The following is a 72,089-nucleotide window of genomic DNA, read 5'->3' as shown; positions in this document are numbered from 1 at the left end:
CGAGAATCCCTCTACATGCTGGGGCCTAAAACCATACATGATGAGTTTAGGACTCGAGCTTTGCAATTATGGGAATGCCATTATTTTGCTAGAGTCTGGATCCTTTAGGTTAGTCTTAAAGACTACTAGACCACTTACGATGGTTTGTGAACTGAGCCATGAGAACCTGGATAAAGGCCCGTTCACACCAAGCATGATAACTATAAAGATAACGATAAAGATATAGTTATAAAAATCGTTCTCAATATTAAAGAATAGCGGAGTCCACACTACAACTATAACGATAAAGGCAAAGAGAAACGATATCGTTGGAATCACTTTCAAAACGATTTTTTTTTCTGATGAACGATAAAAACATAGCCAACCAATCAGAATCAATCCTGCTGTAATGAGCTCAAGAATTTAAAGCAGCAAACGCGCGTCCGCTTAGAATACACAGACAATATCGTTCGCTGGTGTGGACGCTAATATCATTATCTTTATAGTTATCTTTATAGTTATCGTTCTTGGTGTGAACGGGCCTTAAGACTTTAGCCAAGAAGTGCTTGGCCATTCAGACTGAGCCAGACAAACTCACATGTAACGTCCTCTGTCCTTACTACGGTTACTACCGTCTGTCTGTGTTCGTTCAGGACTGGGCAAATGAAGCAGACAGCTTTGAGAATGCTGGCAACTTTCTTCTTAACTGCACAGCTGGTGCCGTCAGTCTGAATGAGCTTTTTCCCAGTTGCCTCAGCAGTTCCTGCGCAGAGATGTATAGTAACGAAGTAGAACTACTTCACTACTGTACTTAAGTACTAAAAGGCGGTATCTGTACTTTACTAAAGTATTATTTTTTTCTCCTACTTCTACTTTTACTTCAGTACATATTTTCGATGAGTTTAATACTTTTACTCCGATATTTTTTTTGTATGTGCTGCATCGTTACTCTTTACAATTATAAAAATGTTACGAATCATTCCATTACAAACAGAACTATAGATGGCAGGTTTGATGAAGCTGGCACATCATTGAGCGAATCAAGCGATTAAGAAGACTGCGCGTGCTGACTGAACTGCTGTGAAGAGAGAGATGAACACCGAGCCGAGCCAGATAATGACTCGTTCACGAGTCAAGAACCGGTTGCATCGGTTTTCGAATCACCAGTAGTTCTTTCTGACAGTTCGATTCAATAAACCAGTTGAAGAAAACAGTTCACCGGTTCTTTTGCGCTCGACGTAATGGCGTCATTGCCGTTGACTGCAAGCCTTAGGTTTAACTGGGCTCATAACATTAGCACAGAATCAGTTCAGAATCAATCACCAAAAGAATCAGTTCAGTTCAGACGCTCTGTGTGTCGGTTTGCTTTCAAGCTGAATCACACATGCGCAGTATCATCAGCTCATCGGTTCTCGAATCGGACACGTCTGACAGAAACGGTTCTTGACCACTGATCTATAATATAAGTTATATATATAATAATTCATTACATTTATATAGCGCTTTTCTAGGCACTCAAAGCGCTTACATTGTCAGGGGGTATCTCCTCATCCACCACCAGTGTGCAGCATCCACCTGGATGATGCGACGGCAGCCATAGTGCGCCAGAATGCCCACCACACACCAGCTTACTGGTGGAGAGGAGACAGAGTGATGAAGCCAATCAGCGGATATGGGGATTGTTAGGAGTCCATGATGGTCAGAGGCCAATGGGCGAATTTAGCCAGGATGCCGAGGTCACACCTCTACTCTTTTCGAAAGACTTCCTGTGATTTTTAATGACCACAGAGAGTCAGGACCTCGGTTTAACGTCTCATCCAAAGGACGGTGCTTGTTGACAGTATAGTGTCCCCATCACTACACTGGGGCGCTAGGACCCACACAGACCACAGGGTGAGCACCCCCTACTGGCCTCACTAGCACCTCTTCCAGCAGCAACCTAGTTTTCCCAGGAGTCTCCCATCCAGGTACTGACCAGGCTCAACCCTGCTTAGCTTCAGTGGGAACCCTGATCAGTGTTCTTGACTCGTGAACGAGTCAGTCTGTTGTTCGTTATCTGGCTCGGCTCGGTGTTCATCTTCAGTTCTCTCTTCACAGCAGTTCAGTCAGTGTACTGTTTGAGTAAATGAATTACTCCAGGATATTGGTTTGTTTTAACTCAGAGGGAGTGTCAGCAACATTAAAAAAGTTAACAGCTTAAGTCATTTGTGGATTAATGCGTATTGGAGACGCGAACCATTTAAAACGATTCAGTTCGATTTGGTGAACTGTTTCAAAAAGATCCGGTTACATCGAATGATTCGTTCACAAACCGGATAATCACAAACTGCTTTGTTTTGAACTCTCTCACACAACAGACACGGAAGAGAAGACAATGCTGAATAAAGTCGTAGTTTTTGCTATTTTTGGACCAAAATGTATTTTCGATGCTTCAAAAAATTTTAACTGACCCTCTGATGTCACATGGACTACTTTGATGATGTTTTTCTTACCTTTCTGCACATGGACAGTAGACCGTACACACAGCTTCAATGGAGGGACTGAGAGCCCTCGGACTAAATCTAAAATATCTTAAACTGTGTTCCAAAAATAAACGGAGGTCTCACGGGTTTGAAACAACACGAGGGTAAGTTATTGATGACATAATTTAGCAAATTGGGCGAACTAACCCTTTAATCAGTTTTTTGTTTACAAAAAGTTACAGTCAAAGGAATTGTGATTGTCCTTTAGGTTAATCATTTGAAATAGTAAAAACAATATGTTCAAACTTTTGACTAACGTTACTTTCTTTAATAACTACATAACACAATACTTGTACTTTTACTTTCAGTACTTGAGTAGTAAGTTTTCAAAAAGGCTACTTGCAATACTTAAGTACAAAAAATGTTGAATACTTTAGTACTTCTACTTAAGTGTGGTGCTTAAAGAGCACTTCAACTTCTACTCAAGTCATTTTTTTGATAGAGCACTTGTACTTTTACTTAAGTCTGGGTCTCTAGTACTTTATACATCTCTGTTCCTGCGGTCCTGGTATCAAGACTCTGGGGGCCGGCCTCTTCCAGTTCAACCATACTGAAGCTCTGGTTTATACACAGCAAGGAAAGTTTGACATCTCATTCCAAACCCTCATGATATATGTAGATCTCGTGTGTGAATTAACTAAAGAACAGGGCGATCGAACAGGTAGTCAAACCACTCTTTCAAACCACACCTTCGTCACTCACAATGGGAGCAAAGTCACTATAAGCCTCAACCTACCTGAGTCTGGAAGGTCTGGTTTGGGAAGGGTAGGTGTTTACAGGCAGAGGACAAAATCTCGACCTTGTTGCCAGCCTGGGTGAGACCTCCAATACGACAACCTTCCTGATGTCCTTCAGTGTGCCTGAACATAAGAAATGATTCACAACTCGCTTGTAAAAATGACAAAAGAGTCTATGAGGCTAGGCTATCCCTTATGAAAAAAGCAGTAGACTTCAAGTTTATTTTACTAAGTATATTAAAGTAAAGTTCAAGTATATTTTAAGTATACTTTATGTAGCAAGTATACATATATCAGTGTTCTAGTAGTATACTTGTAAGTGTACTCTTTCAATACTCCTTGGGACTAAATTGGCCAACTTTCTAGTATATAAAAGTATACTCTTAAGTATACTTTAAGTATAACAGAGTACACTACTAGTTTACCTCTATGTTTGTAGTTTGTACTGCAATTATACTAAAAGTGAACTTATGGGTACACAGTAATTAAATACTTTGTACACTTTGAAGTATAGTCTCAGTAAACTACTAATTTAGTAGTTTTATACTACAAGTATACTCATAAGTTTTTTTTAAGTGAACTTTACATCATATTTTAAGTATACTACTATGTCCCTATTTAGGTTTTAATGTGTATATATTTTGTTATATGAATATGCAAAAACATACAAAACATCCAAAGAAAGAACAGGGTATCTGCTTGTAACCAAAAACATTTTATTCTAGCTTCATGCATTATTTTTTAAAAACTTTAATGTGTTAAAATCATTACCTCTTCATCGGTTGACATTTTATTCCCTAACGTTACACTTTTGATGCTGTTTCATGTCAGATGATGGTGTTATATGTGTTAGTATCTGTTGTTCCTTTTTTCTTCTTCACGTGTGTATTTGTGGAAATTCTGTGCAGAAGATGTGTACTAGCGCCCTCTACTGTATAACAATGAAAACACAGATTCTAGAAATAGCTCAAATATATTGAGACTTTTTGTAAGTATACTTAAATGTCATTTTAACTATATTTATGTGGAGTACATAAAGCCCATTTCTGAGAAGTACATAAAAAGTAAACTAAAAGCATATTTTCCTAATTTTAGTTTAAAAAGAAGTATACTAATAGCACACTAGTATACTAATAGTAAGGGATGTCATGAATATTGCCCCTTAGTTGTGATTATAGTCGTGGCCCAACTGTCACATTATACATTTATACGAGCTGATGATTATGATCTGAATTTTATACATTTATTTTGGACTCTGATAGACCCTTCGCATTTAAAGCTGCGATAGTGCAGTGCATGAAGTTTCCACAAATTCCATGCTTTATTTTTATTCATTTTTCAGTTTATCAAGTGCATCATCCTGGTAATTGAAGTGCACTTTTACTTTTTTTTTTTTTAATTTTCAGTGTGTACACCTGCTATTTATTACTGCAAAATGACCTAGAATTATGCATAAGTAAGTGAATAGGACTAGAAGTGTGTGATATTTATCCTCTCCAATAATATCATAATTGTTGTTTTAAAGAGCAGGTTATACAATATTTTAAAGTGTCCTAATATTGTGTTGGAGACCCCTACAACACGTTTAAATGCATCTAAGGTCAGAAAACATTGTAATTCTCTCAGAATATACATTTTTTTATGCATAAATTTTGAATATTTTTTTTCAATGATTTCGAAAAGCAGTTCTGAGCAAGTATACACAGCTGAATAGTCCTCGGCTTTAATTAATCAGACATATGTGATTGCACTCATGCTGCCTTCAGGAAGAGTCATTATTTGGGGAGTCATTATTACAAATTGTCATTTTCATTTAAGTTGGAAAGAAAATGCAATATGAATGAAAATGTATGCATGATATTTAAGGGATAATGTATTTGCATAAGGTTGAACATACAGGGTAAGTTATCCATCCTTAATATTACTGAAACTAAAATAGCAAAATCATAATGTCAGCACAACTTCATTTGATAAGCCCCACAATATACATTAAAAAAGATGATTATAGATGATTATATAAAGTAAAGGATGTATAACTGCAGCAGGAATCACAAATCTAATGTGTCTTTTCATCATGCATGCTTCCTAAGAACAGTGCTGCATATCCCACTTTAATGAAACACTTGAACTAACGCACCTCATGAACTAAGCGTGAGTGTCTGAAGCTCTGGGTTTAGTGTAGGTGTGATTAGTCTGATATTAGTGGACAATCCCTCTTTAGACTAGATGTTTTGCACCATTAAGACTATCAGTTACTAAAACTGAGAGCCCTACATGCACATATGTGACCCGGAGCCTGGCATATTTGGTGTTTTCCATTGGTGGGCCAGAAATGCTTTATTCATTTATACATATATGCATACTTCAGATGGAAAAGCCTCTAAGTGACATCTGAAATTGTCTTGTAAAATTCTCTCTTTTGTTTATTCTTTTTTTTTTTTTTTCAGGCTCCGATGTTTAAGTCCAGTGATTTCAGTTTAATCGTAATAAACAGGCCTTTTCAATGCCATTAAAGAGAAATAACTGAACCTGCATAGAAACCTGATATTAATGATCATTTTAGAAGTAAATTTCTGTCTTTTGCATCTGAAGTCTTCATACAGTGTGTATATATATATTTTTTTCTTCTTTTTTATTTTTTGTTTGGAATTACAATTTTATATATCTCAGCTTTTTGTTGTTGTTGTTGTTTCCGGAATCAAGAATACAAAAAAAAAAAAAAACTTAAACCACGCAAAAAAAAATAAATAATAATAATAATAAAAAAAAAAGATAATTGTCAATTGTATTTTTTTCAACACACATCACAGGTTTATATCTCACAATTCTGAGATTAAATATTAAATTCTTACTTTTTTCAGAATTGCAAGAAATAAGGACAAATTTTGAGACATAAAAAATAAAGGAGCTGAATTATGAATAAAAAGTTGCAATTACTATTTTTTTTATTCTGTGCCTTCCATAAAAACTGATATATTCCCAGAATAAAAAAAGAGTGTTTAAAATTTCACATCCGTGTCCCTTATTCTTAAGATAGTTATGACACATATTTAAAAATCAAATATCAAAAGTAAGCATTTATCCAAAAACAAATAGACAAATCAAAGAAAATACACTGTAGTAAAAATAGAGCACAATAAATAAATTAAAATAATTTTTCAGTATTTATCAGGTGTTTTACCTCTAATTAAAATTTTCATACTGCATTGTGTTGTGTTTTAGATGAAATATAGTAAGAATATGTTCGATTCTGGATTTATTTCTTACAGCCATTCTTACTATATTACTGAAAATTAATATATATGGATTTATATCTCGCTACATTTAAGTCTGTTAAACCTTAAGACTCAAAACAACATGATATACCTTGCCAGAATAATTTTCCAAATATTTATAAAGGTCAATATTAAAACACAGATGTTAATAATAGTTGATTGCATTTGGTTGATCTGAATCTGTGCTCATGTCTCTTGTATCACAGCTATATCCTCTTACATTATTAAATAGTTTACACTCCAACCAATATTTTCACAGATTTATTATTTGCCACCAGACGACTGACTGGAGTGATGTTCATAAACTATCCACAACCTGACCTGACCTCAGCATGTGAACGCTTCTTGATGCATCTTGATAGATTTCTATAAAAGATGCTGGAGGTCTTTCCAGAGCTGAGGAACAGCATGTGCCCAATTCATTAAATGGCTGAAAGAGCTTTAGAAACATTTTGTTAATTATTATTATTAGAAGTTCTGATGTACACAGAAGCATCACTGACTGTAACATTGTGGTATTTCAAGCTCCAGGTTGAGACATTCAGATATCAAATACATAGTTGTGGCATTGTCCTTTAAAAGCAAAATATTCTGTCACTTTTTCACAGAGGAGCGATGTTACTGGTGATCATTCATTTGGATCTAATGCAGTCCTGTTGAGCAGCACTGTATATATATATCGAATGACAAGCTTAAAAAACATAAATTAGCTTTGACAACTAACACAAATAAGATGATGTTGAAGTACTAAACTAAAACTCAAAAATAAAAAGAAATTGAAACTGTATAGAAATATTACAAAAGTAACTATTTAAAAAATGACATTACAAAAACAAATAATATATTGAAAACTTGAAAATTATAATCAAAACTAAAAATTTAATAATAAAAGCCACAGTTCAAAATATTAATAAATATTACATATAAATAATATTCACACAAAAAAACATGTTAAAAACTATTAAAAATTAACAAAAATAAATAAAACATGTAAAAGCTTATACAGTAATGTTACCAAAACTTTAAAAGTTTTTCATTCAAAACTAAAATATAAATAATACTTAACCCTACTTTAAAAGTAAAAAAAAAATACATATTATACAGTATTTGATGCAAATAATGCAATTGAAATTAACAAATACAATTTTAAAATATTATATATATATATATATATATATATATATATATATATATATATATATATATATATATATATATACACATTTACTGGGCACAAAGTACACAATTTGTTTTAAAGTTGGACATTTAATTAAATTATATATAAAGATATATTGTTGTAACCCAAATGCCACTGATTTTCATCTAATCATAGGGTGCAAATAATCCACCATCACCTGAAAAACACACACTTAGAAACTGTCCAGATCTATGACAGGAAAGCAAATGGCAATGACTCTCACAAGAGAGCTGTACTGGCATGCAGCATGATTTCAGGTATACATACAGCTTGTTGCATGCTTTCCAAAAGCACTTCGTTTAACTAACCATCTAATAAACTGGAGAGGTGAAAGTGACTTTTGAATGTGCCTATAGAATTGGTTGGATCTAATATGCAGAAATAACAACAACAAAAAAATGCTAAAAACCAATATGTAGTGTATGCACTGGCCAGCAGGGGGCAGTAACCCAATAAGGCAAATCAGCCTGCAAAGGTACTTGAGTGCACATTGAAACTTTCTGGTTTTCTGATTATTAAACGCCTGCCAAATGCTCTTTCCTTTGCTTGTTATTTAGGTGAATTATCATGAGAAGCACACACTCTCCTGCAGCGCTCATCATCACCTTGTTTATTTATTTAGCAAAGGGAAGTCTAAGTACAGAAGCGTTAGCATGCTGGACAGTGTCCATATTCAGCCTGGCTGAAAAAAATACAAATAAATTGACATATGCACAGCTAAGAGATAATAATGCTTCACAGTACATCTGAAAGTAATTGCTTAGAAAGTGTCTAGATTGCATTATAATGGCTGGAGAGAGATCTGCACTGTTACCTACGCTGGTCTTACAGGACATAAGATTACTTATTAGCACTTTAATGACTTACATCTCAGCCTGATTGCGTCTGATTGCATTTAGCCGAGGACTGATTGCTGCCCTTTACCAAAGGTGTGCAGTAAGTTCACTATTATGATGGGCGTAAAAAAAAAAGAGTGATGCTGAAATATTTACCAGACGGCTTCGGAGATCAACGCCAGTGGAAATATTCAACAAACATGACACGGGATCAGAGGGGTTGTATTGCAATTTGTCCATTTTGATGCAGGGCCGGTTGGTGGGGATTCAAAATATGTTGGCAGAGAAGATCTTCCTCATTGCATGGAGGTCAAGCGAGTTTGCATTGCTCATTATTTTCTCCTGACAGAAGTGCATCTCGCTGTAAGCCGAGGGAAAGTTTCAGAGGAGGAATCCATCAGGCACAGCCAGGCTTCTCTGAGTGTGTGCTTGAGGCCTGACTGGATAGCCTGGACCACATGTGATAGACAGCTTACTGACTGACAGACAGACAGACAGACCACATGCGCTGGACGACGGTGGCTGTGCATGAGAGAGAGCTGAGATTGAATTCTGCAGATGATGAATAGAAATAAAGGAGAGTCAAAGAAAGGCAAGAAATCAAAGACAAAGTACTAAACTCTGTGCCCTTGTCAGTAGACAGCAGAACTAGCTTCAGGCTCTGGTTTGTTTATATATAGGTCAATGACATGACACTCCTGTATTGTCCTGTTTGTTCATTTATTTAAAAATGCAAAGAAAATGGAGCTTACATATATAGAATGTGTAAATAGCTTGGTGAGTATGTTTTTAATTAAATGTCATGATGAAGAAAAAGGGCTCATTAATAGATGAAGTTCTTGAAAAGAAGATATTTAAAGCAGGATCTTTTATTATTTCTTAAGAAAAAAAAATATTTTAACAAAATAGCTTCAGTGATGATTTATGTATGCACTGCCGCTCAAGGGATTGGGATCAGTAAGATTTTTGAATGTTTTTTAAAAGAGTTTATTTTCCTCAGCAAGGCTGCATTTATTTGATCATAAATACAGAAAAAAACTGTAATATTATTACAACTTAAAATAGTGTCTTTTTATTTTAATATACTGGAAAATATAATTTATTTCTGTGTTCAAAGCTGAATTTTCTGCATCATCACTACAGTCATGACTGTCACATGATCATTCAGATATCATTCTAATACGCTAATATGATATATATATATATATATATATTCTTTTTTTCAGGGTTATATGATGAATAAAAAGCACAAAATAACAACATTTATTCAAAATAGAATTACTTTTGAAACAATACTATGGTAAAAAGTTTGGGGTTACTATAATTCTTTCATGAAAAAAAAAAAAAAAAACGCTTGTGAAAGGTATTGTAGTATTCTAACCATCAAGTGAACACTGCGTTGAATGGCACTGTTCTGGAGAAGCATATGTTGTGTTTTTGATACTGGTGTGCTGACTTCTCAAAAGGACAGTACAACCAAAGAAGAAGAAAAAAACTAATTTAGTTCCAAAACTGAACCACAAAATGTGTTTTCAGTTCCCATTGGGTTTTTGTCCATTTAATGAAAGTCTTGTAGTTGTTGTTTTTGGTTTATTTAATGATGAAGGAAATTCTACGTCTAATTCTAGTTTGGAAAATTGGAAATATATAGCAAATAATACTTTTTAAAATGCACACATTCATTTTTATTTGTATGCCTAATCTCTCAAAAAAGCAAAATTCTGTTAGCAATCATGCAAATCATGTAAACAATACCATATTTTGCATTCAATATGGTGAAATTTGAGGAAAAAGTATTTTACATTACAGGACATTTCTGTCAACTGCTTAAAATGTTAAATTATTAGATGTTTCCCATCTTACAGTACCTTGCGCTCAACATTAAAACTGACGCTTCACGCTGGAATTCAGTAAACCCCACCTATTTTGATTTGATTGGCTCAATCATTGGCTCAATATCATTCATTTCGACACTAACGAGCAATGTTAGACCGCTAAGGCAGACCAGCTTAAAAATGCAAGATTTAACCCTTTCAGTCATCATAAAAACAAACAGAGGGCTGCTTAATGCACTGCAGCAGAAGTGTGCAAAAATTGCCGTTGCTCTTAGCAAGAGGTCAAAGTTTGGCTGGTTAACATGGCCTAGTTAGCAGTTACCAAAAATCATGTTTTACCATTCACACCCATTAAAAGTAAACAATAACCATAACTTAGTATGCTATCCATGTGCAAAGACGGCAGATTTTAGACTGGAGACTGCAGAGATGAATGAGCATGCTAACGCTGTTCAGAATGACCTGTTGCTATCATAATGTTTTCATCCAGACACATTAGAATCAATTATTCACATTAGTCACATATCAGCGTTTGACAAGAGCAACTATCTTTTTAGAGACCTGTGTCATTTGTATGCAACAAAAATAGACTGCATTAATTGCCTGCTGAATTTTCTGCGAGCAACCTGAATAGCGCGTCTCATCTTGAACAGTTTTAATCACAAAGGTTTCCGGCATTTATTAGCTGCATGGGTCTTTTTTTAGTTATCAAGAGCGCTTTTGACATCTCTCATCCCTGTTTGTCTGTTTAAGTTGGTGCCGGAGTGCATTTCAATTAGCAGTTATATAATGAGAGAGAGGTACTTTAACACAATCATCAAATAAAGCGCTCTTCCCTCCTCTCAAAGGTGAGCAGAAACCATGCGTGCTTAAAAGAGCTGAAATATTCTTTACTCACTTTCTGTTTCCATTTGGTCCACGTATTGATATCTCACTTCAGCAGTTATTGAGCACAACGGCACATCTGACCTTGAGTTTACTTCACTCCAGCAAAAAGATATTGGATGCAATAAGTTACAGCACAATCGCTTCATCTGAGGTGTTTATAAATGACTTCGATGCTTTCAGGTGTGGGTTTATTGAGCAATGCAGGAAAAAAAAAGATATCAAGGAAAATATTTTTGATATTTAGTTTATGATAAAGAGGAGATGGTCTTGCATTCATTTCAGTGGCAATGAGACTCATTGAAAACACTACTTTACGGCAATCCATTGTGGAAAGTCATCTGTGGTATTTATTGAGTAGCACAACAGCAAAACTAATAGATACTGTTCCCAAGAGCAGTGGAAATGTAGTGGTGAAAACTGCTGCTAGCCAATAATCACATCAATACATTTTTTTCTTTTCTTTTTTTTTTACATATTTATAAAGTTTAAAGCAAAGTTACTGTCCGCACCTAACACTGTGATGATGAACTACAGATTAAGGCTTTAACCAGCGTAATGTCATGACCGGTGTTGTTTTTGTGCATGAAATGGTTTGATTTTCTGCTGATGAATTTTGTATCAAAACATGAATTTGTGTTGTTCCCTTTTTAAAAAAGAAAACTGAAGAGAAAGAAACCTCTCTGAACTGCTTGCACCATTCTTTCACTATAAAATGTGCGTTTTGAAAGAAAATATAGTGCAAAGTTAGTGCATCCAAACATGCTTGATACTTTATACTTTATTCCCGATACCAATTTTATGAAATGCATTTTAAATAAGATTATATTTCATGTTACCTCAAAAAAAAAAAAAATGGTTTTATTTTTTCAGCTTCAAAGACTGATCTCCTAAACCACTGCATGAAGAAACAAAAAAAGCACAAAGGAATAAAATCAACTATGGGTGGCAAGGCACTGTTAAAAGATCTCCGGGATAAAGTTGTGGACAGGCACAAGTAAGGAGATGAATACAAAAAAAATTCAAAGGCTTTATCAATGCCTCAAAGCACAGTGAAGTCTATTATTAAGAAGTGGAAGGTATTTGGCAAAACACAGACCCTCCCTGGATTGGGACATCGCTCCAAACTGGTTGAAATAGCCGGACGAAACTTATCAGAGAGACGGCCGAGAAGCCGACAGCAACTCTGAAGCAGCTGCAGGAGTTCATGACAAAGATAGCCATTGTGTGCATTTGACAACAATATCACAAATCCTCCACAAGTGTGGCTTGTGTGGAAAAAAGCCACTCCTCGAGTAAGACCACATGCAGTCACGACGGAGCTTTGCCAAAATTCACCTCAAAGTTTCGGAGGCAGATGAGACTAAAACAAATGATTTGACCTCACTTCAAACGATACGTCCAGCTCAGCATCCAAATAACAGCATTCCTCCAGTAAAGCACGGAGGTGGTGAAAACCTGTCATGGGGGTGTTTCTCTGCAGCAGGGACTGGAGCACTCATCAGGACAGAAGGAAAAATGGATGAGGCAAAATAGCATCAAATTCTTAAGGAAAACCTGCTGCTCTCTGCCAGAAAGCTGTCAATGGGAAGAAGCTTTTTCTTCCAACTTGACAAAAACCCAAAGCACACAGCAAAACTGAACACACGGTGTTTGAAGGAGAAAAAGCTGAATGTCCTTAGATGGCCTTATTAAAGTCCAGACTTAAACCTCACTTAAAATCTATGCAATGACCTGAAAACTACAGTCCAAAAACGCTCCCCATCAGATTGAACTGAGCTTGTTCTGCAAAGAAGAGTTGGCAAATATTGCAAAGTCTAGATGTGCAAAGTAAGCAGAGATAGAGACAAATCCCAACAGACTAAAGGATGTAATTAAAGCAAAAGCCACTCTCCAATTACTCACCAATACACACATTTGCATGTGAACATACTTGCAATAGAAAGACATAATAAATGAACCTTGCACATATACACAAACCAATTTCCCTATGAATACAACAGACAATCTCCTGCCTACCTCAACTGGTCTTTGCACAGGCATATTATTAACCATGTTTACATTGCACTAAACATTTTATATGTACAGTATGCATATACTGTAAACTTACATGCACTTTATAAATACTGTGTATAGTATATGCTTTTGTTTACATTACAAAGCACCTATGTATATTTTATATAGACTTTATATACAATATTTATATATAGTTTATGCTTATGTCTACACTGCACTAATACTTTTGTAATTGTGTAACTTTTGAGCACTTGTGGTTTTTGTCCTCATATTCATTTTCAGGCTGCTAGAGGATTCTTAGAGTAAGAATTTCATTGTATAGAGTAAAAGAGTGTTTCCTGCACTTATGACAATAAAACTCTTGAATCTTGAAAACGGTGATTCATCAAAATATTAACACAACAGGGTGATCCTTTTCACAACTCACTTATAAGTTGCACTGAGTAAATACAGCTGGATAAAACAAAGCAGTGTCCCTCTTGATTTAAGGCTGCAAAGCAACAAAATGTGATTATTTTAAAGGGGCTGATTCTTTTACATACACACTGTATCTGCCTAAAATATTGGCTCTCTCGACTTTCAGGAGTAGGGCTTAAAAGCAAAAGAAAGTTGGGCTAAAAGCCACAAAACTTCAAGTATTTGGAGCTCATGGGGTCTTGTGACATGTAGAGATCAAGAAGACCTTGGCCCTGTTTGCCCCTGGTATCAACATTCATCTTTGATGAACGGAAGGTGATGTAGATTGTAGTTTGTCAGTAACATGCATCTCAAATGTGCCTCCCCTGACAACTTGTGGTTGAAATTTGAGGTTGTGTACTGTGTTACTGCTTGTTGACAGTTCTTGGTAGATTACTAACAAATTGTAGTCCATTACTGATACAGATTACACTGAAAACTGCAGATAGTAATGTAATCTAGGTTATTCTGACTACTTTATGATTACTTTTAGATTGCATTTTTTTTAACGTACCATTTAACGTTCCATCTTGGCATAAAAAAAAGCGAAGAGAAAGAAAAAATATATATCCTTTTTTTTTTTCTATCAACATTATAAAATGCATTAAACATTACAATACACCAGGGTTTCTCAATGTAGAAACTGCAGTCCATAAAATGCTAATGATTAATGAAATCAAAAAATGTAAATAAATGAACACTAAAAACATTAATGATTTATTTGTTTACATCCATGTCAATGCATGTGAACTGTAAATATGTAAATGTGTCGTTAAATTATCTGAAATATGAACTAATTTAAAGTCAATCATTTGTAATCACGTGATTCATTAAAAGTAGTATTTTAAAATACAATACACTAACTACAAGTACGTAATTTTTAGAATCCGATTGTGTAATCCAAATTACATGTAATCAGTTACTATCCAGCATTGCATGTTGATAATGCCGATAAAGCTATAAAATATAATGCCTACATTTAATTTTTTCATCTGACTACAAGCAAGCAGATTGTTTCAAAGCAGCTTCACAGTAATAAACAGGAAAATAATGTAAAAGTTGCAAAGTTTATCAGTTTAGAAACACTCAATTTGACTATAAAGCAGCTCTACGATAGAGAATAGTGTTATTAACTATCTCAATGTTGATTCAGTTCAGTTCAATAACAGTGCTGATGTTGCAAAGTTCATCAATTATGAATTAAATTTGATTCAGTTCAAGTTTTGTTCTTCTCAAGTTATCAAACTCCTGTCAAACCAGAGGAACAGCCATTCTTTTTTGTGCATGGATATATAGTATATCAGGGCTTTATGTTTCAAATGTTTCAATCTGATATTTATCAGATGTTTTATCACTGGTAAGATGAAGCGATTGATTGGCAGATGAATGAGTGGCATATGGGACACCTACATGTGTCCTTTAAAGTTGCTTGTACTGTATGCATCAGGACTGATTAACTGATTACGGTGATAAAAATCCCTTGATGTTTGCCCCGTACTGTCCACTTATGATCAGATTACACAAAACAGATGTTAATACCAGGTTTAAATGGAGCCACTGGACTTTCTGCAGTATTTTTGTCTTCCTTTCAGGGAGTTTAAAGGGATAGTTCACCCAAATATGAACTGTCAAGTTGTTCCAAGCCAGTATGAATTTCTTTCTTCTGGTGAACACAAAAGAGGATATTTAGAAAAATGCCATTGACTGCCATAATATGACAAAAATAGCATGGAAGTCAATGGCAACCAGCAACTTTGGTTACCAACATCCTTCGAAATATCAACTTTTGTGTTAGGAGGGTGAATAAATGATTTTTTGGTGAACTGTCCCTTTAAGATACATGGACATAGGGTACATAACACTAATGCTGGTCGTTGGTTGTCCTGTTTTCTTCTCCAGATTTGGAACAGGGTTAAATGGGTTCACCGTGTGTTTCTTTTTCAGTGGATTGGCAGAGGGATTGGTCTCAGGTGGAAGGGCTGCTGGGCAGCAGGACACAGCTCCACAGAGGAATACAGGACAAAAGACACGGGCCGGGACGATCCAGCTCATCTCCTTTACTCTTTAGAGTTCAGCAGAGTGGAAGCTTGTACAAACATCTCCAATCAAAAGCATGAGATCGCATACAAACACACACACACACACACACAAAGAACAAATTTGCTTTTGCTGATGCGCATGAGATGCTTTAGAAATGATAATCCAGGGAACACATTTTTTTGAAAAAGTAGATCTTTCTAATATGCACAAAAAAAGCAATGGAAACAGCATATCAAGCTAGGCTGCATTTTCTTGTATTTTTATAGCCTTTTTTTCAATGTAATGTTTCATATTTTAGCTAAGAGGAATGTTCACTGCTGACGATTGATTTATTGAAATAGAGTTAGCTCTGGTCCTCGAATGGGACTTTTCACTGTTTGTATTACTATGTTCGTACTTTCCAGACAGATTTTCACTGACTCTTTTTGCGGTTTACATCATTATTTTACATCATTACCACTATTGTGTATAACACTGTTTATTCTGCCGTGACTTCCATTAGAAGGGATGAAACGATTACCGGTTTGATGGTAAATTATGATAAAATTTCCCAGGGTTAGTATAGCCGTTTCATAATTTTCATAATCATTAAAACTGTATTTAATTATCGCGATTTGAATAATTCCGAAAAAAATATATACTGCCCAGCATTTGGTACATGTTAGATAAAACATTGTGACATTGTTATAATTTAAAATCCAGACATCATTAATGGTATTGTTTTAGTGTTTGTGCAAACAAAATGTAATTAAAATGTAATGTATTTAAATATAAAACTTGGTGAAACAATTTATGTGTCACATTTTAACAATACCGTGATAATACTGATAACCGTGATCATTTTGGTCACTATAATCGTGATAATAAATTTTAAAAACGTTTCATCTCTATCTATTAGTTGACGTTAGTTAATGCATCAGCTACTAAAAACTAACACGTTAAGTAGTTAAGTAAGTAAGTAGCCTTGTTAACAAGTTTGGGTGAGTAAGGGTAAAATGCACAGGATCTAGTACCTTCAATGCCCTGTAGGTGGCAATATCACTTCTTCAGTAGCAGAAAAAGTGCTACAGAAGAAATTAGCTGCATGCAAAACATAACAAAATGTTAGCTGATTACATTCCTCATCAAAAATGTTTTGGACATACTGTATATACTGTATACTCTATACTCAAAAATGTAGTCAAGTTGAGTATAAAAGTTATTATTTTTGACACTAGTGATGAGCATTTTCTTGAGCGCTGTTGTGTGGATTCTCAAACATCTCTGATTGGCCATTGTGTGCTCGCACTCAACAGAAATGTCTGTGATTGGCTACAATGATCTCTGCTTCATGTTTGGTACATTTGACAACATTATTTGAACCTCCGTAAAACTGCAAAGTAGCCAAAAAGATACCTAAGTACAGTAATTAGTCATTTACTCATACACCACTGTAAGCAATACTTTTGTTTTAGTACATTCTCTAAGAAAAAAAGCTTTCATCATGTCAGTACCTTTTCAAAAGGACCATTTCTGTCCGTATTTAGCCCAAAAGGGTGCATATAAGTAACTGAAAAGGGACCACCACAATGACATCTTTTGTACCTTTTTTTCTTCTTCTGAGAGTCTATTTATTCATCTTTGTAAACGCTAGTTTAGTCCGATGCAATCATATGTTAAGATGTGTGCAGATTTCCACAGACGTCTCTAATCATCTTGAATGGATCGTGTTCACTCTGCTATTTTTCTTTTGACAGGCACAAGATGCAGTTATGGATTTTTATTTACTGAATTATTAAGTGCAAAGAATTCAAATCACAAAACTTTAGGCAACTGGGGGTCTCGGTGTCCTCTATCTCTCCTGTAATTCAAACACAGAATTTGTTTCTAATTTATTTCAAGGGTTTATCTCATTGATCCATCATTATTAATGTAGGGTGTAATTGTCTTTTTCTAGCCATCAGCGTTTGAAAGCAGCACCCTTTTCTTTGTATTTGCAATTTGTGGGGTTATAATCAACAACTCCAAGGAAGAACATAAAAATCAGGTGATTTCAACAACGGTTTGAAGAATCAAACCTGGGCGCTTATATTGGGTTACACACTTATGCTTTAGAGCAAGAAAAGTTTGCTTTACCGTTATAAAGGGGGGAAAAAAAACAGGAAAATGAAGTTGACATACAGCATGACTTTGCTTTCAGCTTTGTCTCAATGTTTACAGCAATACGATAAAAATCGATCATGATTCCTTCTTCGCCAGTGCTGGCTTTGGAAATAATGAAAGTTGTGTATGTGAGCTGCTCCTCTGAATGCAAACACACCACTGGGAAAAGACAGACAACATCCATAAGAGACGGACACGGCTAGGATGCTCTTAAAATGGCAAAAGATTTCGAAACCCTGCCAGCACACTGCTCAATCGTTTTTATTGATCTCGAAGGGATTTATAATCATAGTTTGGGATGAACTTTGGGAAAAAAATGAGGACGCCACAGGGATTATTCCATTGCCAAGCACAGCTGAGAGCTGACATTTTTTGAACAAGTTATGAATATTGTGATATGTTTACCATCTAGAAGAACAATCTCTCCAAATGCTCATGCCAGCGTCTCATTTTTCATCATAATCAAAATGAAATGTCAAAGGTAAATTCTATGACATGTAAACACAATAAAAGTGGACAAGCTACTGGCAAGCAAGCTGTCCATTTACTCCCAGTTATGGAGGTCATGGATTATTATTATCAAATCCTTGAGGTTCACTTAATGTTAGGGTCCTTCCTTGATGATTTGTGTTCTTTACTTTAAAATATAAGTTTCAGAATCCTCTGATGGTACACTGACTTAAAATAAGCCGAATAGCTTCTATTATAAATACACAAAGTACAGTTCTTTTAAATAAACGTTATTTTTACTGAGGAGGACGTGAAAATTGCAAGATGTTTTAATGGTACAAAGAGCACTTATATGTCACAAGATCAAAGAAAATTGTAATTCTCATGTCTTAACTGTTTTCACACTTGGTTTCCACCTTTCAGGGAGAATCCAGGGAATTGTTCCCAGGAGGTTTATTGGTTGATGTCTTGCTCTAAAGGCAGTCATACGCAAATTTACACACAAGTGAGCCATTTTTGGAGCTTGGTTACATAAATCCTCATTTTGTACTGAGAAGGATGTTTTAAGATACAAAACTTGTAAGAGTTTTGCCATTTAAAACTTGCCGTTTTAATAGTACAGAGATGTCAAAAAACATCAAGGAAAATAGATTTTTCATGTCATGACCCTTTTAAGATTTTTATTTCACACTTGGTTTCCACATTTCAGGGTGGAAAAATAGGGACTTTTGTCCTGGGCCTCATAAAGGGAGGTTCACATGGTAAATTACACTCACAGGACACGATGAAAAGAGGCTCACCCATAAAATCTATGTCCCCAGTCGCTACTATCCAATTTTGCCTGACATTTTCTAGGATAGGCGGTAAATCATCTGAGCTCCTGAAGCCGATCACCCCTCTGTGTGTTGACGCACCACTTCAGCTTTTACCATCATGAAATTCTAAATACTGTGAAATGGTAACAGACCATAATTTAGGCAGGAGGTGACAGAAGGTCGAACGCTATTCACTTGGAAACCCTGAGTATCTTGACATCCACACGGTGAGATGAACTAAACAGCTGCATACCACGCTGCATTGCACTCTGTGAAGTGAAAGATGGATTTAAATGGTAAAAGCTACTGAGATTTACAAGTTTTTCATGAGAATACATCCTGTCACCTTCTGCCATCTCTTAGCGTATTTTTATTTAAAGCCTAGTGGAAAGGAAACAAATTGCAGCATGCATGTTTAAATAGGCAGAGCTGTATTTCACACACATATGGGAAGTCATATAAGCTCACTTAAAAAGCTGTGAAATGCTGTATTTCACAGAAGAATGGATTACATAATTTCAGCACATATTCAGATAGATGCATCCATGGCTCTGATGGAGATGTCGGTGGCGTATTGAGATGGATCGCTGTGTGATGATATGGCTGGATCAATGCACAGTCTGGGATTGAAAAGGGACGGATGAGGGCTGGAAAGGTGCTCGGCTGTATTATAGCACTCTGCCCTTTCGGCGTGGGGCCTCTGGCTCTTTTTTTTAAATGAACTCCTGCTAGCTCGCCTCAGCAAATAGATTTAATTGATTTTACCCCAGCACCGTGATTATATGGGCGTAGTGTAAATATTTTAGGACCGGTCCAAAATGCGATGTGCTCATTGCAGCGGGTTTGCAAATGTCAGCTAAAGCAAATGAACACGGTCAACCTGTGTGTGCATCACATAAAACATTTCAGTGGTGCACAATTAGTTTAAATTACTTCTCGTGATGAATAACATCAATATTTGTGTTACTAAGTGCACTTTATAGACTGTGATGTGTACTTGTTTTACTTGTTTGCTTTTTGCAGGCTAAAGATAGGAATGAACAGGTGAACGAATGAAAGAATGAAGACTGGAGCATGAGCCAGGGAAAAAAAAGGAAATTAAAAGGAAGGGGAAAAAATTATTTTTGCTTGAATATGGGCCTTTTTATTTAAGAAATACGTATCTGTGTCTGGGATCAAATCAATAAATGTGTTAAATAGGATCAGAATGGAAAAGCTGCATTATAACTAAGGCCAAGACGGGCTGCTGCATTTCTATATATATATATATATAGACCAAAACCAACAAGACATGAACCGACATTGTAATAGCTGAAGAACAACACTAGTTTTAAGATTGTATCTAATGTACTCAGAAAAATACTTAGTTTTACACTGTAAATAAATGCAATATTTAATTAATTATCTCACAGTATTCCCATATGAATTATACAACTTCAACAAAACTGCAATGTGACTGTGTTGCTTGTCACCTTGTGTTACACATTTCTTTTTAGGTTATGCAAATTATGATAATAACACTTTTATTGTTATTATTATTATTATTATATTTTATGTTTAAAGAATAAATTTTAATGGAAATTGGCTTTTTAAATTATTGAATGAATATTATTTTATTACATTTTTAATAATATTTACATTTTATAAATGCATTTAATTATCACACATTTTAATTAAATTATTAATTTGTTTCTACGTTTTATTATTTTGTATATTCCTCAGTCAAATATCACATCAGATGAAGGTAGTACCATGATTTGTAAATACCTTTTTTGTAGACCAATACAAAAAAATTATAATAATAATAATAAAGTTCTCCAAAATATATCTTTGTAGAATTAATGGCTTTAGCACGGTCAGGTTTTGACAAAATGTTCTTCCCTTCCTGAGATCCAAATAATCCCCGTGCCACAGTTCACTTGATTTACCTGGCCATAAACCATCTCTGCGTCAGACCATAGCTTCTCTTCTCTCTATGAAAACCATTTCTCCACACTTTTGGCCCCAGGCATGTTTTTGACAAGAGCACACACCATGTAAAGTTGCACCTGAGTAACCTTTCCACATCTTTGTGCCAGTTTGTTTAAAGTTTCTGAGTCATAAACAACAGCAGCAGGCTTTAAATGAACCAGCATCTTTTATTAGTGCCATATGATGAACCAAAGAATGCTCCATAATGAGATTCCCAGCCTTCCTTGAGAAATATCAAGGGCTTTCATAGCAGCGTCTGGAGCGGGAAACACCTCCCTTACCCCATTCCCACAACACCAGCCCTCATATTCATGATCATAAACACCAGGACTCCTCGTGAACACATTGTATTATACATAAAGACACAGTTCTGGGCCAGGAAATCAGCTGTGGCCATGCCACAACCATGTTGAGTCTCTAAGATCGCTTATGTCCCAATAGCACATCATGAGCTTTGGGAAGAGTACTGTTTACTTCCACCCAAAGCATTACCCCTCTGTTATTGATCAGAAATAGCCTTCGTCTTCTCTTCAGTCAAGTTGCACAGACTGATATTAAATCATCGTTTCCTCAAGGGGATCTCCAAACGGTTGAACTGATGCATGAGGAACTATAAAAGAAAAATGTCTCTGCACATTTAATCAGGAATTGATTTTGGAGTGCTAGAAGGTTACTTGGGCTTTAGAAACGTTTAGTCTTTTGAATCAGCTCCCCACCCCACGAAAAATATGATTTTAGACTGAAACTCTCAATGAACAGCACAGTTTCATATTGACTCTGTGTGACGCTATGTGCATATGTACAGGTAGGTTTCCCGCTGGCCTTGCAAGTGCCTTGCAAATTCAGATTCTGTAGGTTTAACTGGTGCTTCCACAGAAACAGAGATGACACGATGACTCCAATGTTAGAGAAAAGAGGCCAGTGTGGACAGTTTCTCCAGCTTTTGGAGATGAATTGGGTCCAGTTTATCTGAAATCACGGACCGGTCAGAATGTCTTGAGTATGGTTACTGAACACAGCTGAGCAAGGAGCTGAGAAACACACAAATCCAGACGGGAAGCGACGCCACGGCAAACACGCGAGCCGAGTTCTGCTGTGTGTCGAAGGACGCGGTCGAGTCAGACCAAAGCCTCACCTTCACTGAGTCCTGAGGAACGAGATGAGAAAGCATCAACAGTTTGTTTGGTCATGTGCACAAGACATTTTCCATTGAAGGGCAATATTCAACCTCTGGAATTGATTTACAGGGACATTTAAAAAAAATTGCAATGGCAATATTTAATTAATCTATTAGATGTATCAATGGATGCCAATTAATAATAATAATAAAAAAAGTAAACTGCAAGTTTATATCTCACAATTCTTTTTTTTTTTTTACTTTAAGATATAATTACTCAAGACTAATTGCTTACAGTTGCTAAATTATATCTCACCACTTTGCCTTTTTCTCAGTATTATGAGTTTAAATATCACAATTCCTGTGAATAACCAAAATATCAAAATAATTAAAAAAAGAAAGAAACCTAACCGAAATGCTTTAAGAATGTGAATACATTCAGTTAGTATTTTATATAGAATAAAGTTTAAAAAAGTAATGCATTAAAATATTGTATCACCCCATAAAAATGCAACTAATCACTTTACTTACTTCTTATAACAAGTAATGCATTACATTACTTTTGTTTTATTTTATGTTACTTTTTTTTAATGTAACAAAAATCTCAAAAGTTTTATTTTAAAGTCCCATTTACACCAAAAGGAAAAGAACGAGCTCGCTCCTAACTTAACTGTCAGTGAATCAATGGAAAGTAACTTGCATGTGTCATGTATTTAAAAAAGTAATGAAATACTTACTAGTTACTTACTGATTACATAACTTGTAATTCTTTACCCCAACACTGAAATAACACATCTCATATCATTATTCCACTGAATTGCCACCTTCAATGATAATAATCACAATTTCAGTTTTATTAATCATGCAGCTCTTGTTTTTCCATAAGACACTCCCCATTTGCCATTTTATACAGCTTTAAAGAAATCTGCCCGATCTCTCAGCAGCACAGATGAAATGGCTCTTTATTGTGTAAAGCTGTTTCCTTCGGAGCCAAGACCGTTATAAACCCATCAGCGAACGGCATGGCTGGACTGGCCATTGGGCATACCGGGCATTTGCCCGGTGGGCCGACATGCTTTTTGGGCCGATATCTCATACTCATACTTTTTTTTTTTTTTTAACGGCCCATAAAATGTGTACATCGGCGGCCCATTCGTTTTGTTTTGTTTTGCTTAATTGGCGGAGCTGGGTTTGTGCCGGTGTAATGCATTGGTCAAAGTCAGTGTTAGTTTTTTTTTCTGACAGACCAGCCCATGAAACACGTAGATCAGCGGCCCATTGGCTCTTTTCTTGATTGACACTGGGCTGGCCCAATCACAACTTTAAACGAGTGAGCGAACAGCAGCAGTGTCAGTGTGTATCTGTAAAAAAAGACTGAGAAGAAACGCAAGGAATGGGCAGATAAATAGTGTGAAAAAATAGAACCAGGCCCTTAAAGCAGACACTGTAAACTGTGTCAAAATATATCTTTATTTTTTTGTGCATTTGTTTTACAAAATATGGCTATTACTGTCAGCGGATTAATATTATAACTATTATTATGTATAGGTGTAATGTAAATAGACACTGTAACTAAAAGAGGTTTGAATTTTTCTTTGTTTAATTTGCACACTGAATATGGGTTGGAGCTTTTAATTTTGAACTCTCAAAGTGCACCAGATTAATGAATTTAACATTAAAATGCACAAAATTTTCTCACGGGGGGGCATGCCCCCCAACCCCCCTAGAAGGACCGAGGACACACCACCATAGTTTTAACAAAAATCCTGTAAGAAACACTGGTATTGCTATGCCAGAGCCGCTTATAGCTTGTTTTAGGATTCACCGCTGTGGAGTATAGTTCAACTGTATTAATAAATATAACATTTTGACTTATTTCATCTGTTAACTCTCACTCGTTCCTATACTCACTCATTACATGGCATTAGTGGTTTTAATAAATAGGAGGGGTATGCATATAATTAAGGGCGTGCAAAGATGGGTGGTGTTTATGATCATATAGTGGGCCGGTCTGGGCAAAAATGCCCGGGCCGATTTTTTGTCCCAGTCCAGCCCTGGCGAACGGCTCCATCTCGAACCCTCACCTGTGTGGCTTTGGCTGGGCTCAGAGCGCTTGGTTCTGTCTCCGTTGTGACAAACACAGTCGTATTTCGTGGCCCTCGGTCCGTCACGGGGATGAACCGTGGCAGTCGGGTGGGAGTGGGCCTGAAGTCCATTCCATTCCCAAACGTCAGGAGAGCGTTCTCTATTCATGCAACAGACAAGACCTCCACAGCTGAGACAAACACACATCATTTCCATTCGCAAGCTTCTGTTATCAGACGCTTATTTGAATTCTGGTGTAAGCGGCGCTCAGTATTCGGCTCAGGCCGTGCTTCTGCACCTGCCTCTCCACATCCTCTCATTAACTCACAGATGAGTGGCTTGACCAAACATCGCTCTCTCCGAGAGATGCCACTCGGCTGTCTGAGGAGTTACTTCATGTAAGAGATCTCTGTTTGAACAGGATGTTATATATGAAACAAAAACATCACTTCCCACCATCTTAACGTATATTTCAATCAGTGGTGGAAATGACGGTACTGGGAATGATACTATAAACATTTTTAATTTATTTTATTTCATTATTATTTATTATTATTAATTATTAATTAAATTAATAATGATTAAATAATTTTAAAAAAAAATTATTAATTTAAATTTTTTTTATTAAATGATAGATTGATTGTTTTGCAATTTATAAATACTAAGTAGTTTGTATTATAGTTAATACATTTTATAAAATTTGAAAAAAATGACAATAAATGCAATAAAAATATTGAAAAAGTAAAATGGTAGTATATATATATATATATATATATATTTTTTTTTTTTCTTTTTTTTTTTTTTTTTTTTTAGGTATTTAATACTTTTATTCATAAAATGTGACTTAAAACATTAAAATGTTACATATATATACATTATTTTTTTTTTCTAATAAATATTGTTCTTTTGAACTTCCTATTTATCAAAAAATCCTGAGAGCAAAACACATGAGATTTTACAATAATAACAGGTATATACGAATGACTTACTTTAATGCAATAATTCTATCCTATAGACTACAGAACCGTTTATCTGTTGCAATGATTGTAAATTGTGACAAACTGCTTCTTGTGTGTTAAGCAATATGCTGACATATATTGTTGCTCAGTGGTATGATGTCCACCCTGTTACCCTTTATTTATGTTAATAAATAAGTTCAACAAATGCTGTGCATATCTTTGTGGTCACTTGTAGGCATTGAAACGGTAAAATGAAATAATTTTAAATAGGGCCAATTGTAACTCACTGGACAAAAAAAACTTACTGAATATATCCCAAAACAAACCACAGGCACACAATCCTAAAAAAAGTGACACTCTTCAAATGCTTTTCATAAAGTATGCCCTGGTTCTGCTTAAATGGAGAACCAGGACACAAGCGATGAGAGACAGATGAGGTAATTTCTGAAATGTTCTGTCATCTGATTGTTTGTTCTTCTGTGAACGCTAGGTTGATGTGACATACAGTAAAACAGAGAACACACCCTGTATGACTAATGGTGCAGTGAATAGCTAGACAAGATGCTTCATGCTGCTCTGAAGGACATGCGATTTTAATACAAACTTCTACTTTAAAGAACTATTAAGGTGTTTATGTACAGCTTATGTCAGCATCGCCTAGAAAACGTCTGCATGCTTTAAATGCATTTCCTCTCATTGCAAATCCGCATGTGATGTTCGAATGCATACAGTGTTTGAGATTCATTTCTGAACTTAAGGTTTTAGAAACGTTTGACTATGATAAATGGAGACTCAGACTCAGATGATGTACAGTACAGGAGCTCGGACTCACTGAGACAGAGGTTGTCGGTGAAATAGTTGAGGAACTCAGTGCACTGATCTCTCAGATTCCCGCTGGCTGAACACGAGCACCAGGGAGACACGCTGGATGTGGAGTTGTCCACATAGTTTGGGGTGATTGGACTGCCTGCGATACCAAACACATTTAGACAAATATCAGAATGATTTCTGAAGATCATGTGATAGTGAAGACTGGAGGAATGATGCTGGAAATACAGCGCTGCATCACAGGAATAAATTACACTTTAAAATACATTAAAATAGAAAACAGTTATATTAAATAGTAATAATATTTCATAATATTACTGCTTTTTCTGTGTTTTAGATCAAATTAAGGCAGAGTTGGTGAGCATTCTTAATTCCAAACATAAAGCACACGTCTATTTGGAAAATTAAATTGTCAGAAGTATGTCTGTTGAATAGAAATTTTAGTTTTAAGGGGATTCTGTTTGCGCAATATATAGCAAATGAGCATGAAGCAGAACTAAACAAACAAAAAGGCTCTATGCAACAGAAAGCCTCATAAAAAATATTGCTTTCAATCTGTTTTATTGGGAAGTGAATTCAATCTCTCCATGACTTTAAAAGAACCTGGGTAGTTTTATAGTCTCATGTTTCTCTGAGCAAGAGAATAACCAAGGTATCCCTCTCCAAAACAATTACATAAGCCTCGCTCCTGTTTTAATGGCCAGCCACGATCATGCATGCAAATCCTTTTCCAGTTTGCAGAACATTTGTCTAAAACAGCTTTAAACCACTCACCTATCAGTCCAGTGTAAGCAATAAGACATGCAGCGTAGTTTCCCTGTTTGCAGCCGGTGGCAGACTGCTCTTCTGGCTGGCAGTCGTACTGAAACTGGGCCAAACGGGACCTGCAGAAGAAGCACAGCTTATACAGTATATGCATGGACCGCCGCCAAACAGACAGAAGCGTCCTAATAAGTGTCGGCCGTACTGACATGATCATGAAGACAACGACGTCTAAATCTGCTTCTCAACTGGTTTTGCTTCACGATATATTTCAGATGACATTGAACATCAAATGGCATCTCAACACTAACAAAATTGTTATGCATACATAAGTAAACCAAACTCTTTCCCCATTAGGGTTTTTGTTTATTTATTTATTTTAAGTTGTCAGCTACTTCTAAATACATGTGAGCTTCATGCATTATGTTCTTTGCATGTGGGAAAATGTGTTTTTTTGTCAAAAGCTACATCCATATCAGATTCAGAACGATGAGCAAAGCAGATCGCTTTCATCAACACATTCACTAATAATCACAGTTTTAATTTATACGCTGTTTAATGTTTGATAATCACATTATTTTACACATGCATTGACTTAATAACTTTAGTTTATGCTTCTTCGCTGTCTGTAGATCCAGACATATTTCAGAAGACCTGTAATAGCTGCCAAGTCCGTGTTTTTCCTGCAAAATTTGACTATTTTAGTTATTTTTTATCCACGGGATGAAGCAAAAACTCCTTCCCCAGAACGAGATTTCGACAGAGGTGTGATTTTAATAGCCATTTCTCCCCAGAAAGTGATTGGGATAGTTTCGAGCATCAATTTTAGGCTGATTTTGTTCGGCAGATCTGGCAACCCTGAAACACGGAGAGCAGGAAAATTACATCAATTGTGGGAAGCACTGTCTCATAAATGGGGAAAGAGTTAACATTTTAAACAAGGGAAAAATGTATACTCATTTTTAGTTTAAAAGCAGTCCCTTTATTTTTTTATTTATTTATAGAGCATATTATTTTGATTGTTAAATCAAAATCCATTAAGCAGTAAGCATTGTTTTCCTCTATTTTCTGTGATGCTCCCAGAATAGACCGTGTTGTTTTAAATGCCAACATCCTGACAACATCTTTGATAAATAGTCATAATCATAGCGTGCTGCTTTTCTCGACGTCATTCGCTAAGGCATCCGACTCCGTTAATCACCCACTGGAAGTAAAGCATGCTACCTTACAAGCAAATATTATTTTTCATAGCAGTTGCAAATAGTTCCCATCTTTAACACCAATTAATTAATCATCAACAGATGGTTTTCTCTTGGTTATTTATAGCGATGGAGTGAACAGGAATGCATGTGACTGTGCTGTACAGGATATTAGTTATGATCAAGTGAGGTCTGAATCTGACTTCATCTAACCTGCACTGCTCAATATTTCATGCACAATGGTGAGGTTTAATCCAGACCAGTCTGGCTTCTCAAACATCTCAGGCTCTCACAGCTACAATTTGTCAGTCCAATGCCGATTTAAACAGACACGGATTACGAGGCATGTGAAGGTAAGTAATGCATGCATTCTCTCTTTTCTCCAGACAGCTATAGAAAAGCCAAGGCTTTCTTTACCCTGAGAAAAGAGTGCATGCAAGGTTGTTTATTCCCGTCGCCCACAGAGTACGTGGCTGGGCGAGAAGCTTACCTGCAAACATAGTCGGCCTTACAGATCCTCATCTGGGAAAGGCAGCTGGGTTTATCTTCTCCCTCATAGGAGCAGCTGGGCACGATGGTCTGTCGCCGTCTCTCTGAGCAGGCCATGTCGCTGCAAGGGCAGAACAGCAGCTCGTGGGTGTACTCCGGAGGCACACGGTCGAAGAACCGTCGCAAGGCCTTGTTGCACCTCGATCGGTTACACAGACCCGACTTGGTGGAGGATTTAATGCATGTTGACACGTACTCGGTGCGCAGTTTCTGGCACACATCGTCGACGTTGCAAGCTTTGGCTGCGTCCAGGCAGCGGTTCACTGCGGTCATGCCGAGCTCAGAATCTGTGGAGAATTCAAACGTTTCTCAAACCCATTCTTAACTGAAGTGATTGCTACATCCTTTATTTCACTATATGCAAATGTGACCCTGGAGCACAAAACCAGTCTTAAGTCGCTGGGGTATATTTGTAGCAATACATTTTATGGGTCAAAATGATTGATTTTTCTTAAAAATTAGATTATTATTAACTTTTAAGGCTAGTCTAAAAGTTTTAAGCAACCGGACCCAGATTTCTTTTGCTTCTTATTTCGCTTGAATGGTCAAATACACACATAATTATGTCAAAATGCCATCGTGTGGAGTTTTCACCTAAACACAGTCATTTATTTATTACATAAACATTGGTCTTAAAGTGATAGCAGTCTAATTTATCTGCTTCTGTGTGTCATTAATGTACATCAAACAATTTAAAGCTTTTCTTTTAATATTTATATAAAGCAGTGTTTGGATACAATGCATTTATTCTCATATTTTATATTCGTACTTGTAATGCTAAGACTTTTTCTCTAAATATTTAGTCTAGATATGTCTTGATGTTGAATGCATTGGATTTAATGCTTGTCCTGTTCCAACAAGATCTTATTTTGTCTCTTGCAATCTTTATTTTTTTAAGATTGCTGTGTGATCAGATGTGGGATGATTTGGTCACCTTTGCACATGTTGTGATCCGACTCGAGGTTCAGATAACACAAGGGCACAAATCATGACGAGCAAAGGAAACGCCTCATGATGTGAAAGAAAGTCAGGAATGAAAATGAGATGGAACAAATTAAAGGGAATGCTGTGGAAACATCTTTCAAAGAAATCATTTTAGCTTTCCGATCAACATCATCAAACCGAACGGCCTACATCATGATGGTCATACAAAAGCACAGTAAATAACTAAGTCTAAGGTCAGTAAAAGCTGAAGAAAATGAAAAAACAGCTCACTCAGACTCAAAATCTCTCTCTCTCTCTATTTCATTGTGATTAATCGTTCAAGCTTTGTTGATTTTTACAGAGCTGATGAAAAATCCAGCCTAGACGCAAAGCTTGAACAAAAAACTGAGAATCTATGACTTATTTCCATGCGACAGATGAACAAAAACAATGTTAGAACTAAAGGAGGTGACAGAGATGTCAGAGCAACATGACATTTGAAGTGAAGATCACTGTATACAAGAGTCCCTGTGTGTGTGTGTGTGTGTGTGTGTGTGTGTGTGTCTATGTGTGTGTGTTTATTCTAACGCTGCTTTTTAATTCTATCTTTAAGCACTGAGCTCTAGTCAGTCACAATACAAAGAGGCTCTAGATAAAGACACATTGGTTGCAATTACATGCATTTTCTTCCTTAACATTTATGGCAACATGCTTTTTTAAAAAGCATTTTCATATGTGACTGCGTCTTTGTTTTTCAATCATTTGAAAGGTCGTAGGTCACCATAATGAATTAAATCAAATCATCTTACCTGCAGTGATGGAGGCCAGACGGACAAAGTCATATCCTTTCTCGATCGCTTCATACGGATAGTTCTCGACCAGGTTAAGCCCTGCGAGAACAAACAGCTCGTTTCAGAAAATGCATCGTGTATGAAATGTTTTATACAGAACGATATTTTTTTAAGGGACCACATGGATTGGGTGATACTGAAGGTGTTTTTCACAAAAACAGGCGTAATTGATTTTTTTATGATGTCCTTTTCAAGTGAGAAACATATAACTGTAAAATGCGTACACAGTAAATAATCACAAATCTTAATCCAATACTGATTAAAAAACACATTTTAGGATATATAATTGGAATACTTTTTGATTACTTTTGACCAAACTCATTTATCACATTGAATAAAATATAATCTTGTACCATGCTTATTTAAAAAATGTAAAGAGAAAGAAAATATATTCAATTTGTTGTTATTAAGCATGAAGTGCATTAAACATTACAAAGTTTCCCGAACTGGGGTTTTGTTAAGGAATTGAATTGGGTTCATTTTTTTCATGAATTAAAATCTTATAAAATTAAACCATAAAAATGTAAAATTAAATTAAAAAATTTAAAAACAATGAAATATTTTATTTTAAATAAATATATTAGGTTTGCGTTAACAAAAAAAGGGGGAATCTATGTTACGTTAATTCGAAATTGTGCATTTTTTAGTCTGATTATGAGCATTTTAAAATCTTAATTTTTGGAAACTGATTACATAATCGAGATAACATGTAATTACATTATACCACTGCTTTGACAGCCTTTCAGAAGTACAAAGCTAAAACTTTCTGGAAGCAACTATTTCATTATAGATGTTTTGCCGGTGTCTGATTTCATAAAGGACTCTTAACAGTGTGAAATGGTCTTATATTTTTCCATCTACAGAGCAGTGAGATTTCCCAGCGAGCGCGACGTGGCAAGAAACACATCAAGAAAACCAAGCAACCGGCAAAATGTCCCGCTGTGGTTGGTTAGGACATCAACTTCGATTAAATTTGAAAGAGATTTGAACATTTAACGCTTTACAGCTTTGTGCCTGGCTATAGGCCACACTGTTGTTTTTAAAGCTTTGTTTCAATAAAAGGAAGTTTTTTTATTTTATATATACTGTATAAGAAATGTATACTTTTATTCTGCAAGGATGCATTAAATTGATCAGTAGTGACAGCAAAAGATTAATAAATGCTGTTCTTTCTAACTTTCTACGCATCAAAGAATCCTGAAAAAATCCTGTCACGGTTTCCACTCTTTTCAACATTGATAACAATAATAATAATAATAATAAATGTTTCTTAAGCAGCAAATCAACACATTAGAATGATTTCTGAAGATCATGTGACACTGAAGACTGGAGGAATGATGCTGAAAATACAGCGGAGCAGCATTGAAATAAATTACATTTGAAAATATATTCACATAGAAAATAGCAATTTTAAATTAAAAAAATATATTACTGTTTTTACAGTATTTCTGATCAAATAAATGCAGCCTTTTTAAGCATAAGAGACGTCTATATACACTATATATTTACTATATAGACAAAATATGATATTGTTACTCGCCGTGGATGCCAGACTGGTGGAGACTCCAGTATATGCTGAGACAGTTCTTCTCTCTCTTCATGCCTCGTCTGCATTGGCAGCCGTGCAGAGGGCTGGACAGAAGGGCAGAGACGGCGTTTGCACACTGACTGCGGGCTCCGGGGCCGAGTTTCATGCTGCCGTTACCGGCGACACACTGACGCAGGGTCCGCAGACGCGGGCTACACGTCTCATCACTGGAACAGGTGTCTCCCGCTATGAGACAGTCTCTCCCCGCAGAAAGCACAACCTGCAGAGCTAAAGACAATAAAGAAGGAATTCAAAGCTCAAGCCAGATGTGTGGTGAGTTTTATTGATATCACTCAGGCAGCAAACACCCAACACAGCAATAGTCTCCATTTCCATGCAATACTGCTATTAAATACCCATCAGGTTTCACAGGGTACCCTCAAACACCTGCACTTCATTAGATACAACCACATCTGCCATTCACATCTAATTATTCACTGATTACTCGTGTCTGTTACCATATTGTGTGTTGTTTTTACAACATACACTCTACTGTATGTAAATTGCATTTACAGTACTTGAATTCTTTGGATTTACTGTATTTATGGTTTTAAACTGACTTTGCTTACACAGGGTATAACAACCCCGTGCCAAAATGTTTATATTTCCACCTTTCCCCCCCTTTGTTACATCTAAAGTGACTGGCCTAAAAGCTTATAGATTTCTCATGATGTTATATTAATTCCAAATCGTAGATTAAGATGGTGAAAGCCGCTGACTTGGCAACACTGAGTTTTTCTGAGCAGGTTTTGAGTAAACATTGCCAAAATTATCCACGGGTAACACTTTTAACCCTCGCAAACTTAGGTGAATAAGTTCAAATAAATGAGGCCTATGATCAATCCATTTAAAAAAGAAATACAAAACCTGTGGTATTTGAAATAAAACAAGTTGACAAAGATTGAAACCAATATTTGGTGATTATATAGCATAATGAGAGATTTTTAAAAGGTTAGACTTGGACTTTTAGCACAGCACAAGGGTTAAATGTGAAGAACATGTATTTGATGCAACTTGATGCGTAATTATTTTTATAGCAAAAAAGTTAGGAAAACAGCTGACTAACAATAAATATAAAAATTTGTAAGCCAGTCGCAAACATTATATATTGCATAAGCATTTGCTTTTATTTCATTTATCATTAACTGGTAAATGTAAATGACGTCAGCTTCTAATCCTTGGCATTGCCCACAGAGTCAGAATGAATGCATTTACATAAAATAAAATGTGACATTCAGAGTCGTTTCCTGACAGATACATAAAAATATACTACAGGTTGCAACACCATCTGTTAATCCACTGATTAAATTGCATGAGAAAAGGGCTCTGAACGAAATTCAAACATTAAAAAACATTATTTCAACATCTAACAGATTTATGCATGTGTTAGTGTTTTGAATTAATGATGATCTCAAATAATTGGTAAAATCACAACCACATTTTTGGACCGAAACGCAAATGAACAGCTCACTGTTGCATGACTTTGACGTGGCTTTTCATCCATCGGTGTGCTTGTCAGAGATAGCTTGATGTTTTTCAGCCTCGGTCGGGAATAGCAGGACCTGTAGGCTGATATTTTGCACCCGAAAAACTCTTTCGAAAAAGGCTTTCTGACAGATGCAACCATATGGAGTCAGTTTTGTGGAGGCAGGGAAGGCGATGTATCATGACTACAGACATGAGAATAAATCAACATGACAGCGGGCAAAATGAGACTTTCTATATCTTATTGGAGCATTGTTCAACATTAGTGCCTGAGCTGGATTAGGGAGGGAATAGTCTGGAGAAAAAACACAGCCCAGCCACCATCTGATCAAACCAAACACAACCAGACAATTAATTATATCAATTAAACATGCATGCGTGTGAAGCTATATAAAGCTGTAGAGTTGTTTACGGTTCTTAGACTTCAAATGATGCATCTGTAAAATCTACATTTTAGTTCATTAGAGTTAGTTGTTAAAATAACAAAAGTAACTTGTATCTTGTAATGAGAAAATTGGCTCATATTTGGTCTTATTCATATTATGTCAAGTAAATGTTGTAACCTGATTAGCTTTACATGTGTAAACCCATTCTGGTTAAAAATAATAATTATAATAATGATAAATAATAATTCTGAATAGCCCCTGGCATATGGGTTTTGTAAACATCTTTTGAATATTAATATATATTTACGGAAATGAAAGTAGCATATGTGATACAAGCAGCTGTTAAAAATCAAGCAAAAAAAAAGGACAAGACTGAATTAAATGGGCTTTTAACTAGGGTTGTCAATTTAGCATGTTTAAAACAGCTAAATTAAAGAAAAATTAACAAAAACATTAATGCAAATTAACAAATTTTGTAATAAGCTTACAATTAAAAATAGTAACAATTAATGCAACCTAACAATTCATGTTGACTTTAACCATAAACAAGAAGCAATCTTCAACTGTGATAAATCATTTAATGCAAATTAACAAAGTCTATAATAAGAAACTTACAATTAAAAGATTATAAAACTTAACACAAATTAACAAAACATGTTTCCTTTAATGATAAATTCCATAAAGAATTGTCCTACCATCACAGAAAGTTCAGCATGAATTATCACAAGCTTAAAACCTAAATGCAAAGATGTTTTTGCACAATCTTCTGTCAGCGCTGCTTCGAATTAATCTTAAAGGGACAGTTCAAATATTAAAATGATGTAATCGTTTGGTCATTCCAAACGTGAATGAGTTTGTTTTTTTCTGTTGAAGAGTTGACGGAACAACGGATGGAAAAACTACTATGGAATTCAACTCTTTAGTTGCCTACACTCTTCAAAATATCTTCTGTTGTGTCATAAACTCAAAGGAATATCTACATAAAGAAAAATTCTAGTTACAAGATACAGTCCCACCGCCTCACAATTTAAACACATTTTTGTGCAGTAGAATCATTATTATGGAAGCATATAAAATTAGTATTCATTTTACATATTAAAACTAGTGTATGAAATGGCAAATGAAAATGATGTAATTTAATTTTCATTTTCATTTTGCACCAGACGTTGCACAAATGTATTGGAAAATGTTAATGTAAATACAGAAATGCATTGTCATTTTACATATTACATTCCAAGCTGAATATTGCTACCCATATGCTTCCATATATTATAGGGGACAAACCAAAAAAGAGCTGCATATTCTTATTTTAAGCACCTCTTTCACAATTCCTGGCAAAAGCTTTGATCCCAAAACACTTACAGACTCTATATGACCAAATAAAGGAAAGAAATCTAAAAATATGTTGTCTGAAGAAACTAATATGCTGCTATTATTGAATAAAGGGTGTGCTTTACTCAATAATTGTCCTTCACACTCTTACAATCATGCCTATTCATGCAATCTTGATTCACTCAAGAGAACAGATATTTGTGACGGTGAAAATGTAACGTTATAGCTTCCATATCATAACATACAATCTAATCAAAAAATATTTGTTAGCTAATGTGACATTTTCTGAATGTTGCATCCATGAATCCTGATTGTGCTGGACGTTACTCAAGTTGGAATATGTGCAAGAAACCTTTGCTTTCATCACACGTCTTCAGGAGACTTGGAATGTAGTTCACTAGTCATAGAATCTACTTTCCCAGAGTAAAAATATAGTCTTTAAAACGAGCTGTTTGGCGTTTTAGCTCTTCTAGGGTTTAACAAGGATCTTTTATATACAACCCGAATTCCGGAAAAGTTGGGACGTTTTTTAAATTTTAATAAAATGAAAACTAAAAGACTTTCAAATCACATGAGCCAATATTTATTTCACAATAGAACATAGATAACGTAGCAAATGTTTAAACTGAGAAAGTTTACAATTTTATGCACAAAATGAGCTCATTTCAATTTTGATTTCTGCTACAGGTCTCAAAATAGTTGGGACGGGGCATGTTTACCATGGTGTAGCATCTCCTTTTCTTTTCAAAACAGTTTGAAGACGTCTGGGCATTGAGGCTATGAGTTGCTGGAGTTTTGCTGTTGGAATTTGGTCCCATTCTTGCCTTATATAGATTTCCAGCTGCTGAAGAGTTCGTGGTCGTCTTTGACATATTTTTCGTTTAATGATGCGCCAAATGTTCTCTATAGGTGAAAGATCTGGACTGCAGGCAGGCCAGGTTAGCACCCGGACTCTTCTACGACGAAGCCATGCTGTTGTTATAAGTGCAGTATGTGGTTTTGCATTGTCCTGCTGAAATAAACAAGGCCTTCCCTGAAATAGACGTTGTTTGGAGGGAAGCATATGTTGCTCTAAAACCTTTATATACCTTTCAGCATTCACAGAGCCTTCCAAAACATGCAAGCTGCCCATACCGTATGCACTTATGCACCCCCATACCATCAGAGATGCTGGCTTTTGAACTGAACGCTGATAACATGCTGGAAGGTCTCCCTCCTCTTTAGCCCGGAGGACACGGCGTCCGTGATTTCCAACAAGAATGTCAAATTTGGACTCGTCTGACCATAAAACACTATTCCACTTTGAAATAGTCCATTTTAAATGAGCCTTGGCCCACAGGACACGACGGCGCTTCTGGACCATGTTCACATATGGCTTCCTTTTTGCATGATAGAGCTTTAGTTGGCATCTGCTGATGGCACGGCGGATTGTGTTTACCGACAGTGGTTTCTGAAAGTATTCCTGGGCCCATTTAGTAATGTCATTGACACAATCATGCCGATGAGTGATGCAGTGTCGTCTGAGAGCCCGAAGACCACGGGCATCCAATAAAGGTCTCCGGCCTTGTCCCTTACGCACAGAGATTTCTCCAGTTTCTCTGAATCTTTTGATGATGTTATGCACTGTAGATGATGAGATTTGCAAAGCCTTTGCAATTTGACGTTGAGGAACATTGTTTTTAAAGTTTTCCACAATTTTTTTACGCAGTCTTTCACAGATTGGAGAGCCTCTGCCCATCTTTACTTCTGAGAGACTCTGCTTCTCTAAGACAAAGCTTTTATAGCTAATCATGTTACAGACCTGATATCAATTAACTTAATTAATCACTAGATGTTCTCCCAGCTGAATCTTTTCAAAACTGCCTGCTTTTTTAGCCATTTGTTGCCCCCGTGCCAACTTTTTTGAGACCTGTAGCAGGCATTAAATTTTAAATGAGCTAATTAAGTGGATAAAAGTGTAAAATTTCTCAGTTTAAACATTTGCTACGTTATCTATGTTCTATTGTGAATAAAATATTGGCTCATGTGATTTGAAATTCCTTTAGTTTTCATTTTATTAAAATTTAAAAAACGTCCCAACTTTTCCGGAATTCGGGTTGTAGCTGTGTATATATTTATCTTGCAATGCACACTAACATTTTAGCACTGAAACAACATTCTTGAAAGAAACCAATGTCATATTAGTTTTAAAAAATAACATAAAACATACGGTTAAGCTCAGAAAAGCCACAAAGCCTTCAGGTATAACCAGTTCTGGGCAATCTGTAGTCTGTTACCAATTCCAGATTACATGACAAAAATGTTAGTTAGTAACGTTATCATTACACATTTTAGGTAATATAATAAGACTACTTTTTGATTACTTTCAGATTACTCGTTTATAACATTGATTTTAAAATGATAGTTTTGTATCATATTGATATAAAAATGGCCATGTAACCAATAAAAATTAACATAAAGTACTTAATTTTTGGAATCTGATTACGTAATCCAGATTACATTACTATCCAGCACCGCATGTTACTTCAAAAACACGAACTCATTCTAAGGTTAACGGTTAGGTACGGATACATGCAACTATGGACTTTCAACCAGCAAAGCTTTATGTTTGTACACACTCAATAACAAACACACTGTCTGTTTCAAGCGGCTGGTGCCCTGTCTATTGTGCAAAGTGAGAAGCAAAATTGCACAGCAGGAGCTCTATTGATCAAAAAATGACAACCTGTTGTCTGAGAGACCGCTAAGTGGGCCTGTGATTGTAAAGATGAACGGTACATAGTCTGTGTGCACCTGATGATTATTGTCCCAACTCAGAATGGGCTCACTGACCAATATCTGATCCAAACCGACGGGCGAGACGTTTTTGCTCAAGTCTGATTTCCGAATCACATGCTTCAGAATCACTTACTCAAATCACTTCTTTAAAAGACACGTGTGCAATTCAGGATCCAGTCAGGGTCCCCAGATTCAGACTAAACTAACATAAGAAATGTTTTCTTGGCAACAAGTTTTTATATTTTATTTGATTTCAAGCAACACTTTCTTTAATGCTTTAGTTATGGTTTTATTAATACACTGTAAATCTCATGCTCTAAAACCAACAAAAGACAAAATAAACCACCATAAATCTGCTCATATGATTTTTTTCAGCACATAACTTGATTGGTCTAACACAGATATTCTCAACTGGTCAAATCAAAAGCAACAAAAATCTGCACTAATGGAAAATGTCTTCCCATAAACGTGAGTGTTTGTGGCAGAGACTGCATGCCGTCCCAAGCATGAAAGATGTTTATAAGCGGCTGATCCAGTGCATGATCCAGTGCATGAGGTCAAGTGCTGACAGAGACTGATGAGCTTGAGAAATTATTACCCAATGCACACCTGTTATGTTCTTTAAACTGCACTTTATGCATTTAAATTTATGCACATATTCATTTCACAAAAGTCTGTCATAGCAAGCGGGTCAAGCAGCGACAGAAAAACATTTTAGACAAAAATATACATGTTCAATAAATATTAAGTCTATATTTTAGTGCTGTTTACAGCTGTGGGCAAACAAGCATTATGCAGGTTTCCATTGTAAAATGTAGCTATATAAACCGTTGTGCAATATTGACAAAAACAATATTATCTATATTTTGGGGGGATTTTTCCATAACAATAATTAAACAATATTCTGCTTAGTGTGTATTTATGCTGTTATGTTGACTGGTTTAGTCCTGTCATAGATAAATAAATATTAAGCAATAACCTGTTTTAATGAGTGATTCATTTATTCAAACTATTCGTTCAAACGGGCCGATTTGTTTAGGAATGAAGCAATTCTTTATGAATGGCTAATTAAATACAACTGACTTGTAAAGTTTTCATCTACCACATGCTGGATCCTCTAAAACACAAGTAGGCACATGATTTATTCAGTCCATGTCATCAAAATCTGACTTGACGTATGTTATGTATAGCCTATAAGGTTTGTGATAATTCAGTCTATTTAATGACTGTTCGTTAATGACAGTGTGTGAATAAACATATTTACAACAAAGTTTTGTAAAATAATAGAATTCCATGATAAAATTAATGGTATTCAGAAAAAAAAGTTCAAACTTACCAAAATATTAGCATATGATTAGCATACGAGGTCTAATTGTTAGGTTGAATAAACCGAATCGATGTTAATTAAAATGTCGAGGCAAATAATGGTGAATAATTACATACTGTACTTCTCTATCATCTATCCAAATGTTTGATATTTTAAGTGAGCATGCAAAGAACCAACCCTGCGATCAGGTGTCCATAAACTTTGAGAGCTGGCAGTAGTGAAAAGACAGATGGTCAGATGCATGATTCCAGCAGCAGCGTGAAACCTCAGCCTCTCTAACGCAAAATGCATTCACTAATGCTGCATTGGCAGAAGCCAGAATAGACACCATGCATCATGAATGCAAATTAAGTGCTTGATTTGACATTTCCAATAAGCCTGTCTCAGTGTACCAGTGGGTTTAGCCAATTAACCATGTCAGTAATCAATTCCTTCAGAGCCCTGTGTAAGTCCTCACTTCTCCTAGCACATAAATCAAAGACAGATTAGCCGATCAGTTACCCAGATGCACCAAACTAACGACCCACTTTAGAATGGATGAGAGTGGAAATGAAAGTTAATGGACTCTGTTAGGTTGACACCACACCAGCAGAACCTCACCAAATGATCTGTGAGGGAAAAAAAATTATGTTCTGCAAATGTGAATGTCATTTTAATTATAATCAAACAGAGAAAACTGTTCTAAATGACTACGGTGATTTCTTTTAATTATATACACCTTCAATATATAAAAATATATTTTGGCAAAATATATATCAAACCAATCAAATTAGTCCAACATTTTCGCATTTGAATAAATTCTCATCTCGGTTTAACTCTTTCCCTGCAGAGTATTATTTTTAAGCTGTCAGTCAGCACCAGCATTTTTAATCATATTCACTAATCCACCAGGATGTTAAGTTGTATATGCAAACTGTGGATATACAACTCTCTGTTTGTTTGTTTGTTTGTTTAAAAACTTTTTAAATCAACACTTAATTTTTGAAAAAAAAAAAGAAGGATCAAAATATTAATTAAAGCTCAAGCAAATCAACACATGTAAGCTGGCACAGTTGTATTTTTATTTGCAAATCTATTTTGTGACACCAGAGGTATAGCAAATAAACACTTTTCAGTTTAACTAGTGTGATTTGTCAATAAAATTTAATCTCTGAAAATTTTATTTAAATGTTTAGTTCACCCAAATATTAAACTTTGCTGAAAATGTGCTCACCCTCAGGTCATCTGCGATGCAGATGAGTTTGTTTCTTCATCAGATTTGGAGAAATGTAGCATTGCATCAGTGTCTCATCACTGGATGCTCTGCAGTGAATGGGTGCCGTGGATTATTGTGATGTTTTTATCAGCTGTTTGGACTCTCATTCTGACGGCACCCATTCACTGCAGAGCATCCATTGATGAGACACTGATGCAATGCTACATTTCTCCAAATCTGATGAAGAAACAAACTCATCTACATCGCAGATGACCTGAGGGTGAGCACATTTTTGCCACTTTTTCATTTTTGGGTGAACTATTCCTTTAACCCCGATTGCTATTTTTCTTCATGCACTTTTGTAACGCTTTCGAGGTTTTTCCAGGATCTGCAATATTTAACTTTTTAATGATGCAGGACGCACAATATCTAAAAAGATTATATTAACCCTCTATGGTACGGTGTTGCCTCCAGGCAACATAGTCTATTTTAGCTTTTTTTATATAAAAACTTAATAAAATGTAATTGTTCAATGCTCTCTAAGGTGAGGGGAACTCGTATTTAACCAATGAAAATGCAAAAGAGTGGTCACATGACCCACATGGGTTCATTTTGTTCCCTCTTTCAGCACACGTGCACATGTCACATGGCTCCATATTTTCTCCACTGAAAAAGGCATTTTCCACTCATTTCTGTCCAGATAATCAGCTACAAAAAATCTGAATCACCTTCATTGGTTAGTAAAGAAGTATTTTCAAAAACTTTACATTATATATCATCAAATATATCATAGGAAATTACATAAAACTGCATGTTGCCTTGAGGCAACATTGTACAATAATGGAATCACATAAGGCCATACCAGGCATACTAGGTTTGAATACAAATATATTGGAGAACCAGCTTATGACAAGCTGTATAAGGTGCGCCCACTGCTGACATCCAAAACGCTGGGGATATAAAGTCTTTGTTCTTGCTCATAGCAGTGGCATGGTCTACAACTTTGAGGTATACACTGGGTGTATCTCTCCTTGCAATGGGCAGCCTGACATAGGCGCTAGTGGTAACATAGGACATGAAAAGGAAAGGAAGGGGGGCTTTTGAGGAAAAGGAGACCATTTACAATGGGGTTGCTCTTAGGGCTGTGAAGTGGCATGATAATCGAGCAGTCACTCTCCTCTCCACCTTTGCGTCAGCGAATCCAGCAACCACTGTGATGAAATGGGACAAAAAAAGAAGACAACAGTCCAAGTGAAATGCCCAAGCATTGTCACCAAGTACAACAAAAGTTTGGGAGTGGTTGATCTACTAGACTCCCTCATTGCCCTCTACAGAACAAAGATTCGATCCAAAAAGTGGTATCACCGAGTGGTCTTCCGCATGTTTGATTTTGCGGTTGTTGAGGCCTGGCTCCTCTACCGGAGAGACAGCAGAGACTGTGGCATCCCCCCAAAGGATGTGAGCAGCCTTGCAAAATTCAAAGCTGAAGTTGCAGGATGTCTCTGTATGGAGAAGAAGACCTTGAAGAGAAGAGGGAGACCATCACAGCACACTGAGGAAGAACAGCCTGAGAAGCGTCCAAAAACCCCTGTAGAACCACGACCATCAACACTGGTTTGCATTGTTCAGACCGGTCATTGTCCTCTTTGGGAAGGTAGATGCAAATACCCAGGTTGTTCAGGCATTGTAAAAGTGCAGTGCTCAAAATGTGTTGAGAGGAATTGCTTCCTCAGCTTTCACAAGCAGTGAGGTGCCATTAGCGAGGAAGGAGATTTTGTGTAAGTGCTCGTGTACATGCAGGTCCTTGTGTGTGTGTACAGTATGTGCATGCTTGTTAGGATAAGGTTCATATTAGGATAAGGTTATGGTTATTGTTAATGTTTTAACTTGAAACAACACCGATTGTAATGTTTTGATATCATAATTTGATGATATGATGGTTTGCGTTCCACGATGGTACAATGTTGCCTGAGGGCAACAGCTGGATTATAAATGTTACTTTTTATTAAATATGAAATGTGTAATTCATTAAAAACTTGATAAATGTGTTTGTTCAAGTGTTTAGTTAAAGAAATTGATGATTTCAGTAAATATATAAATTATTTCTTCATGAAAATGTCAAATGTTTCAATTTGTCCATTGTGGTACAATGTTGCCTGGAGGCAACAAACTTTTAATTAATAAATAAATGTAAAAATAATTATTATGTTTATTAATACTGTTATAGTGTCCAATTTTAAGCAGGAAAAACATAACAAGTATTTTTTTCCTCACTGATATCATATTTCGTACCATAGAGGGTTAAATTTAAAGCAGCTAATCAAAAGTTTGAGGGATTTAAACATTAACTTTCTAAAAAAAATATGAAGACACCACACACTAGCAGAAATCAGCGCACACAATTACTCAACTGGGCACAAAAACCACTTATTGACATCAAAGGAAAATAATTAGCTTGTAGAAAATTGAGACAGCAAAACATGTTTAAAAAATGTTGGAATCACAACTTTGAAAATCTATATGCAAGGCATCACACAATTTGTTTTGTGTGTGTGTGTACCAGAGATACAGCCCAGAGCAAAGACAGATTTGCTTGTACAATGTGTTGATAGAGAAGCAATTTCAAAAAGTCACTTCCAGGGGAAATATGTCCTCGACTTCCACAGCAATGCAGCTTTAAGGCAGAAAATACGAGATATTTTTATCTGCTGTTCAATATAGTTAAAAATTGTTTTTCCAATTTTTTTAATTGCGGAGTAAACTTACATATAATCCAGAAAACTGTTTTGATTAAAATACAGCTGAAGTTGACAAAAACAAAAGTCATTTTACTTATTTATAACAAATGTGCAAGCGAATAATCGGTGAAAACCAATAATTAAGGGTGCAATATTATTCCCAAGTCAGGTGCATGCTCCTAATGCCAAGGCTCTTCCTTTCTCATCCGGCTCTTCTGTGCACACACAAAAAGAATACCTCTCAAGAAACAATGAAGAGAAGCCAGTAGCATTTTATCACCAAAAATGCAATAAAATGCACCAGACACAAGCAGAATGGAGAAAACATTAAGGCCACCTAATGTCTTCTAACGGTCCACATAAAATAGACCTTGAATCTTGTAAATGCCATTATAATATAATGTTGATGACTCTGGAAAGTCAATGCTAATCAGCCTGTCTGATGCACTGAACACAGTGGCCTTCCTTTAATCATGTATTTTGTCAGCAGTAGATGCCTATTCCCCACAGCTCACTTCCAGCAACAAAACACAGGCTGGTGAATTATCTGCGGACATCACACGAGGCACGTCACTCGCGTAATCTCACACAAAGTCACGGAAGAATGCCATTCCCTGCAGAAACATGAAATCACCCACTGCAAAAACATTAACGCGTTCCCGTTTCCTCACACACCTGATCGCAGCAGCTTTTAGATCGGATCAGTTTCATTGCACCTGATTGAGGATTTGCTGCTGTACGTTTATGAATGCCTACATGTGCTGACTAGAGAGCACAACTTCAGATATGGAAGATATTTTTTCTGCTTTACATAAAAGAAAGTAACCACAATAACAACAAAAATAAAACAAGCAATTTTAAAACTTTGGAAATTATTAAAAAAAAAAAACGACTTATTTAAAATGAATTTAAAACAGTTAAAAATAGAAAATGATTTTACATAAAATACAGTTAAATACAGTGCAATCTTTTTGGGAAGGCCGTTGAGGAGCCCATTACAATAGTCCACCCTGCCGGTGATAAAGGCATGAACACGTTTTATAAAAATCTAGGGATATTTTCAAAAAACTCCTCAAACCAAGTCAACCAGCTTTCAGAAGGATCACATCACACTCTTTGTTTTAAGTAAAAAATTGGAGGAATCTGAGAAATTGTGTTCTTATGCCACAAATAACTGAGATTTAAATCACAGAATCAAAAAAAAAATCTGTATATTATTGACTTTTTTGTATATAATATAATATTTAAAATATTGAAGAATATAGTATAAACATATATATATTCAAAAGTTTACCGTCATTTTTTTATGTTTTTAAAGAAGTCTCTTATGCACACCAAGGCTGCATTGATTTGATCAAAAATACAGTAAAAACAGCAATTTTGAGAAATATTATTATAGCTGTTGTCTATTTATCAATGTTTAATGTGATTTATTAATTTATTTTAAGTTTAAATCACCTGTTTGTGTCTTTGAACCATTTAATATTGCTTAATAATCACAGGTCATGGTAGGTCTGTTTTGAAAGGTTCAAGCATATGTTGTCATTAAAAATTAATCTCTACATGAAAAACCCTAAATGCCTTCACTGCACGGAGGATGACTATTAAAAAGCAGATATAATCTGTTGAAATAAAGCTTGTAGTTGGCCATACTGGGAGTTATTTACAGGCTGTGGATAGGTTCACTTGCAGGACTGCAGGAGTTCACTTCAAACAAACACACCAACAGATCTCCGGGCCGCTTGCCAAACTCTCAGGACAACAGGGGAACGCACCCAATCGCACTTCAAAACAACACTTCTTTATTTACTGTCCGCAGAGAAGCCGAAAACAGGAGGAGCTAACAAATATGGCAATTAGTTACACACAAGTGACTACCTCAGAAGGTGAAATGCAACATTGCAGTCATTTAGCCAAGATGGGATTCTGACAGTGAGCATTTATCCTTGTTGCCAGAAAGACAATGGGATGAGAAAGGGCAAGACTTGATGGTTTGGTCTGTATTGGGAGTCTGCTCTAGTAATGCGGGGCCGTGCTATGGCAGGCTGCATTAATTAAACATTGCTCTGTGCACTTCCAGCATGCCGTGTGGCTAGAATAAAGATAAATCATCCTCAAGCACAAAGCCTGAAAAGTTTGGAAGCTAAAGTTGACGATGAAAATTGGAATGCATAATAGAATAAACTCTTGTCACACGTGCCGATTTCATACATTTCATCCATTCTGGTGTAATTGCCACCTGTACACCATCTCACCGACTGACAGAAAGCCTCTCATACCCGCAGGATATATAAAACACAAGAGAGTGTAAATGCAGGGGCTCTTCTATTTGTATTCAGAAGAGAGTGCATAGCGAGTGAGCGATTTCAGCCCTTCTGACGGCTTACAAAACAAGCATTAATTAAAAAAAATGTCTAATCAGGTGTCGGCAGATTCTCATATGCACCGATGGCTTGCCAAGCCTCAACACCCCCACAACAAAAGGCTTTTATCTTAAGACAGGGCGCGATGACATTACAGCAGCCACAGAACCTGTTGGTTCATAATTGTAGCAATTAACTTTTCTGCTTTTTGTCCTTCACTGAGCGCAGAGCATGAGCGTGATTCATCTCATTTTTTCCAGCCGTTGTGTGGTTGAGAGACTAATGTCATTAAAAACAAGGCCAGCATCAGTCCTCCTCTAATGCCTGACTGTCATGGTATTCATGCAAATATACTCATGAGTAGCTCACACTCCGCTCATGAACAGGTTAGAGATTGGTAATTATTATGGACTAACTAGCCAGAAAATCTAAATGTTAAATGCTTTTTGTAATGTACAATGCACAAGTGTTTATTCATATATCTGTAGAACAAACTCTGCAGGATGAGTTACACTAGGCATTTGTTCAAATCCTAATGATCAGCTATCCAAATAGTGAGGCTTGCCTCGGCAAACACCTCTAATTAAGTAATTGTAAATTAGTGTTTTTTCTTTAGGGAAGATGTATTAAATATATAATTGGTCGCACCATATGATGACATCAGTCTGTTACGTCTTGAAATTGAAATCAACACAGAGTCCTTCAGGCGTCATGTCATTGCGTTGGCTCACGTTGAGCTATTTCATCCACAAACATTAATTATTTGATTTCTCATTTGCCACACATCATACTCTTTCTTTGAAACCTGTAAAGCGTATTCGCTAACTCTATAGCAACACCAGTTTTCCCAAGCATTGCAACTATTTCGCATTTGCTAGAATAATCAAACAGACTTCCCAACTCACTCCATCCTCGCCATTTTACTGGGTTTCCCCTTTCTATGAGAACAGAGCATCAGGATGACCGCATACGAGTGAGATCTGTGCCAAGAATTAGCATTGCACATCTCAATTACATAATTTTTCCAAACACTAAATTATTCAGGTCACGGAAAATGGTGTTTACATGCTTATATCTTGTTGTAAGATTATTAAAAATTTCCAGATTTCTAATTATTGCAGTCTGTTTACACTGTGGTGATGAGCTCAGTGTTTAATCATATGACCTCTGATGCATGTCAGTTTTTCTACGATTAACCCTTGCGATTCCATTCTCGCCTTTGACTCATCTTGAGAAGAGCTCAGAGAAAGCGCTGGGAATGTGAAGCGGGATGACAGCACTTCTGAGCAGACATCATCACACGCTCTCTGTCACCGAAGGCGACTGCAGCAGAAGAAGGCACGACCGTGTGCATGGCAAAGTGCTCCATCAAAAGAAAGATGAGAGCTCTTTCTAATGAGACTCTTAGGAGTCTGTCACAAATTGATCTTTGTCAACCTCCGCTCTGTTCAGCAGGCTGTGTAAAACACCCAGAATGATTGCATGTCCAATGCAGAAAACTGTCTTGAAGTTAATAGTATTAGGGTTGTTTGTTAGAATCTGCATAATGTGCTGACAGTGGATCAACACCTGGACTAGAGGCAGAAATTAAAGTCTGGGTCATGCCAAAAATGTAGAAATGTATAAATACGCTTTTATTTTTCTGTGGAAAATAAAATAATTATGAAGAATACTTAAGCAGCTTTCGACAAAAAAATTGTCATTGAATTAAATTTATTAACTTATATTGAATAGTTTCTCACACAGATAATCATATGGCTTCAGATACTCTTGGACTCTTTTTTTTTTTACATTTTTTTTCCTATTTGGAGCTTCAAACCCCATGGTCACTATAAATTGAAGCTGTATTGTAAGAGATAAATTATGATACTTTTATGGCCCATGAAAAAAAAACAGTGTAAGGGTTTGATACAGTATGACGGTAAGTAAACAGTGACCTTTCATGCGAATCATTACTTTTATTTTGTTTATTAATCAATAATTGCTTCCTGGAGTTTACTTTAAAGGGTATTTAATATATTCACAAGTGCATTTTGTTCTCCGAGTACAAGAAAACACTGTAAATAATGTTAAATACTTAAAATACTTAAATTAAATCAACATCAACTCGTTTTATGGAATAATAAATAGGCATTATATTCAGGCAGGTTATAAAGAGCGGCCTATATTAGATGCTACAAATGAAAAAAAAAGAACAAGGTACTTTTGCCTTCTACATATATACATATACATACAGGTATACATACATTCACCGGCCACTTTATTATGTGCACCTGTTCAATTGCTTGGTAACATAAATTGCTAATCAGCCAATCACATGGCAGCAACTCAATGCATTTAGGCATCTAGATGTGGTGAGGACGACTTGCTGAAGTTCAAACCGAGCATCAGAATGAGGAAGAAAGGGGATTTAAGTGACTTTGAGCGTGGAATGGTTGTTGGTGCCGGTCGGCTGGTCTGAGTATTTCAAAAACTGCTGATCTTCTGGGATTTTCACGAACAACCATCTCTAGGGTTTACAGAGAATGGTCCGAAAAAGAGAAAATATCTAGTAAGCAGCAGTTGTGTGGATGAAAATGTCTTGTTGATGTCAGAGGTCAGAGGAGAATGGACAGACTGGTTAGAGATGATAGAAAGAAAACAGTGACTCAAATAACTCGTTACAACCAAAGTATGAAGAATACCATCTCTGAACACACAACACATCGAACCCTGAAACAGATGAGCTACAGCAGCAGAAGACCACACCAGACAGGAACAGGAACAGGAAACAGGCTACAATTCACATAGGCTCACCCAAATTGGACAATAGAAGATTGGAAAAACATTGCCTGGTCTGACGAGTCTCAATTTCTGCTGCGACATTCAGATGATAGGGTCAGAATTTGGCGTGAAGAACGTGAACGCATGGATCCATCCTGCCTTGCCTCAATGGTTCAGGCTGGTGCTGGTGTAATGGTGTGGGGGATATTTTCTTGGCACACTTTGGGCCCCTTAGTACCATTTGAGCATCATTTAAACACCACAGACAGCCTGAGTATTGTTACTGACCATATCCATCCTTTTATGACTACAGTGTTCCCATCTTCTGATGGCTACTTCCAGCAGGATAATGCACCATGTCACAAAGCTCAAATCATCTCAGACTGGTTTCTTGAACATGACTCTTGAATGAGTTCCCTTTACTCAGATGACCTCCACAGTCACCAGATCTCAATCCAATAGAGCAGTTTTGGGATGTGCTGGAACAGGAGATTCACATCATGGATGTGCAGCCGACAAATCTGCAGAAACTGCATGATGCTATCATGTCAATATGGAGCAAAATCTCTGAGGAATGTTTCCAACACCTTGTTGAATCTCTGCCACGAAGAATTAATGCAGTTACTAGCAAGGTGTACCTTATAAAGTGGCCAGAGATATATAGGGAAAGTGACGTGACATTGTGACGTGACATTCAGCCAAGTATGGTGACCCATACTCAGAATTTGTGCTCTGCATTTAACCCATCCAAAATGCACACACACACAGAGCAGTGAACACACACACACACACTGTGAGCACACACCCGGAGCAGTGGGCAGCCATTTATGCTGCGGCGCCCGGGGAGCAGTTGGGGGTTCGATGCCTTGCTCAAGGGCACCTAAGTCGTGGTATTGAAGGTGGAGAGAGAACTGTACATGCACTCCCCCCACCCACAATTCCTGCCGGCCCGGGACTCGAACTCACAACCTTTCGATTGGGAGTCCGACTCTCTAACCATTAGGCCACGACTTCCCCATATAGATATATTCACATCCTGAACCATTTTTATCTCATTATTTCTGATCTTTAGCTGCACTATCTTGGCTAAAGGAGACAATAGCAAACACTAATCCAAAATACTCTTTGACTCATATCTGCTCCTCCTCTGGCCAACACTGCTGATACATGCATATTTATTTCTCTGGTCTATAACAGAATCTTATGAGTTTGCTCTTGGTGACAACCAATTGTAAAGAAACTAGATTGAAACAAATTACAACTATAAATAGAACGTAAACCAGAGAACATGATGAACCAATGGCAGCATCTTTAAGGTCATCCAGTAGAGAGCATGGGGATGTTTGAGAGCGTGTTATCTGTAACACAGCTCCCCTGAGATCGCACAAGCTTCGATTTCATGCATTTCTCAGGTTTATCACGACTCGCTGCTTGTGAAAGAGCCAACAGACATCAGAAATCAGAAACCGCATTCAGTGACAACTTCAACACATTTCAGTGAGCCGTGGGACGGCGTGCAAGCTCTTATCAGAGCTATTTTTTATGCGTTTAATTACCAACTCAAGATAAATTTTCACTGAAAATACTGATTGTAGCAGGATGTAATAAAACCAGATTAATAAGGCAATGCTGAAATCAATGCAGGGTTAGAAAGTAAGGAAAACTTGTTAATCATCTCCCCAGTGGAAAATTATGACCAAGAATGATTTCCTACTCCTGAAGTTATTAAAAAAATAATTAGAGTAGTTGGAAAAGAAAAACTACTGAATTTACCCTCAATATGAAAAAGGTTTTTCAAGCATCAAAACAATAAAAGTTTAATACATCTTTTACGGTTATATTACGGTTTAATAAAAAAAATAATAATAATAATTCTGAGAAAATAATTTTACAATGATTTACAGAAAATGTAATTTAGCATAACAATAGTTTGACATCTAACAAAAACTCTTGTCAGGTACATTTAGACCCAGAATAATTAGATACATTAAAAGAGTGCAGCCCTTAAAAACTAATTAATTGTCATTTTAAATCTTTACCAATCTTTGACGCTATCCTTCAAATAACTAGGTTGACCCATTTGTCAGCAAGATGTTTTACTTATTTAACGTTTAATCAAATTTAGTATGATCACGTATTCTTTTATATATTTTAATAAGTACAGGTCAGAGTTAGTACGCTGTTTTTACATAAATATATCTGTTAACAATGTTGGGGTAATACATTACTAGTAACAACGTTAGTCTTTAAAGTAAATTAAAGTTACTTTTTCACAAAACTTATTTGAAACTTTAAAGCAGACACTATATGCATTTAATATGTTTTTAATATCTATATATGTACATTGATGCATCTCATCTCATCTCTGTATCAAACACGTATAGCCCTTGCGTGAGATGATGTTATTATATTTAACAAACCCTTAAGAGAAAAGAAAAAATCCTGATAACAAAAGGTCAAATATTTTCCATGAGTGACATCATATCCAAATAGAGTCGCTTCATTACTTCTGACAACATTCTTGTAGAATTAAATTGGATAATTTGAAGGAAATGAGGGAATAAACAATCCATGAGTGCGTCTGGATTGATTTTCCATTGACTTCAGGCATGACTATATAAATACGCACTGATCAAGTGAGTTGATAAATCCACTGTGCTCATGAAATAGGTGTATCATTATGTTGAAAAGTGGCTTACTCTGCATGCATATGGTAAGTTGTTAATTGTAGAGATGTTGGCTAGCATTACTGCACATGTGTGGTCTTCTTAGACGTTTATAGCACTCAACCACGTTCACCATCAATGGGCCTTTATTCATATTTCAGAAAGTTTCATTTTGGTTGCATTTTATGAAGGTTGTAGTGACAGATCCAGAAACATCCATTCAAGCTAATTATAGAGTAGCATCATGCCGGTGTGAAAACATGGTTTGTTTGGCATTGAAAAATATGACACGCTAAATGAACAGACTTTCAGCAGGCTCTCGAGAGCTCCTCATTACCGCCTCCTCTTGTCTTTGTCTGATCTACACAAACTGACTGACTCAGGTCATCTGTAGGGCGCTTCGCGTGCTGTGTGTGTTTCACTGTAGGAAAGAGACTTTCAGATTGTTGTGTGATGGGCAAAGTATGTCAGGACCCATCTCCATCTGCGTCTTTCTAGTATTCAGGGCATATGAACTGCCTAACTATGCAACCTATCTGTGTCTATCAGTTCCCTTGAATGTTTTGGGGCTTTTCTGTTGTCAGTCTGCAGCAGTCAAGACCTCGAATTGTGCACTTACGCAGAAAAGCCCGGAGAGAGGCGCAGATATTCACTGCTAGAGATGAGAAAATCATAAAACTGAGGTATATGTATGCTTTTCATATATGTATTAACAAAAACATTGTAATTGTGTCTGTGTGTGCGTAATGTGTGTATATATATATATATATATATATATATATATAGACACACACATACATGTTGTTGTAATGTACAATGCAACATATATAATAAAAACTAAATAAAAAAATTGTGAATGTTACATTTGTGCAATTATTATGTATTTTTCCTTACACATATATGCTTCTCACATGTGTATTAACAAAACACTGAAATTTAGCTTTTGTACATATATATATATATATATACACAGTACTTTTTGCAGCGTAATTACTGTAAATATTGGAAGCTACAGTTTAAGAGCACAGCATTATTTTGCCATAAATGTTCTTCATCTGTCTCTACCGGCCTATAATTTATGGCTTTTGTAATGATTTAAGAGTTGGTAATTTCATGGCGTCTCGTCATGAGGAGCGGCAAGGCCGTCTCATTTGTCTCATGATGTCTAGAGACGGCGGTGGTCGGCCTTGCTGTGCTTAAGGCAGTGTAAATCTGCTGATCGCTGGGCATACGTGAGAATGTCATGCCATTTCACGCCAGCAGTGAGATACGACTCCCGCTTTACATTATCTGAACACAACTGCAGGTGAAGACAACCTGGGCTACCCTGGAGATGGTAAAGCACTGAATACTTTGTGCAAAGGGACATTTTGTGATGTCTGATGCTTGAAAAAAGGGAAAGTAATTGGTTTACTAAACATTGGCATCAGTGTACTGCTTTCAGCAGCCAAACGGACACTGAGAAGAACAGTCTCTCTGTTCAGGTCTAGACTGAACACACAGGCTGAACGTAAATGAAATGCCACAAAAGTGCGATCGCAAACGTTGCAGGTATTATTTAGCCCAAATTCAGCCTCTCATCACTGACCCTGTTGGATCAGCCATACATCACCCACATTATGTTATGTTCCTTACATTTAAATGAACAACAAATTTATCCATTTGTCAATTCAATTAATTAAATGTGACAGCCAATGAAGGATGACCGCTTCCAGAGACTATTGGTTCTTAAGTTTCATTCTTCTTCCTTTACAGAGTTCAGAAATCAAACAGAGAGAGATCATTTTCCATCCAGGTTTTGAGTCACAGTGCTGTTATCTTTTCCACTATTTCTGCACAAAAATGCACTCCTTTTTAAAATAATGCTATTCATATTAAAATATACCTCTTCTATGATTTTTTTTCTAAATTTCTGTATTAAAATGTATTAAATGTTTTTGTTATATCCTCCAAAAATGTCATGGTAATACAACTGTCCTGATGTCATAATAAAAAAAATAAAAAGCTAAAGTAATTTTAAATATATTAATTTATTTAATTAATAAAAAAAACTGCTATACATATATCAAAAACTTTCTGTCTACATATGTAACAAATATGCACAAAAAGCGAAACAATAAATTTTGTCATGAAAGGATTGTGTGTGTACGCTTCTTAAAATATCAAATACATTTTTATGAGAAGGCAAGGTTATTTGAGGTTGTAAAATGTAATGTTGTGTGCGACAAGGAAACTTGATGGATCACTCTACTGTATTAAAATAATGTATTTTATTAAAGAGACCAATATGTACAGTTACGTTTTAAGTTTAAGACCTATTGCTCATCTTTTGATGATATAACCCATATCTGAATTAATGGAACATATGCAGTGGAGAGAAGAGAGTAGACATGGATGCTGAAAGATGATGCTGATATTTCAGACTCACAAAAATATGATTCACCTGCCAACTTTCACATTAGAGACGGTAAAAGGACAGTTGGATCTTGTAGAGACTGACGCCCACAGAAAATGCATTTCACTCTTGAAGAGAATGATGATTTAATTGCACTGAAGTTTAGAGAGTGTTTAAAGCAAAGTGAAAATGATCCCTGGCAGTGTGATGGAAACATCAAACCATATGTTGACTCTTCACCCCAGCTGAACGTCTTCTGAGACTCTTTGCCACTTCACATTTGGTGCCCACAGGGCATCTGTATCTCTGCCACAGCAGGTAATGTGCATTAGCAGGTGCGTATGTTCCTTTCCAAAATGCCTCTGTAAGTCTTTGAAACATTTGGCACTGGCATCACTCCTCTGCAGCTATGTGGTATTCCAGAGATAAAGTTTTCACGCATTTCATGTGCATTTTTCAGAGCAAGGACGCCAAGTCCACTGCAGACCCCAGTTTCAGACTTGCCTAACCAGACTTGCTTTCCTGTTAATTCGATCCCACTGTGGTGGTCGTCTGCGCCGCCCTGGTGGGATTCTGTCACGACCACACGGAGGTGGTGGTCGTCTGCTCCGCCCTGGTGGGATTCTGTCTTGACCACACGGAGGTGGTGGTCGTCTGCACCGCCTTGGTGGGCTTCTGTCTCGACCACACAGATGTGGTGGTCTTCTGCTCTGCCCTGGGGGGCTTCTGTCTCGACCGCACGGATGTGGTGGTCGCCTGCGCCGCCCCGGTGGGCTTCTGTCTTGACCGCACGAATGTGGTGGTCTTCTGCTCCGCCCTGGGGGGCTTTGGTCTCGACCACACGGATGTGGTTGTCTTCTACTCCGCCCTGGGGGGCTTCTGTCTCGACCACACGGATGTGGTGGTCTTCTGCGCCGCCCTGGTGGGCCTCTGTCTCAACCACATGGATGTGGTGGTCTTCTGCTCTGCCCTGGTGGGCTTCACGTTATTCCTGGACTTGTATTTTGTGGTTGTTTTGTTTTTGCTCTTCTGTCTGTTTTCCATCTATGGACCTGGCCCTCCGTCCCTCCCCCTGATCCTCAGCCGGTCCACCACCCTCCTGGGTTCCTTGTCTTTGTGTTTCTCTCTGTTCCCCTCTAAGGACCTGGCCCTCCGTCCCTCCCCCTGATCCTCCGCCGGTCCACCTCCCTCCTGGGCTCCTTGTTTTTGTGTTTGCACCTCTTGTCTTTGTTTCACCATTTTACCTGGTGCTCTTGTCTCTGTTTCCCCATTTTACCTGGCCCTCCGTCCCTCCCCCTGGTACTCCGCCGCTCCACCTCCCTCCTGCTCTCTTTGTGTCCTTGGTCTCTTCTTGGGTTCGGGTGGAGCATCTGGCAGCTGCTCCGTGGAGGAGGGGGTAATGTCAGACTGTCTAGTCTCTGTTTCCCTGGGTGTCCACTAGTGGGCTCACTTCCCCTTAGGCACTTCACCGTAGGCACTACAATTCCCACTAGCCTTGTCCCTTCATCACAGTAATTGCACTCCTGCTAATTGCACCAGGTGTCTTCACTTATTAGTCATTAGCCTCCCTAGATTTACCCGTCTTTTCCTGTTTGTCTTCATGAAGTCCTTACCTTCCGTTTCATGTCATACCCAGTCTTCTCATCTCCCGAGTTCCTCGCTTTCCGAGTTCCTGTTCCTTCATTGTTTGTTTGGACTGTTTTCTGGTTTTGACCCTGGCTTGTTTTGGATTACGTTTTGGTTTACCCTAATAAAAACATACATGTACTTGGATCTCTCTCTCTCCCTGTGTTCCACTGGGTCGCAATCGTCACAGTTATGTTACTTTTGCGTTACTTTTTGTCACCATGGTTGGGCTTGTTTATTTATTTATTTTAATAACAAAACTGTAAAGGCAATTTTACATCAAAGTGAAATTAAATAAATATTTGAAAAACTAACTCAGAAATTTAATTGTAAATTTAAAAGTAGTGTGTTACTAGTTACTTGAAAAAAGTAATCTGATTACAATACTAATGTTACTTGTAATGCTTTACCACAAACCCATTTATTTTATCTTGTTTCTCAAGTATTTGAGCTCTTTTATCGTGACTCGTTTCTCACAAGACTCATACCTGAGTGCAGTGCTGTACCGGGTGCACTCTTGAGCAAGTTTACTATGTCAGAAAAGCCATGTATATTGCGCTAATTATGTGATGCAAGTGTCCAAATGTATTAATTTATAAATCATGGTAATAACATTGTTTTGTGGAAGGAACTGTGCAAAAATAAACCTCTTATTACCCAATAATCTGCCCTGTAATCATAATTTGTGTGAATTGGAATAAAAGTTGTCTGTGTTTTCCTGTCACTGGTGATAATTTCAGCTGGAACCTGCATTGAAATTTTTAATTTATACATGTGTTTTTGGAGGTTTGCATTTATGTGCAGGCATGTTTTTCCTTTGAGCTTGGGTTGGATTTTATACATCTTAATCTGATTGGAAAGAGAAAAGAGATAGTATTGATTTGGCTTTGCTTTAGTTTTAGAGCCAGAGAAGGTTATGACATATTAATGAAAGATTATGGAAACCTTTTTTTCCTAATGGAGACTTAATGAGTTATTGAAGTATTAACTTCAGAGAAACATCAGTCAGAACATACAAGTACGAAAATGAATTTGAATAGCTCAGATAATTTAGTTTTGGAAGCAGATGATGAGAAATGTACATAAATTCATACAACAACTAAAAATCGGACTTTGAGCAAATCTAAACACAATTTGTGATGTCGAGAAATCTTCTGAAAGACCAGAGGAGACAAATGTGCATGTGCTCCATTAGCCCTCCATTTAATCTCATTACGGTCTAGGAAAAATAATTAAGAAAGATCGCATTTGTGATTTTTCTTTACACCGGGGAGATTTATTAAGAAGCTTAACTGAGTAAATTCTAATTTCAAATAGTCTTTAAGGTCGGCTGTTAAGGGATGTCTACAAAGGCTCTAGTTTCATTTGACTGTTTAACTTAATGTTACAGCTAATTCCCATTGACTCTGGGTGAAAGAGTGTGTAAATATTATGGAGCGAACGCTCTCCAGAGGCGGGTCTTTGGCTCTGAGCCACTAGTCTTAAACACTATTCACACTGAACTGTCAAATGCTTACTGACATTCTCTTTCCCCAGCTAATTTAGCTCCAACAAGCCATGGTAAAGGCAAGAGGTTGGGTCTCAATGACGACAGACACAAAACTATTATGTACAGGAACAATTACGCTGTGACAGAAGTGGAGGAGACACAATAATAGCCTTATGGTGCTGGATAAATAACTCCAAACGAATGAAACCCTCAATTTTATCTCAAGCGCTCAAGGAGAATGGCACAAAAACTCAAGAGATGACGCATCTGCCATCAATGCATGTGCAAATGTTATGTTGAGATAATCTAATCATTTTTATAACCGTCAGAATGAGAGTAGATGTGTGTGCCATGACCTTGACGCTCTCTCAGGAAACAGTGGACTAAATTGAATCATGATTTAGAAAATGAGGTATCATGCCATAATAATGACTGAGGAATATTGTTGTGGACATCATGTTTGTGAGCACGGCTAGACGGTGTATTAATCATGACACTGCGGGCAGAGGCTGCAGCCTTTCATGACTCGAACAGATCCAGCAGGTGCCCTCCAGCCGGTTTCTGTCTGCTGCACTGGTAATGGTTTGTTTCCATTCCTGGTGCATTGGAAATTAAGCCTGCATGCACTTCCTCAGACCTTTATCATCATTGCAACATGAGGTACTGTGGCATTTCCAATGAACCCAAGATTAGGCTCAAATGTCTCTTTCTCGAAAAGCATCATGACCCTGTGTCCAAAGACTTATGAGTGAAAGCGAAGGGAGCTGTATGGGGTTAAATATATTTAGCATGTTATATATGTGCCCCCAGCACTCTCTGAACTCATGATGCTTCTGGATATGGGATTTATCAAGTGAACATCCGAGCAATTAAGGTAAGATCTCTCCAAGGATAATTTTTGCTTCACATTCAAGGGCATATTGATTTTTAGACATCTTTTGATCCAAACTGAATGACGCTTTTGAGACCAATGTACAGTTAAAGCAGTATTTCACCCAAAAAAATCATTGCTTTTTTACTCAGATGTTTTGAAAAATGTTCCTGCTGCTCTTTTCCATACAACAAAATAGATTAGCGTTAGCATTAGCGACTAAAATAGATGTGTGTGCACTGTAATATGAATTTGGGAGTATGTGTGCCAATCAAAAGCCTTACATTTTGTTTGTTTGTTTGTTTAACATCATTACAATATCTTAAATGTTGTAACAAAAGTGTGGAAGGCCGTTTCTGCCACTAAATAAAATTTTTAAAAGGTAATTGCAACTTTTTCATCTCATAATTAGAACTTTTTTTCCCCTCACAACTTTTTCTCAAAATTGGGAAAACTATAGAAACCCTCAGTGGAAAGTTGTGAGATATTGTGAGATATAAAACTCGCTATTGTGAGAAAAAGGTCAGAATTGCAAGATAAAAAGTTGCAATTACCTTTTTACATTTTATATTCAGTGGCAAAAACGAGCTTCCATACAAGTGTCTTAATTATAATTTTTAGAAGGGCTTAAATTTGGGACTGGAAAACAGGAATCGCGATGCGACTTAATGTGATTTAATGTGACTTAATGTGACTTAATGTGCGACTTAATGTGACTTAATGTGAGTTATTACACTTCAAAAGGAAATTATTTAATGCAATATATGTAAGCGCTGTAAATTTCCAAGTACCGTATTTTCCGGACTATAAGTCGCACTTTTTTTCATAGTTTGGCTGGTCCTGCGACTTATAGTCAGGTGCCACTTATTTATCAAAATTAATTTGACATGAACTAAGAGAAATTAACCAAGAGAAAACATTGCCGTCTACAGCCACGAGAGGGCGCTCTATACTGCTGAGTGCTCCTGTAGTCTACACTAAAAAAAGAGCGCCCTCTCGCGGCTGTAGATTGTAATGTTTTCTCTTGGTTCTAAATAAATGCGACTTATAGTCCAGTGCGACTTATATATGTTTTTTTCCTCATCATGGCGTATTTTTGGACTGATGCGACTTATACTCAGGTGCGTATAAAAATACGCAAAATACGGTAAAAACGAAGTGCTGTTTGCATTCTACAGGCTACAGGCTTGAAGTACTAAAAACATTTCAAAATAAGAGGCTTGGTGTACTTCAGGCTTGTTTTATAATTAACAAACCAGCATTACGCAGAATATTTATTTTTTATATATTTTTTATTGCTGGTTATTGTTTTTTTTTTTTGGTTCCGCAATAAATCTGGCATTTAATAAAAAACTACGTAATAATTTTATAATTATTAAATAAATACAGCTTATAGCAGAAATATGTAAAAACCTAGTCTATGTTTTGAATTCAAATAAATAATTTTGTTTGTAAATGTCTCATCAAATTCCTTAATTAAGGAACAAATGATTTGATACACTTTTATTACATACCTAAAGTTCTTTATTCGCTCCTAAATGTTTTAATTACACTGTAAAAATAAAAAAAAGTTGTAAATAAAACAAAGATTACTGGAGTACATATTAAAAGAAAATATAGTCAAAAGAAAATAAAGTCTTTCTGCTTCAAGATTTCACATTTTAATTCTCTGTAATTATTTGTGAAATTTACTAGCAATTTCTAAGTGAAAATAATTTCTACACCATTTTTAGGAGCACATGTGCTTCTTGGAGGGAAAAGTATGTCTTCAGACTCATCTGCTTTACCATGTTCTTCCACTGTATTTAAAAGTACAGTACATACACGTACATTCTTCAAACCTTTTTAATTACTAGGTCTAACAGAGATGAACTGTCTTACTCAAGAGCACATTGGTGATAAATTCACTTATTGTCAGGTTCGAACCAACAGCACAACCTTCCGGCTATCAGATCATTGACTACTGTGCCACACCACTCCAGATTGATTACTTCATTACATTTCCTATTTAAAAATGACCAATCCAAAACCAAAATCTCCATATGACACTAAAAAACTGTGCCGTATGAACTGCATGCTGCATTGGACCTGCACTTGCAGATAAGCACACGTTTTGTCATGTACAAATATGTGTAAACGTCTGAGTGGCCTGTTATTATTAAATCCCATAGGTACTGAACCTGAATTTATGTTTATGAAAGTAAGTGATTAAAAGGAAAATAATGCATGCATAGCGTGTGAGTGTAAGATCCGTTCAGCGTGAGCAGCTCATTCGTTCTGGATGCCATAAACACTGTGTTGCAACAACAATGAGATCAGACAACCGCATCCATCACTGTTCTACCACTGACATCCTCATAGTTCCTTACCCTACTATCCAGCTCACTTACTCTCTCTCTCTCTCTCTCTCTCTCTCTCTCTCGTTGACAGAGTTTGTTCTATGGCTCTTCTCTTCTGAAAGCCATTTAATAAATTGAAAGACTGAATCCTTTTGCATTGTCTCTTGCATACAAGTGGCAATGAGTTGAAAGTGCTAAAATTGAAAACCAGCTAATAACATTTTGTTTTAGAGAGACATTTCAATTATGTGAGTATGACTGTAATTTGATTTAGTGTATTATATATACAATATAATATTAGATTAATGTTAAGATTTTAATATTTACAGGTATGTATGTGCACATTATTGTTTTTGTAACCTTTTAATAAATAATAAATATTTGAATGTTTATTTAATAAATCTTGAAATAGCAATAAAAAATAAACATTAATAATAATAATCCCCTAGAAGCAAATGCTAAAACTAGGCTTCTGTTTGTAAATAACAAATTACATGATTTAAATTCATTATAATTAGAAATTATTAGTTATATAATTAATTATAAAATTGAAATACTGAATCATAAATTAATGACTGTATTTTATATTATGGAAGCAAAATTGTTAAATAAAAATTAAATATAAATTAAATTAAATGTTTTTTTGGGTTTTTTTCTTGGCAGAAACATGCTTCCATTTTATAAATCTGCCCCTCGCTGGTGTAAGTGGCACATGTGATTCAAATCAAAGGCATGCAAATCACCTACTAAAGAAAAGATCTCACATTTTATCTTGCAAAATTGACTTTCACCAAGATTATTTGATGCCTAAAAAAAAAAAAAACTACACCATGTAGCAGCAACACTGTCATTCCTGACATTAATTAGAAACACTTTAGAAATGTTTACTCTATACTTTATTATTAATAAAGGGCCTATAATAAGCTATTATTATTAATAAGCCTGTTTGGTAGAACTCTGACTGCGCTGCAGATTGTGCTTGAGTCGATGCAGGAGTTCATCTCTAGGGAAGAGCAGAAGACAGCAGCTCTTCATGAGAAAAACTCAAAGGCAAGAATCAGTCAACGGATCTAACCCACTGTGACACAAACACACAGCAAACCAAAAAAAACATGTAAGAAAGACCTTCAGCATCTGAGGCCCCCTTACCGAACAAATCGACTGGCTCTTGTGGAGAAAATGACCTGACATCTAATTCAAGAGATTATTTCCCCAAGGATCCAGTTAAAGACAAAAGTCAAAAGAAGCGCTGTCCGCAGATGGTGCCAACCTTGAGGAGCGAGGTTTATTTCTTCCCAAAATCAGTTTTAAGATTTATTAGAAAGGGTTTTTTTTTTGTCTGTTTTAATGGTGAAAAAACATGTCTAATTTATTGAAGTCATGAAAAATATATCATTTTTTTTGTGTGTGAGTGTTTTTTTATTATGTTTTGCTTTAACCAATTCAGTGTTATTTATTTTTTGGGTGGATTTAATTGTTTTTTGTTTTTTACAATAATAGACAAACAAACCCTTTCATTTTGTTGGCAAACAAAAGAGCTGCACTACAGAGGTTTACTATTAAAATTAAACCATACAAGAAAAATTGTGTGATTATTCCTTAAAAATAAAGTTTTAATAACAATTTTATCAGCAGTAGTAGGCTAGTAGAAAATCACACAATCTGCTGTACAATAATAATATACTTCTGTCACCATTTCTTCAAGTTAAACTGAACTTTTATTTTGACGGGTTGCCGTGAAGAGCTTTTTTTGTCTGTCTATATGGGTGCATTCACACCATATCATAATTACCAGAATTCCAACTTGTAAAAAGCATTAACGTCCTCGTTGGTAGCTGGGAGTTTTCTGAGAAAATATAGATCAAAACAACCACATTTTTTTTCAAACAACAAAGATCCCATCCCTGTGTCCATCTGTGAATAAGGAATCTGTTAAGGAAAATACATAAGACTTCGTCTTAAACTGGCACTTAACCTGTTAAACAGCTAAAGCCCTCTATTTGAAGTTGTTACAAGCCAGATGCATTTACATGCAGTGCAATATTCAGACTGCTGGCCTGTTCCAACCGAGCTGTTTGTCTATTACTGTTCCAGCCATTTCATTCTATTTACATTTGCATTCACATGGAAAAGACGACATCCTGCGCCATTACTGAAACCAGAGATGCTCTGTCGAACACTTCGACTGCTGTATGTGCCATTAAAATGCAAGAAAAACTAGGGTAAAATCGAGATCATTTAGTCATGAATAAGATATTTTTGGTGGTGATGCATTTCAAAGAATTGGTCAAAATAATATATGGATTTGTGCATAAATCATTCACAATAAGATTAATGAAATGCATTTAGAAAATGGGATGAATTTTCATTTCATGCAGACTTTAAAATGTGTTTGCATGCTGTACTAATAGGTAAAATAGCAAAACACTCACAGAGATCTTTGTCTCTTAATTCATTCCATTTAAAGCATCTCGCACTGCCAAGGCCATCAAAACAGTGCTTGTGCACAAAATCACCTCTTTTAAATTGAAAGACACTTACAGACATCAAATCTCCCGCTGTAATCAATGTTTTCTTTATTATGCACAGTCCACAGGTTTATTTGTGAGTTGTTGCTGGGAGATTTTTATTTACGACTTGCTGTTTACTACTTGCCCTCGGGCGTCTGTCGAAACAGCAGTCACATGAATGCTTCAATAAATAGTTGCAGCACAAAAGTTCCTTAACAAACAGTGTTGTGAACTAGATTTTTCTTACAATATTTCGGATCTAATTATGAACTTTTGAACAAGGGAGCAGAGAGCACTTCATGAGTTCAAGAGCTCAGGTTACACTGAAGCGTATCGTTCTGGCTTTGTGCTGATATATTTTGGAGCCTCTGACGTTGATAGATTGGTGCAATAAAAGTTTTTGGTTTTTTTGTCTGCTTGTGCATTTTTTGTATTTTGAAGAAAGTTGGTAACCAAACATTTGATGGTACCAACTGACTATTGACTAAAGAAACGTTGGTTATCAGCAACTGTTTGCATCACCAATTCATCAAAATATCTTCTTTTGCATTCAGCAGAAGAAAGAAACTCATACAGGTCGAGGGTCAGTAAATGACAGTTTTCATTTTTGGCGAATTACCCCTCTAAACACAAAATTCATGCTGTGAGACCAACTCAACCATATTGGAAGTGACATCATATTAAACTGTACAATGTGATTCATACAGAAACGTGCAATTTTAACGATGGTTAGCCCCTAAACCCAACCATCAGCGGAGCATAAGCAGATTGTATGAAAATATACAACTGAAATCGCCACCAATGGACAATTTTCACATTTCCAGGGTTCTTAAAGTGGAAGTCGGCATAAGCTCCTATAGCGAACAAATATATTGTTTACGTTCCCATTCGCTCTTATAGCAAAAGAAAAAAAAACGTGATGCTCTGTTGAGGAATGTTACTTTTAAAAGTAATTCATTACGTTACCGTCTAAAAAAGTAACTACTTAAGTTACATTTTATGTAAAGTAAAGCATTACGCTACTTTTGTGTTACTTTTTCTCATCTGGGCTGGTTTGCTTTTTGTTTGTTTTTAATATAAAAAGTTTTATTTTGCTAAATGTAAAAGCCCTTTCACACCAAAAGGTAAATGAAGAAGTCGCAGGCAGAAAAAAAAGAAGAAAATTCACATTTGTACAGTAAAGGACGCAACTCAAACAAACCTTTCAATAGGATGGAGTAGAAAGTCATTTTTGGTCATCAGTATGGTTGATATGGATCATTGAAGGTCAGCAGCAAATACATCAGTTAATAAAATGGGATAAAGTATATTTGTGTTAAGATATTTAATTATTGCAGATTTTAATTCATTTCGAGGAATACTGAATCTGTTTTTGTGTAAGAGAGAAGCCTACAGTACAGTATAAAGCTCAAATCTGGCTTTCCTGCAGAGTTTTGCTCTAACCCTAATAAAAAAAAACCTGAGTTTGATAATCAATGTCTTCAGGATCATTAGAAAATCACAGGTACCTGTAGGTTTGTTTGATTAGGTTTGGAGATAAACTCTCACTCCTGGTTTCTCTCATCATGAGGACAGGAGAGCTGCAGTCAATACAATCAGAAAACAAAGTAACTCAGATATTTTCAAGCAAATTAGAAAGTAATGCATTTCTTTAATAGTAACTTGTAATCGGATTACGTAACTCTAGTTACTTGTGATGCTTTACCTTCAACACTGTTGATTACAATGTTTAGAAGACAGAGATTTTTCATCACTCCACCAGCTGTTGTATCAGAAATCACCTACACAACAACAAATGTTTTATGATGTTAATAACTGTGGATACACGTAATGCAGTTGCTAAAGACATCTAAGTACTAATAAAAGGCCTGTTATGGTTTGTCATGTCAAAGTACAGTTACACGTCAATTCCGTCTTCTGGGAATTGTTTAAATGGGTTGCGTTATCGCAGTCCATGCAAACGTAGCCGTCATATATGTCCGCCAGGAGAGCGCTCTATCTGTCAATCTCTCTATGCCAGAGTACCTGTCAACAATCACTCAACTAATGAGCCTCTGTTTGGCCCTCAGAGGACACCGTAGTCATCTAAGCTAGGAGCCATCTCCTGAATTTCTTAACAGGACTGGTGGGGAAAGTGATCTAACCTTTTATTCCAAGCAAATATCCCACTACACACAGTGTTTCAGGCTGCGGGCTGATTTCCATTCCACTGCTCAGCAAGCATTTTAAATGACCTGCCACTAAGATTAATCCTAACCAGGGAACCTTACAGTTCTCAACTGTGCCTCCATCTGACTCCTAATATCATGTACTGTTTGGAGCTATTACGATTTAATATTGTAGGCAGATGATAATGTGAAGAATTGAACAATGTCAGCATGAAAGGTCAAAACCATCAAACTGACTGACGTTAGATGAATGGCAGAGAGGCCGCTTAACTGCGGGGTCTAGAGCATCTATAATTAAACATAAGAACTGTTTTAAATATAAAAGCAGAATCGAGATGCCAGAGCATGGGTAGCCCACATTACAACCCATTCTGACTTTTAACACCCATGTCTGCCAGAGCAAATGATACGCTGGCACTCGGTTAAATCTAAAAGCCGCCCCTGCTGCTTAAAGACTAAAAATGTGTTCGGCCCTGAAAGAGAACAGGAATTATAATAACGAAAGATTAATTTGGATCGAGTCTGATAACTGAGCAATCAATCAGGCCATCACAGAGTGCCTGACAACGAACGTGCTTGATCGATTTTTATTAGATAAGATACTTAATGCTGTAAGAATGCTAAATGGTTAAAGTTCATTGAATTGAATGCACACTTATTAGACGAGCTGTGTGATATATTCTTTGAGCAGTGAGTGATATGTCCGTTGCACTCTGTGCAACCAGTAAAAATTGTTATCCATAAAATATGACAGGGGGCATTAGTATTGATTCTCATGATAATGGCTTTTTGTCATTTTAACCCTTATGCGTTGTTGGGGGCGTTTTCGTCCACTAGGGGGTAAAGTTGAGTCTTATTTTGGCCACAACTTTCTCTGTGTTTGAGCTAATGGAATGATTTTTGGTGACAAATCTTATTTTGACCCATATTTTGGGAAAATGCTTTGAAATTTTTCAAAAATTTAACGGTACACTCTGGGCAAATTCACTACCCTTTCGGGATGTTCGTGGATGAAAACATCCACTAAATTAAACTGCTGTAAAAATGTATCAGATAAATATTTTTTTCTAAAAAATTTTTTGCATAAATCTATTAATCAACCTCAGTCCTGATCAAAACTACCAAATGTTTAAAAAAAAATCCAAGATTTTAACTCTTTAATTACCAAGTTCATAAATGATGTCACTGATTTGGGAAATAAAAAACACACAAAATTACATATTTTCAATTTAAAAAGTGATTGTGGAGTGGATATTTTTTTACCTTTTATTACAGTCTTGGGCATGTCAAAGATTAGTAACAACATTGGCTTTAATGCATTGTTAGTTTTTGTGCAGCATTAGATTTTAATTTTTTCTCCCTAATTTGTTGTTGGTGGCTGTTTTTGCCCCATTGACTTCCATTATAACAAATTTTTTTGATTGCAAAGCCATGACACCATATAATCATGTATTCTTGATTGTTTGTGGTTTTCCCTTTTGGGAAGAGGTAAAATTTGTTATTTTTACAGTTGATCACTAGGTGGGACCATTAACCCTTTAGATAGGCCTGTGCAAAAAAGGCTTAGTTTCTGGCTTGTGTATGGAGTATAACAGCACATTATAGTGTTTGTGTGTGTGTGTGAGAGAGAGAGAGAGAAAGACAGGGTGTGACAGAGACCTTTGTGCACTTACCTAGATGTATTTGAAAAAATCCAAATATGCACCTCAGTTCTCAGGTGTAAACAATAAAAAATGAAGTGTGTTTATGCACCTGCTGCCTTTTGATGGTGAAAAGTACGGATGGTCTATGTGTGAAATGCTCGTCTTTTCTTGATGGTAAAGCCAGTTTAAAACCTTAAAATCATGTAAAAAAAATTTACTTTGCATCAAATTTATGAACATAATGTATTATGAACCAAAATGCAATACCAACTTCAAATAAGCTCCAGCTCGCTGGAGGGGTCAAGCTGCATAATCATTTCTAAAACTTCAGTACAAGTCAAGCCCTTTCTCGTGTTGCTTGCCGCTCTTCTCACCATTAAATGACCAGCACAATGGCATGCAAGTGTTTAAATCCACGTACTTTGCTTTTGTTTAGTCTATACTTATCACCACCATCAAAAGGCAGCAGGTGCATAAATACAGTTTTGTTTCTCCATGTAGTTCTGAGAGCTGAGGTGTTCATTGTGATTTTCTCAAATACATCAAGGTAAGTGCGCAAACGTCTCTCTCACACACACTCTCTCTTTCTCGCACACACACACACAAAATATAATATGCTGTTATACTCCATATAGCTTCATATACAAGTCAGAAACTAAGCCTTTTTTGCACAGGCCTATCTAAAGGGTTAACGGTCCCACCTAGTGATCAACTGTAAAAATAAAAAATTTTACCTTTTCCCAAAAGGGAGAACCACAAACAATCAAGAATGCATGATTATATGGTGTGATGGCTTTGCAATCAAAAAATGTCGTTATAATGGAAGTCAATGGGGCAAAAACAGCCACCAACAACAAATTAGGGAGAAAAAATTAAATCTAATGTTGCACAAAAACTAAAAATGCATCAAAGCCAATGTTGCTACTAATCTTTTACACGCCCAAGACTGTTATAAAAAGTAAAAAAAAAAAATCCAGCCACAATTACTTTTATATTGAAAATAAGTCATTTTGTGTGTGTGTGTTTTTCCCCAAATCAGTGACATAATTTATGAACTTGGCAATTAAAGAGTTAAAATCTTGGATTTTTTAAAAACATTTGGTAGTTTTGATCAGGACTGAAGTTGATTAACACATTTATGCAAAAGAAATTGAGAAAGAATATGAATCTGACACATTTTTACAGCAGTTTGAGTGGATGTTTTCATCCCGAACATACTGAAAGGGTAGTGAATTTGAACAATGCACAAGGGTTAACATAGATCTGTATTATATGGATATGGATAAATCACAAAGCTATCAATAGGCATTTACAATTTATGCAGGCAATGTAAGTAAATCAAAGTTGCAGCCACAATGCTAGTGTGTTTAGGATGTTGGTTGTATTTTTTATTATCTTAGAAAAATAATGAAATGCTTCTCCTCAGCAAGCCACACAATTTGTGTTATCATTCATATCTGCGGCACGAACTGTGCAGGAAGAGATACTTACCAGTTTAACAAGGGTTAAGGGTTTGTTCAAAGTCTACTTTTAACTAATTACTCCTTCTCAGACATTTCACACTCCAGGGCCACCCGAGAAAACGAACCATTAATATTCAGTGTAATTTCCTGAAGTTTCAACTTGGAGGAGCTTCTTCACCACCAATGACAGTGAACTCATAAATGTTTTTCATATAAAATATTGTTACAAAATAAATAAATAATAAAATAAAGTAACAACCCTAGAGACGCCTACGCTTTGCAAGTTCTGTGCATTTTGAAGCATTAGTCTGTCACACTAAATGATCTACACATTTGTCATGTAGATAAAATCAATAATAAAATGATAAAATCAATGCATTCCATGCCCTACCATCACTACCAATGCCATTTTGCTATCATACAACAGCTGTATCACCAATCCCGCTAGATTTCATTCATTAACACAGCAACCAGCTGGAGATTCAATTCAGATTTTTCAAGTCCAGCTGTTCTGAATTCTAATCAGCAATGCAATGTTCAGGCACATGTAGTTTGATGGTTAAGTGATAGTGGCAAACTAATCTCAAACTAACCATGGCCTGTAAGGTTGTTAAGTGATGGTATATGCATTTTTAGAAGCCAAAATTCAATATGTTTCCACCTTAAGTAAAGTACAGTGCAGTACTACACCACTTCCGATGAGAAAATACAAAGGACTTGTGTTTAACGTATGTATTCATGGTGGAAAACTGCATTACCCATGATGCTCTACAGGAAAATTCAACCAATAAGAGAGTTGCGGCAAGCAACTTTTTTTTACTTTTAACCAAATGTTTAATAAAAAAAATTATGTTTATATTTTTTTTACTAATAAAACCAAGATATTTTTTTTTTTCACATTTTTTTAAGGAAACCTAAGCAGTTTTGAGGCATGAATTGAGGAACTGATTAAACTGGGGGAAAAAAAATCACTAAAGAAAGAAGGCTACCTGTATATTATAAGAGAATTAGCTTGATTTTGTGGTTTTATTTTGGCAGTGATTGTTAGTTCCCAGCATGCTTTGCATATGGCTGGATATGGAGAGTAAATATTCAAATTAAGGGCTACAAGTAACTTTAACGAAGGAACGCCCACAATCCATTGTGCTTTGGCAAAGGATTCAGCTCAGAACTACAAACTAAAAAAAAACAACAAACATGGCAGATGTGTGAGACCGACTGTTAAGTAAAGAGGTTTAGATAAAAGGGTTTGAGTTATTAATAATCAACATTTAACGTGGTAAAATGTATTTATTTAATGTTATCTGTGTTATGTTTCATCTGAAACTTCAGTGTAAATCATCCGTTTGGCCTTTGCATAATAAAGACCCACGCATAAAAACATTCATAGGACTGCAGCACAAATTAGATTCTCAATCCAAAAAATGTTTCGATCACCTCTCAAAAGAATAAAACAAAGATATGTGAACAAAATGCAAGTATCGGCCATTAGCAATCCATATAAAGAACCTGGCACAATTTTTCAATCACTAAAATGTTTATTGAGAAAACACTTAAGCACTCAAAGTGCTTTTAAAACAGTGATATTGAAAGATCAAATTTAGCACACACCTTATTGACGATGCGTGCTTTATACACTTTCACTTTCAAATATACAGGCTTGTACCTTTCTCTTTTTGTCCAATATTTGAAGTACTTTCTTGCTTCAAATAAAAGTTTGTGATTCACCTCATAGCTGGCTGGTTTGGTTCACAGCTAATAATACTTTAACAAAGACTTTTTAATATCCCTATAGGAAAAAATGAAGAAAATAAAACATGTAGAACCAACACAGCTTAAAAAAAAAGTAGGCAGGCACTAATACACTCTCAAGCACATTGATATTTCTCTATAGGATATAAATATTATGGCTACAGAAAAAAAAAAAAATTTGAATTTAATTTGCCACTGACAATTATTTTCTGTGGGATATCACCATTATTTGAGTATATCGCAGTAACTACTTAAGTAACCATGAATTATATATACAGTATACAGTATACAGTATATGTCTAAATGGGACTTTTTCATTAATAATGGCTTTCATTAAAGTTTATGCAAGCTACTTTATTAAGAATCATATTTCTTTGAGTGCAGATTATACGTGGCGTCAGACATTGAGAAGCAGACTGTCGTGTATAAAGAGAGAAACACTGAGTCGGCTGCTGGAGAGAGGCTGATCTTCAAGATGTCAGCTACAGTTTGATTATGGCTTTGAACTGAGTATTTCAGCTGGAGCTTGCTCTGAAAACCTGAACCATAATGATCAATTGTAGTGTAGGTCCATGTCAGTATTGATAATGATATTATTTATTTTAACAACAAGGTCAGAATTAGCATATGTCAGTCATGGCTTGAGCTAATGGGCATTGATAGAGTTCTTAATTTACAAGCTCTCGGAGCATGAATGGATCTTTACCTTGGCTAATCGCTGACAAAATGCCTGCTTTTCAGTCCCATTGAGTGACAGTGGAATTACCTACAGAACTGGAGCTAAGTCCTACATTCACAGGTTCACATATGTAGGACATAAAAAAGGTCTTGACTGATGTTCATAATGTTTACTCAAGCTCAATGGGCATAACAATGGAAAATGATCCAGTTTGGGTAAGTGTTAGAAGAACATAGTAGTAGAGAAGTAACAGTCAGCTTCTATATATACAGATAGATTTGGAAATTTAAACTTCACAATGATGAGTAGTTGAATCCCTCATATAACATGTTACGGTAACGTAAACACTATTATACCTTTGTGTTTTTTTTCCCTTATGGTCAGATAAATAAGTTTTAAATCGAACGTCATGATATCATTCAGAGCTGGCTGGTTTGGTTCAAGGTTTAAAATTCTTTACTGAAGAATAGTCTGAAAATAAACAGGAGGAAACATTCAGGTGAGCTATAATGCTGGATTAGGTAAAGTAAGCAGCAGCAGTGTTGTGATTGTTTAACACATTTTCTCAATGTCTCTTAGGAACTATAAAATAAAAAAATAAAATAAAACATTATGCACATGAATTTTTAAAACAGCAATCAATATTGCAAGCTCTGGTTCCAGCCAGAAAAATCACAGTTTTTTATATATGAGGAGATGACTGAAGTTATCACACTGCTATATTAATGCACAATAATGTTATGTTTCAAAAATTGCAATTAAAATTACGTTTCAAAGCTATGTTTATGTTTCTTGGGTTTCATTTATGAGTTTCATTTTTAAAAGCTTTCATCTGTGAATCCATCAAAGCATGCAAATTCACTTGTTATAATGAAATGCATACATCCTCTGTTCCATACCAAACACACACACACACACACACACACAAGACAATCTACCTGAATTTCTAATTATTTTAGCAGCAACACCGAGACATCCTTTGCACAAATCCAATCAACTAAAAAGCACAGGCTTTTCAATCAACTGAGTCTACAAATTTCAGGTCACTGAGAACACATAGTATCTTTTATAAAGGAGATATATATATATGTATCTCAGTGCATACATTCAAAATGAACTTATTAAAGGTTGTAACTTTGGAACCACTTCAAATTTAAGGTAGCAATTAAAAGTTTAGTGGGTTAAAATTGATATAGCCCTTTAATCAATAATTTTACTAAAAGAAATTGAGTGTTAGAACAAATGCCAATGAAAGCAGTAACCTTTCACACCTGAGCAAACACCTCGTTAGCCGACTAATAACACAAAATAGCCTATGTGGGTTCATAAATAAATCCAAATGAGAAGAAAGCGGGTTATCCTGCTCACATTTCTTCTTTCGTTCTTATTAATAAAGTTAAAGTCTGATACTACAGAAAGTGAATAGCCAATAAAGACAGAAACTCGCAACATTGTATCATCTCTCTCTGTAGCGGAACTTTGATGTCAGTGAGCGCAGAAGATGAAACGCGCGTGCCGCACATCACCTACCCGCGAAGCAGAGATGAAGCAGGTAGATTCCCATAAGATCCATTTCCGCGCGTGTCCGACGAGAACTGGCTCAAAATGACGACAAACTGCCTCTTTTATATTCACCAGAGAAAAGCCGTTCTGTTTTCAGCGCGGTTCATAACAATTCAGCATGTTAAAGACTCTTAGAATGGTCAAAAATTAGATAAACGTCCGCTGGAGATGCAGAACAACAGCGCACCAAGCGTCAACACTATCAGGACGTCAGATAAAGCTCGAAATGAAATTAAAGCTCTAATGAAAGTTCTCCATCTGCTCCATTGTCTCCTATTGACATTTGCTCCATCCGAGGGCAAGAACACGAGTGAATCAAGAGTCGGATTTCACTGAGCGAAGATCAAACTCTGAGAGAGAGAGAGAGAGAGAGAGGTTTGAGCTGAGCTGTGTCTCAAAACATAGTAGGCTGCCTACATAGGTTGTATCACATGAGTGTCCATATTAAATGTGTGCGTCAAAATGCTGTCTAGAGACAGTTCAGTATGTTTTGAGTCAGAGAGGCTATCAGACTGTCTGCTTCAAATCCTGCACTTTGA

At 36.2% G+C, this 72,089-nt stretch overlaps 1 protein-coding gene across 2 annotated transcripts; it reads right to left on the bottom strand.

Annotated features, from left to right (window-relative positions):
* Nucleotides 1-22,044: 22,044 nt before the first annotated feature.
* LOC132114181 (GDNF family receptor alpha-4-like) lies at nucleotides 22,045-71,883 on the bottom strand. Of its 2 annotated transcripts, XM_059522295.1 has the most exons (8): nucleotides 71,518-71,883; nucleotides 31,972-32,247; nucleotides 30,390-30,470; nucleotides 28,598-28,943; nucleotides 26,921-27,030; nucleotides 26,151-26,285; nucleotides 24,359-24,519; nucleotides 22,045-22,304 (listed from the first exon to the last, which is right to left on the bottom strand). In XM_059522295.1, the coding sequence occupies exons 1-8, from the start codon at nucleotides 71,558-71,560 to the stop codon at nucleotides 22,164-22,166; spliced, it is 1,293 nt and encodes a 430-aa protein (XP_059378278.1). In that variant the 5' UTR covers nucleotides 71,561-71,883; the 3' UTR covers nucleotides 22,045-22,163. The 2 variants fall into 2 exon arrangements, with proteins under 2 accessions (XP_059378278.1, XP_059378277.1); XM_059522294.1 differs by lacking the exon at nucleotides 31,972-32,247.
* Nucleotides 71,884-72,089: the final 206 nt, after the last annotated feature.

The sequence above is a fragment of the Carassius carassius genome, chromosome 33, assembly GCF_963082965.1.
Source record: "Carassius carassius chromosome 33, fCarCar2.1, whole genome shotgun sequence".
Classification (NCBI taxonomy): domain Eukaryota; kingdom Metazoa; phylum Chordata; class Actinopteri; order Cypriniformes; family Cyprinidae; genus Carassius; species Carassius carassius.
This window is presented reverse-complemented; position numbering and strand designations above follow the sequence as displayed.

What these genes read in the sequence shown, in the direction of transcription:
- LOC132114181 (XM_059522295.1), bottom strand. Translation starts at nt 71,560, where the DNA reads ATGGATCTTATGGGAATCTACCTGCTTCATCTCTGCTTCGCGG. An exon ending in AAGGCCGACTATGTTTGCAG is followed by an intron (nt 27,031 to 28,597) that starts GTAAGCTTCTCG and finishes CTTCTTCTGCAG; the next exon opens with GTCCCGTTTGGCCCAGTTTC. An exon ending in GCCCAGCCAAAGCCACACAG is followed by an intron (nt 22,305 to 24,358) that starts GTGAGGGTTCGA and finishes CTCGTTCCTCAG; the next exon opens with GACTCAGTGAAGGTGAGGCT.